At 41.4% G+C, this 65,691-nt stretch overlaps 1 protein-coding gene across 7 annotated transcripts; it reads left to right on the forward strand.

The window, feature by feature from the left end:
- Positions 1-713: 713 nt before the first annotated feature.
- On the forward strand, positions 714-53,584 carry ZBTB38 (zinc finger and BTB domain containing 38). 7 transcript variants are annotated; one of them, XR_009764077.1, is made up of 6 exons: positions 1,862-2,173; positions 4,927-5,034; positions 5,745-5,863; positions 33,092-33,235; positions 44,991-48,658; positions 52,779-53,584. XR_009764077.1 is itself a non-coding variant. In XM_061636877.1 (6 exons), exon 5 carries the CDS (start codon positions 44,991-44,993, stop codon positions 48,606-48,608), a length of 3,618 nt encoding a protein of 1,205 aa, XP_061492861.1. In that variant the 5' UTR covers positions 1,862-2,173; positions 4,927-5,034; positions 5,745-5,863; positions 33,092-33,235; the 3' UTR covers positions 48,609-48,628; positions 52,779-53,584. The 7 variants fall into 7 exon arrangements, 6 of the variants coding, with proteins under 6 accessions (XP_061492862.1, XP_061492861.1, XP_061492866.1 ...); XM_061636877.1 differs by having other exon boundaries at positions 44,991-48,628; XM_061636882.1 differs by having other exon boundaries at positions 44,991-48,608.
- The last annotated feature ends 12,107 nt before the right edge of the window (positions 53,585-65,691 follow it).

A 65,691-nucleotide genomic window follows, 5' to 3' on the forward strand; every position in this document is an offset into this window, starting at 1 on the left:
ATTTAATGCAATTTAAGCTTCTCTTGTGTCAAAATCCTCCGTTTGATTTTTTAAAATCTCACATTTGTCATCTCAGTCTCTGTCCAGAATATTGCTATTATTCTCCTTTATGCAGCGAAACACATTATTAATCTCAAAAACAACAAGAGGAATGGCTGTTTAGAGATGTTGCATGATAGCGTTTACTTTTGGTGACATTTAATTGAATGTTGTTAATTTGGACTGGAACATTAAAAAGTGACTACATTGACCTCCTTGTTGTCAGAAAGTGACTGTGCAGCCATAGCTAAGAAAAGCCTCTGAAAAACAAAACAAAAAACCAACCTGACAACAACAGAAAATGAAAGGTTCACCACATTCTCTCCATCTTAACGTAAAATGTACATATACAGTGCACTGCATTTTATTTAGAATGGATACTGTGCTTGCATTCTGATTAGACATTCCTTGTTTTATATCCTTCCTTTGACAGTGAGTATGTATGTATCTTACTTAACCCATCTTAGCATTATTTAGGTCACTACATTTAAATGCAGTCTTCATGGTCTTTCAGAGCGATGCAGAGCAAAACATTTTTTAACAGGCACTCATCTGATGTGCTCTAAAGGATGGATGAGCATTTTGTAATGTAATCTGTACAGGAAAATAGCTTCCATTTACGCCTTAAAGATATATTTAGCTCTAACCTTGCTTGTGGTTAAGCAAGCTGCAGCATAGATGCAGACAGCTGATTCTGCAGCCAGATCCTGTGCGCTTGTGAGTTTGTCAATAGGCTCAGCTTTTCGATAATCCAGTGCCGAATTAGAGATTTAACAATGATGGTTTCATCTTTTACATGCTTAACAATTACATGCTTAACAACAACAAAAATAAAAGCAAATTACATGGATTCAGAAAACAAGAAAACACAGCAATAGTGATACATATCTTGGACCTAATACGTACTATATGAAATCTTCTTTCGTCAAGAAGGTATTTCTGCAGATATTCTTTCCATTCCTCTCTCCAGCAAGTAAAAGGACTCTTCTGCTTTTCTCAGTATAAAGAGACAGCCACACTGCAGACAGGTTTTTGCTACAGAATCTGAAATATTTAAGACTGTATCATTGAAGAACATGGAGCTTTGCTGAGCAGTGCATAGTAACGATTCATCTTGCATCATCAGTTGATGACATTTTTTCCTTTGTTCCCTCCCACCTGGTACTCTTAAGATTCAGCAGCAGATTTGCAATGTCACTTAAACAACATTAATCAGATACTGCATTTAAGGTGAGCGATCCCTTGCCTTCCCTCTGACCAGATCTGTGCTGCTATAGTGTGTGTTTCGTACTGCAGCAAGCCTAAAATGGCAGGCAGGATTAATGCTGCTTGTGCTGTGTGCATGCTGTGGAAACAGAATTAATTATGCCATGCCTAGTATTTCTAATGGGAGTATGTAAATAGTCTATGTGCTATATCATGTCATTGTGAAAACATAGGCTTCCTGATGGGCATAGCTATTTAAGCAGCCACCTTTAGCATTCAATTTCATTTTCAGCATAGTGAATTGTTAGTTTATCATCGCATTCTAAAACTAGTATTAGCTCTGTTTTATTTTTTTTTTAAAAATTAAGCGAACTCTGCTTCCAGGTTCCTCTTCCTCTTGCCTTTAATGCTGTTTAAATAATGTATGTTGTATTGTTAATTAATGACAATATCAAATTTAAAGCCCTTGAAACTGGCATATTTATTATGCAGGCACATCCAATCTATTTTTAACTCTTACGCAGTCTGTGCTTGTTGTGCAATGGGCTTTGGCTGCTGAGTTTTTCCTTTTCAACAGGGATATAGCACAAGGCTGATTTTCAACAAATGTGACGTGGCCTTTGCAGTGGTCAGCTTTGAACCCTCAAAAGAAAAAGGGGGGAGCAGGAAGCCCTTTCGCTGCAGCATATTAAAAAAACCCACCACCTTAGATGAGGGCATCTCCTCCTCCCCTGCAGACACACACACACTTCTCTCCTTCCCATTGATAAGTTCTGCTATCTTGATCACAGTCCATTCAGGCAAGCTGCTTTTGAAAGGAGCTTCTAATTGTTTTTTGAGACATCCAAGATTTCAGTATCTCCTTCGGTTTGTATACAAATGGCTGGGTGCATTGCCATGCTAAGACTTCATTAAGGCATATACACAGGTAGGTGGATTTGCATGTTTTTACCAATTCTCGTTCCATGATACAAGGATATGAAATGTTACTGGGATCTATTAAAAAATAATTTATTTTTTCCCCCAAGAATCTAATTCTAAATGTTGTAACTTTACATGTTGACTCAATCAATAATGGGCTTTGCCTGTTTAAAAGCATACATCTATTCTGAAACTGAAAATATCATGTCTGCTAGATAATCAGGGTGTGGCACCGCTTATACAGCAAAAGCATTTTTTAAAAGCCCAATGTCCTAGAGGTTTTTGAGCTCAAATATGAAAATGATTAAGCTGTTCGCTCAAACACAAAACTGTAAGTTGTAGACATAGCTATGAAAAAAATTAAAATATTTAAATTTTGCCTTAGGAAGCGGCCTTTCAGCGTTTGCTGTGGACACTTATTCTTCATCTTTTATAAAGATTGCTGACATAAAATAAGAATGTATTTCATTATAATATTATAAGATGTTGGGTATTTTAAACAGAGAAGCAGCTAAAGGTATCCCTTCCATCTTGACCTCCATATTAATTAGGATTTGGATTATTTCAAAGGACTAGCAAATTAAAACCAAGCATGTATAGATATACTGATTTGGGAGATATTTTTAAACCATTATTGTATGAACATAGCATATATTCCATATAGGTGCTTCATGTTAATATTGGGCCAAAACCTGTTTCCCTGGCAACCAAATCTTGTTAAAGGATGCAATAGCAGAGATGCAAAGGCAGTCATTATTGTTTAATTCCACAGTGAAATCATTATCTCATATTACATTTATGGGTGGCAATAATCTCTTAAATGATGTGAGGTTTTAGCATTGCATGTAACAGGGACCTCTTTCTCTCATCTTAAGCTGATTGTTTTAGACAGTGCAAATATCTGTGTTCCCCACAAAATGACCCCACAGTATGAAGTAGTTCGTATAGGAGACACACGTAGGGCATGCATGTGTACTTAAAACAGTAATTTCATCTCACTTTTCCAAAAGTATAGCTAAAATTATATCCAGCTGAAAATTGTAAATATATTTTTCTCTCTCCATCATTTCATATAACAGTAATTAAGGACTTTGTAGTAGACAGAACATAAAATAATCCATCCGTTTAACCAATCTTCTGAAGTTATGGGGAAGGAGAGGAGAAATCGGATAATTTAATTTGTGGTTTATTGTAACACTAATGCAAGTTTGAATACATCAGATTTCATGAAAAGCAGCTTACGTATAAGAATATCTGTAAAAACCAAACCTAGGATAAAAGGTATTACTTATGTAGTGTTAAACCTTGTAGCACATTATATATAGCTTCTTTTAAACACGGATTCTTCCCTTCTAACTGAAGCACATCTCACTGCAAAGATATTTTTCTGCATGGTAGCCATTTTCTTTTCACGTCCTTGACTTCAGAACAACTAAAGATGATCTATGGATCGCGATCAACAATAGATTCACTAGCTCAATGGAAATATTAAAGTATAATTCCATTGGCTATTTATATTACTGCAAAGCAATTTTACAGGTACAATACTAATTTCCCCTTGTTTCTGAAGATCACCGGTTCATGAAAAAAAAATACAATACCAATAACAGTTGTTTTAGAATGATATAGCAGAATAACATATTATATCCAAAATGACGATATTTAATATATACCATTTTTATAAGTAGCTTTGGAAACAAGTTCATTCAAATGACATTTTTCAGTACAGGGTTAATGATTTCATTATCTGTAGATGATTAATTCTGAATGCTTATTTTTTTGAGATGCATTTTAAACATCAGTTCCTTGATGCTGTCTTTAACATCATTTCATGCATGGAATCTTGCTTTTTTAAAAATGTGACTTCTTGACAAGCATAGTGTTGTACGTTCTAAGTCCTTTTATTTTAAACTTTTGTAAAGGAGAGAATACATATGATGATTTACATACTATTTCTCCTGGTTTCCCTTCTTGCTTCAAACAGTATGTTTTAGCATGGTTGGTTTTGACCCCTCCCTTGCATCAAAGTAATCTCTCTCTCTCTCTCTCTCTCTCTCTCTCTCTCTCTCTCTCTCTCTCTCTCTCTGAACATGAAATTTGTACTGTATTTTGGGAGGAAATACATCAGAGATTTTCAGGCTACTGCCTATGCTATAAGAGTTAGCTTATTTGTGTGGTGGTGGTGGCTATCATTGTTTTAATTATTAAAGTTTGAATATTTAACACCTGTGGGTGTGCCACAGGTCAGTTACATTGGGAAATAGACAATTGCTGTCATTTGCTATGAATTTTGGAACATATGTCAACAAACACATAACCAAAAGACTACCAGCTGACTACCATTCATCCTTTTCTCTCTCAGCCATTTTGACATACAAAAATGAACAACACCGAATGGGCTATTGGAATGCATTCTTTTCCCTTAAATGGTAATAGGAATACATTTGATTTCCAAATGTCTATTAGAATGCATTAAAACAAGCGGATTGATTGCTTACACAGTGGTCTTTAGGGACCCCCAAAAGGCTAAACAGAAAAATAGTGCCCTTCCGAATGGCCACTGAAATAAATTGAGATTGCTGGGGGAGACTGAACAGTCATCTTTATCTGTGGTTCTTAACCTTTTTTTTGGTCATGGACCCCTTTGAGAATTGATGAAAGCTATGAATCTACATAAATAAATAAACAAACAAGCCATCTGAAGCCTGCTGTGACATGTTTGCTAAGTATTTTGAGGATAAAATTGCTTCCCTCCACCAGGATTTGGACTCCAGTGATGCTTATGATCTGGGTGAGGTGTCTGGAGCACGTTCGTGTCCAATGTCATTGGATAAGTTTCAGTTGCTGCGGCCTGAGGATATGGACAAGGTACTTGGTTGGATTTGTTCAACCACTTGTGTCTTGGACCCTTGCCCTTCATGGCTGATAAAATCTGGCAAGGAGGGGGCAGGGAGGTAAGTAATGCTTCTCTCCAAGAAGAAGAGGTCCCAGGCTGCCTGAAGGAGGCAGTAGTAAGACCACCCCTGAAGAAGCCTTCCCTGGACCCAGAAGATCCCAACAATTCTAGACCAGTTGAAAATGTCACCTTTATGGGCAAGGTTCTAAAGAGGGTGGTTGCCAACCAGATCCAGGTACTCTTGGAGGAGACAGATTTTCTAGATCCATTTCAATCAGGATTTGGGCCTGATTTTGGTACAGAAACTGCCTTGGTCACCATCTTTCATTACCTGTGTTGGGGGAGATAGTGTGACTTGTTGATCCTCTTTGATCTTTTGGTGGCTTTCAGCACCATCAACCATTGTATCCTTCTGGGTTGACTGTCTGAGTTGGGTGTTGGGGACACTGGATTGTAATGGTTCCGTTCCTACCTGGATGAAAGACTCCTCAAGGTGTTCATGGGGATCACTGCCTGGCTCCATGGACTCTCCAGTATGGGGTTCCACAGAGGAGGTCAGTTTGGTCCCCCATGTTGTTTGACATCAACATGAAACTGCTGAGTGCGGTCATACATAGTTTTGGAGTGTGTTGTCATCAGTATGCTGATGACACACAGCTCTCTTTATCCTTTTCATCTGCAGGTGATGTGGTGAATCAGTGCTTGGTTGCGACAATGGACAAGATGAGGGCCAATAAACTGAAGCTTGATCCAAACAAGACTGAGATGCTGTTGTGGGTGGTTCCTCTGACTGGCTGAATGGTATGCAGCTTGCTCTAGATGGGATCACACTTCCTCTGAAGGTGCAAGTTTGTAGTTGTGGGGGTGATCCTGGATCCATTGCTGTCACTTGAGGCATAGGTGGCCTCAGTGGCATGGAATGCCTTCCATCATCTTAGGCTGGTAGCCCAATTACGACCCTATCTGGACAGGGATTATCTGGCTACATTAATCTGTGCTCTGATAACCTCAAGGTTGAATTATTGCAATCCTTTATGTGGAGCTGTGTTTGAAAATGGTTCGGAAGCTTCAATTAGTGCAGAATGTGGTTGCCTGATTGTTGATGGGTTGAAGGCAAAAAGATCATATAACACCAATTCTGTTCCAGTTACACTGGCTGCCTGTATGCTTCTGAGCCCAATTTAAAGTGCTGGTTTTGACCTATAAAGCTCTTTACAACTCACAACCCCAATATCTTCTGGAACGCCTCTCCAGATATGAACCTACCTGGACCCTCAGATCTTTGGAGGCCTTCTTCAGGGAGTGGCTCAGAGGGCAGTGACAAGGGAGAGAGCATTTTCAGTTGTGGGTCCTCATCTGTGGAATGAGCTTCCCAGTGAGTTCTGCCTGGTGCCTTTGTTTATTTTTATTTATTTATTATTTGATTTATATCCTGCCCTTCCTCCCAGCAGGAGCCCAGAGCAGCAAACAAAAATGCTAAAAACACTTTAAAACATCATAAAAAGTCCTTAAAATACATTGAAGCAAAACAACGTTAAAAACATTTTTAAAAAGCCTTAAAAACATCTTTGTTGACATCTTTTCAGCACCAGGTAAAGACTTAACTATTATTCCCAGGCATTTGATAGATTGAAATGTTGTTTTGTATTAGTGTGCTGCCAAAGATTTCTGTGGCTGTATGAGGATGGTTGTCATTGTTACATTATTTGTTTTTATTGTTTGGTATATCATTCAGACCATGGTATTCCCGATCTCTATGCATGGATGTGAAAGTTGGATGTGAAAGTTGGACAGTGAAAAAGGCAGATAAGAGAAAAATCAACTCATTTGAAATGTGGTGCTGGAGGAGAGCTTTGCGCATACCATGCACTGCGAAAAAGACAAATAATTGGATGTTAGATCAAATTAAACCAGAACTATCACTTGAAGCTAAAATGTTGAAACTAAGGTTATCATACTTTGGACACATAATGAGAAGACATGATTCACTAGAAAAGACAATAATGCTGGGAAAAACAGCAGGGAGTAGAAAAAGAGGAAGGCCAAACAAGAGATGGATTGATTCCATAAAGGAAGCCACAGACCTGAACTTACAAGATCTGAGCAGGGTGGTTCATGACAGATGCTCTTGGAGGTCGCTGATTCATAGGGTCACCATAAGTCGTAATCAACTTGAAGGCACATAACAACAACAACAACATATTTACTTTGGTTTTTAACAATGCTGTACGTCGCTTGGACACCTTCAGGTAACAAGCGGGTAATAAATCTAATAATAAATTTAAAAATAACATATTTCTTGCATTTGGGTTTTTTTGTTTTCTGCCCAGTTCACGCACCCCCTGAAGCCCATTCAGTGCTCCTTCAACCAGAGCACTGTCCTCTGGCAGCCCTTCAAACAGAGGACTGTCCTCTGTAAAATAGGACATATGGCCACCCTATCTCAAACTCAAAACATTCATCTTGGAATAGCTTGCCACTGTATGATTTAATTCAGTGGTGCACAAAATTCAAATTTGCGGGCCACTTTTGAATTTATTTTAAAATTAACTCAAGTATATCACAGCGTCATATTAACCATAGAAAAGGATTTTGCCACATTTTAATTAGGACTGCCAGCCAATGAAAGGCATTTTAGCCAATTATTGTAGGAACATAGGAAGTTACCTTTTACCAGATCAGACTATTACTCCATCTAGCTTAGTACTATGCACCCTGACAGGCAGTAGTTCTCCTATTTCGGTCTCAGTCTCTCCCTGCCGTACCTGAAGATACCAGGAATTGAACCTGGAACCTTCCACATGCAAAGCAGATGGTCTACCATCAAGCCATGCCCCTTCCCAACAGCTACAACCCTTCCTCATCAATCATATTAGTTGACTGACTAGTTAATCTGCATAAATGTGTTTATGAGAAAAAAACAAATCCTTCTAAACAACAAATGCATTTAACTGCTATTGTTAGTTATTTCTAATTTAACCCCCATTCCTCCAAGGAGTTCTAGGCAACAGTGCACATGTCCAAGAGAAGATCTGAAATATGTTTTAATCAACTTTAACTTGCTGAAGGTTTTTTCATAGGATGCCACCATAACCGGTATAGTTAAATATGTGCTCATTGCCGTTTCAAGGTTTGGATAAGAGTCCATTGGATATTCAATAATCTCATCTAACACATTATTAAAATAAGTAAATTTTATGGTTGTAAATACTTACACACACACACACCAGTCAGGATTTTGGCACCCCCATGAATCAGATGTCCCTGAGGCAAGGGCTCCTCTCATCCCATCCTGCTTCTGACCCTGGTGTCAAAGAAGGCATAATAGAAAAGGTATACCCCCTCTTCTTGCATGTACTGGAGGGGATGCCAGAGCTCAACAACAAATGGTAACAGTCCACAAGGCTTTCACTTGCAAGAATCACAGAATCAGATAACAATTTCTGAAACTCACAAAAGCACCAGGGTGAGCTTCAACAGATGCTGGTGCGCCCATGGGTGCTATGCAATATAGCTGGTTGCCTACAGCTAAATGAAAAAAATGGTGCAAACACGACACACACCTCTGAACTTAGAATGTAGAAAATGAAGCCTGTTGAGGGTCTTATGCTACTTGGGCTGTAGGCAGCAGGTTTTAGACTTCCCTTAGGGATGGAGTAGGGAAACTTTTTAGCCTGGTGAGCCAGATCCTTATCTCCATAAGCCAAATTTGACAGGTAAGCAGGGCTGGCTATCTGTTAATCACCAGATGTCTTTATGAGACCAGATGAAAACATCTTTGAAGTACATTTCCAAGCAGTTTTAGTATAAAGCACTTGAAAACGCTCTGTCTCTTAGTATCCTTCAACTGATGGGCACTGGGAGACATGGTTTTTGAAGTGTCATTTCAGTGGCTTTCTATTGAAACTGCTTGGAAACATGTTTCAAAGTGAAGGCCACACCTTTTCCCTGCCTCTCACAAGCAGGGCAGGTGAGCATAGTTTTGGGGAAATAGCCTTGCAGGCCAAATTAGGTACCCTGGTGGCCCCAGTTAGGACCATGGGCCAGAGGTTTACCAGTCCTGTCTTAGGGAGTTGCAAATAATCAAGGAGGGGTTTGCAGCCAACCAGAGATTTTGTATTATGCATGTCTATCTTTACTACTTTAGGATTAGTCAGAAAGGATGTGACCATCCGGAGAATTTTAGAGGGGTCCGTGGCTGTCCATTGCACCTTCCCAGCAAATGTCTGCAAGGGGTGTTTACTTCTGTCTGGAGAATGCTGTGGGAAACCCTCTGAACTGAGCACATTACCTTTGACCTTACAGTTCATGTGTTATGTGCCTTCAAGTTAATTACGACTTATGGCGACCTTATGAATCAGAGACCTCCAGTAGCATCTGTCGTGAACCACCCTGTTCAGATCTTGTAAGCGTAGTTCATGTAACTGCAGTAAAAACAAACAGAAACCTCTTTTGACACAGTTTATTAGGAAATGAAAAAAGAAAGGAGGTGATTTTTTTTTTAAAAAAGCATTAGACTTGATAAGCCCCCAGTCTTACTGAAACCATCCCCAAATTGGCTAGTATGAGTACAGTTTTGTTATTATGGCATTAAAAATGTCATTTTACTTGTTAGCATCCTGGCAAAGGCAATTGTGATGAGAATTTCTTTCCCAATATAAACAGCTTTTAGGGGGCATTGTTAGGACTACAGCCCCATAGTCCCTCCTACCATGGTCCTGATTCTACTTCCCCCATCAATTAAAATTGCATGTTAATTGCTTACATACAATTAATGACACATGTAGTTTAGCCCTTAGCCATTAGGATTTTCAAGCTACAGATTCACAGAAATTAATACTGATGCCACTCTTACTTCACTGCTGTCTTGATTTCTTTGATTGATGCAAATTAGGCAACAGAGACTTTAATGCTGTTTTGGAAGGCAGTTTCGTCTCTTCTTGTAGTTAATGGTTTCCTGCCGCTGTGCACTGGGGCAAGTCAGCAGACTATTGCCACATACATAATCATCAGAAAGGAAGCCAGCACAATTTCTTGCTGTCTAGTTTACATTTCTTGGGTTTTTTTTTTCCAGAGGGGGACTCAACACAGTATCTTGGTTTCTTATATTTTCTTGCTTTACTAGCAGCAAAAAATCTTACTACCTCCAGCTCAGAGGAATCCAAGGGGTAGCTAACCGTGGATGTACCACAATGTCCAAAGCCCTGGAAGTGGAGGAAAGTTTTGCAGAGTTTTTCAGTCTAGCACATCTCAGTATTTCTATCCCCCACCCCTCACTTGGAAGCGGTAAGGCAAGAATTAGCTGCATCAGCACCAGGAGCCTGGATGGGACTCAGAGCAGGGGGATGGAGCAACTTTGGAAACCAGCTATTCTAATCCCATCCTGCCTCCATAATGCCCCATTTCAGGGCCTTATGCTCACTGCTGCCAGCAGCAGCTGCCTACCTGCCGAGCTTTATGTGGGTGTAGTGGGGGGGGCACTGACAGAGGCCAGTAGAGGTTTGCTTCTCCAACAGCTAACATCTCCAACACCTTCTTAGATGAGCAGCAAAACAGCAAAAAAGAAAAAAAACTTGGTGATTAGTCCGTATTTTCATGATGTCGGCACTGGCTGCTAGTTGCAGTTGAGGGGGTGAAATAAAACACAGAGACGTCAGTTTGGGTTGAACAAGGGCCACTTTATTTAAATTATAGAACAAAACCCAATTTAAAGTGACCTGCAGAGGGAAACCTAGGTGCGGGAACTGTCTATAAGCAAGTAGCTTGCCATACAGCTCTCGGGCGACCAGCCCCTGCTGGGGCAAGGGCAAGCCCATCTGCTTACCCTTTATCCCAGCCACACCCTGCAGGTGAGTAGGGGGGCCTTCCCACATCATCCCCACCCAGGGCCGTATAACCCCTGGGTAGATGAGGATAAGTTGGCCCCAGAAGCAGCCCATATCCTGCCCTCGAGCTGTAAAGCCCTGAGAGACAGGCCTCTGGAACCGCCAATCACCTCCAAAGGTGCCTAAGGGGGCCACCTAGCTGTCCTTACCTATTTCCCTTCCCGTACCTTCCCGCCACAAAAGGGGGACAAATCTCTATTTAGTCCCCCTTTACCCCACTGCCGAGAAACATCTCTCGCAGACACCCCTGCAGGTTGCCCAAAATAAGTCGTTACCTGCATGAGACAGGTGAACGCCATCGGCCCTGTACAGTTCACCCTTCCAGTGTTGAATGCGGGGATGCGGAATGGCCAACCCCCCCTGCCCAAGAAGAGCCCACCGAATTTGCCGGTTGACCTTCTTCCATGCATGATCAATTCCAGCTGGATCCCATATGCCGCGCCATGTCTGACCACATCAGACGCACCAAAGGCCAACGCTGCCTTATCACTTGCATGTCCTTACATGCCTGTACGCTGAGGGCCTTGCCCTGCTTCATGCCGCGGTCATTACCACCGAGGTGGATGACCATCGCCTGCAGAAATATCTGCACCACACCTTGCTGGAACAGAGCGGGTAGGAGCCACTCCCCATGCATTCCTTGCCGGTCCAGCCACTGCACAACAGCCCCTCTACTGAGGCCCAACTGCGAGCCCATGCTCGAATTCGCTGCCCTCCAGGGTGCCCGGAAGACCATGCTGTGGCCGCATATTAGGTTGTGCATCTGCTCCATCCCTGTCCAGCAACCTGTGAAAACAATTAAGATTGTGAGGCCGCTACATTCCCTTGCCCTCTAAAAGTGGGGAATATAGCCCTTGTACGCATCAGAGGACCAAAGTCCCACGCCCTGTACCAGTGCCTGTGGGAAACTAAAACCTGCTGCCGTAAAAGCAGCCCCAATTCGAGATGAATAGGTTCCAACTGTAAGGTGTCGTACCCCAGCCCCTACAATGCTCGTTTGTGAGGCTGCCGCATCCCCCTGCCCTCTAAAAGGGGGGAATATAGCCATTATATGCATCAGAGGCCCAAAGTCCCACGTCCTGTACCAGTGCCGGGAGGAAACCAAAAACCTGCTGCCATAGAAGCAGCTCCCATTTTAATTGAATAGGTTCCAGACTGGAAGGAGTCATACCCCAGCCCCTGCAATGCTTGTTTTGTTAACGCCAAAACTGGTATTGTTGACCCAGACAGGCATATATGGCCTATAGCTAGGGGGTCCAGATTAGCCTGGGTGAATAAATATCCTTCGGCAGAGGTTGGGCGCTGAGGCAAGGTCAACCGTACGTGCCTTCCCTTACACCTCTGGTCCGTTCTAGACCTTCCACGTTGAGCAAGCATAACCCCCCCTCCCTGGAAACATCAAAACTGGAGGGCATGTCGAGAGAGGTCTCACGTAGAGCCAGCCACCACCTCTTTTCTCCTGAAAGCCTCAAAACAGTGTATGAGCCACTGCCTGGAATAGCTTGGGTCTTCACTGAAGGAACAGACCGTTTCCCACTGGTCCACTACACCCATAAAATGTCCAGCGAGAAGGGTCGATGGGAATAGGGAAAAAACCGCCAGCCTGGCTAAGAAAGCTTACCTCTAAGTGTTCCCACTGCCATGCCCCTTCTCCTGCCGTGCCGTCTATCAGGAATATCTGCAGGAGAGTCACCGGAAAGGCCACTCTGGCATATAGCCCTTGCCGGCCCAGAATTCCTGAATACCTGTTTCTGGAAGCTGGCGAACATGCTGGGGGCAATGTAACCCATTGAATCCAAGGGAATTCCAGCGCGCAGCTCACGGGATTAGCCCCCCTTCACACTGCCCCTGCTGCCCTATTCTGCATTCTGATAGCTGGTGATCATGCTAGGGCAATAGATAGGCTTATGGCCTTCTCTGACTCCCTGCATAAACTTCTCCCAGAACAACGGGACAGGCAAGGGCCATGAATTCTAGTGTTCTGCCACTACAAATGCATAAGGCATATGCGCGCACTATGATGATGGAGTGCAGCTCACTGATCCTAGACTAACTAGTGTGGACCCCTCACTGCCTGCCCCTTTGAATAAGACTGGTGTGACCAAGTGTACTTCTGTACATTCTGACCACAGCCGTTATTGCCATGACTAAACGGGGTGAAGATTGTAGGCCATGAGGGCCAGCTGTGAGTTGGAGGCCATGAAGGCCAGCCAGGAGTTGGGGTATGAGACTGGGAAACAAAAGGCAAACACCATAACATAACAAACCTACCCTTAAACCGGGTAGCCTGCTAACCAAGTTCATAGTACCCGGAGTCTAACTGGGGAAGGGACACCTGTCCCTAAGCAGCCGGTGGCTCCTTCTTACCCTTTTGAAGGCCTGTTGCCTCCTATCTCCCTGTTGCACATATCCGTTGAACATGACCCAGCAGTGTGATGCTGCAGCAAAAAGGGCAAACGCGATTTTGGGCTGCATAAACAGAGCCATAGTTTCCAGGTCGAGGGAAGTAATAGTCCCACTATATTCTGCATTAGTCAGGCCTCATCTGGAATACTGCGCTCAGCTCTGGGCGCCTCACTTTAAGAAAAATATAGACAAGTTAGAGCGGGCTCAGAAGAGGGCAACGAGGATGATAGCCGGTATGGAGAACAAGTCTTATGAGGAAAGGTTGAAGGAACTTGGCATGTTCAGTCTGGTGAAGAGAAGGCTGAGGGGTGACATGATTGCACTCCCCAAGTACCCGAAGGGCTGTCACACAGAGGAGGGTACAGATTTGTTCTCTGCTGCCCCAGAGGGTAGGGCTAGGTCTAATGGTTTTAAGTTGCAGGAGCGTAGATTCAGATTGGACATTAGAAGGAACTTCTTGACAGTAAGGGCGGTTCGGCAATGGAACCGACTGCCTAGGGAGGTGGTGGGATCCCCTTCGCTGGATGTCTTCAAGCAGAGGCTGGACAGCCATCTGCGGGAGATGCTCCAGCTGTGGATTTCCTGCTGTGAGCAGGGGGTTGGACTCGATGGCCTACAAGGCCCCTTCCCACTCTATGATTCTATGGTGCTAGCATCAACCCTTTTTTCCAGGGATTGGCACTGTAAGGCAGCTGCTAAGATCTCACTGCCTCAGGTAAACTCACAGACACTACTTGGGAGCAGCAGCTCCTTGGAGTTACAAGCCCTATTGCGTGGGTGGGTGGTTGTCTGCTATGCCTCTCCCCCACTTTGTGCCATGCACAGCAACACCTCCTTCTCAGAAGTCCGGTGGCACAGGGCAATTGCTGCTCTTGCGCCTCAGAAAGTGAGTAGTGTTGCAAGGAGCAGTGCCACTGCCTCCAGTGCCACGCCTGCCCTCTTGCTCTAGGCCTGGCTGTGTAACAGCAAGGATGAGGAGCACTGAACTGCCACAGGAGACAATGCAAATGAGGAAGAGGAGGTGGCAACTGCTCTTGCCTCTGCCCCCCCCTCTATTTGGCATGACAAAGAGAACTTGGAACAAAGGGGCATCTAGAGAGAAAGGAGGCAGGGGAAAAGAGTATAACCCCAGACAGCACATGCTGAGGACTAGGCCCTATGCTGCTGCCAGAGATCAGCCTCTGCCTGTTCACTTGTTTTCCCTTGTACGTTTTGTGTCAGGTTCTACAAATGCTAGAAACGTACTATTTTTATTTTTATTTTTTAAATGAAAGCTGGGAGCATTATTCACCCAGGAAGGAACAAGTGCCCCCTTGCCCTCTCCGTTGGGGACGCCCATGGCTCACGACCTGCTTGCGAGCTTCCCATACTGGGCATTTGGTTGGCCATTTTGAGAACAGAGCCCTGGACTAGGTAGGCCTCTGGCCTGATCCAGCAGGGCTCCTGTTATACCCACTCTGTCGCCCTGGATGGCGCCTCTGCCACTCTCTACTTATGGCCGCCCATGGTGGCCCCTCCCCGCTCCTTGCCCCCACCACCGCTGGGGGTGGGCATCTCCCCCCCCGCTTTGGGGGCCTTTCCTTTCCCTTTTGCCCCCCCTTGTCCTTTCTTGGGTGGCATATCTAGCTGATTTGGGGCTCCCTGGCCCAACCCTGTCTAGAGAGGGAGACTGGGGCCCCGCTTACAAAACGACGTGATTTCAAAACGTTGTGAAGGGGCCCGCCTGCTTATTCTATACCCCCTCCCGGCACCCAATTATCCAGGGGGGGAGCCTAATTGGCCTGCACGTGGCAAGGATTGATGGTTGGGGTCGTGCACCACCCACCCCCACGTTAATTAAAATTAAAATTTAAAAATTGCCGGCCAAAGGCCGTCTCGCCTGTGGTCCTTGCCGCTGCTGGCTCCGATCCTGCGCTGCAGCCTCGTAGTGACTGCACTGCCGCTGCCGCTGCAGGGCCTCCCGAGGCCAAGAGCCTCGCCGCGTAGGCCTTGGTGCCAGCCACCAAGCCTCACCATGCGCCACCTCGCCGCCGCTGCCTCCCTGTCTCCCGATGAGGCGGGGGGGCTCGCCGCCGCACAGTCAGCCTGGCCTCAGAAAGCCTCCGGAGGCCCACGTGCGTCGAGCAGCAGAAGAGGAAGTTGGAAGGGGCGGCTGGACTCAAATAGTCCTATAGACCCCGCCCCTTACGCTGCACGTCGCGCTGACGTCACAGGCGCGACGCGCGATGTTGCCCCATTAACAGATGGGGGCAGCGTCTTCACCCCCACCTGCAATCATGCCCCACTCGTCAGCTGCGCGGCGAGCGGAGCTTCGTTTAGCTACTAAGCTATGTTCAAGTTTTGTACGGGTGTACAAACCCTGATACAGCTTGGGATCAGGATACCTGAAAGATAATCTCTTATGTACCCAATAGATGATTGCATTCTGTAGGAGAGGGCCTCCTGCAGATACCATGTTATCAGGAGCTCCATTCCATACAATATAGGAACCAGGCCTTTAGCGTGGTGTTGGCACCTACCCTTTGGAATTCCCCCTCATTACATATTAGACTGGTACCATCTTTTGTCTTTTTTGGTGCCTGCTGAAGATCTTCCTCTTTCAACAAGCCTTTTAAGTGGAGATCTTTATCCCAGTCTGCATTTGGAACTGGAACTATTTTTAGCTGTTTTTATATGTGAATTTTAAAAACAATGTTTGCATTGTTTTTATATATGGGATTGATTTTAATTGTTTTATATATGGAACAGTTTTTAATTGTTTTTACACTTTTCTTGATTTTTATGGTTGTAACTGTTTTATTTGTTTTATCATTATATACTGTATTTTATTGTTGTCACCTGCTCTGGGACCTTGTGACCAAATAAGTGGTAAATACGTGAGGCAATTACAGCAACTTACAAATTATAACGTTATAGAACACTCAGCAGTATAAATTAAATGCTTCCGGTTGAAAGGCAATGTTTTTTGCTTCTTTTGTCAGAATCTGCATTTTTTAAATAGTTAGGCATTACATTTTGTGGATTTAAGTTTGTAACTGAAGTGAATGCTCCAAAAGGGAACTTTTTGTGTTCAGTAACTAAAATCAGTAAAAGGGAAGTGTATTGTCAAGCACTGAGCTGTGCTTCAGTTGATTTTAGCAATATAGCATAGTCCTTCAATCATAGGTATCTGTCAAAGATATAAAACATCTTTTTAAATAGGATTGTAAGACCAAGTAAACACATCAAAAGCTATTTTCTTCTGATACTTGCTTCAGATGATATGGAATGTTACTTGTTCACTTAAAGACCATTGTTCACTTGAAGACACTAGCTCTATTCAGATAGAATGGGTTTCCCTCTACAAAATGAGCCTTGGGTTCATCCCCTTCATCTCTCTTCTATGAGCTGTTTTAGATTATAAACTAAGAACAAATTCAGAAACTGTGATTTGTTGAAACTATGAAAACAAACCAGGTTCTGAAGCCATATTTTGATCCTGGCTTGATGTTACTAATGGTAGTTTTTTATTTCATTTCCCCCCCTTAAAAACACAATTTGGATGTTACAGGAAACTAGTTAAATTAAATAAGAACATAAGAACATAAGAAGAGCCTGCTGGATCAGGCCAGTGGCCCATCTAGTCCAGCATCCTGTTCTCACAGTGGCCAACCAGGTGCCTGGGGGAAGCCCGCAAGCAGGACCCGACTGCAAGAGCACTCTCCCCTCCTGAGGCTTCCGGCAACTGGTTTTCAGAAGCATACTGCCTCTGACTAGGGTGGCAGAGCACAGCCATCATGGCTAGTAGCCATTGATAGCCCTGTCCTCCATGAATTTGTCTAATCTTCTTTTAAAGCCATCCAAGCTGGTGGCCATTACTGCATCTTGTGGGAGCAAATTCCATAGTTTAACTATGCGCTGAGTAAAGAAGTACTTCCTTTTGTCTGCCCTGAATCTTCCAACATTCAGCTTCTTTGAATGTCCACGAGTTCTAGTATTATGAGAGAGGGAGAAGAACTTTTCTCTATCCACTTTCTCAATGCCATGCATAATTTTATACACTTCTATCATGTCTCCTCTGACCCGCCTTTTCTCTAAACTAAAAAGCCCCAAATGCTGCAACCTTTCCTCGTAAGGGAGTCGCTCCATCCCCTTGATCATTCTGGTTGCCGTCCCTCTGGTCGGTTCCATGACCAACTGGTCTAGGGAATAGTCATTTAGAATATCTAGAAACTTTGCTTCTTTGTCATGACTGGAACACATATGCAGCCAGTCTATGTCCGGGTAGTTGAAGTCACCCATTACTACCACATTTCCTAGTTTGGATGCTTCCTCAATTTCATATCTCATCTCAAGGTGTCCCTGAGCATTTTGATCAGGGGGACGATAGATCATTCCCAGTATTAAGTCCCTCCTGGGGCATGGTATCACCACCCACAACGATTCTGTGGAGGAGTCTGCCTCTTTAGGGGTTTCGAGCTTGCTGGATTCAATGCCTTCTTTCACATATAGAGCGACTCCGCCACCAATACGTCCTTCCCTGTCCTTCCGATATAGTTTATATCCAGGGATAACCGTATCCCACTGGTTTTCTCCATTCCACCAGGTCTCCGTTATGCTCACTATATCAATGCTCTCCTCTAAGACCAAGCACTCCAGTTCTCCCATCTTGGTTCGCAGGCTCCTAGCATTAGCGTACAGGCACTTGTAAGCAGTGTCTCTCTTCAAGTGTCTTTGGCACTTGTGGTTAGGCCTGTGGTAATTTTGCTCTTCTGAATTGATATCCTGTGCCCCTGCTCTCACAATGCCTACTTCTAGGCCTACCCCTTTTAAAATTTCATCATTTCTTTGGTTTTTATCCCAGGGGGGAGGTTTATTCCGAACCGGACCTTTCTCAGCTCCTGTCGGGTTTCCCCCCTCAGTCAGTTTAAAAGCTGCTCTGCCACCTTTTTAATTTTAAGTGCCAGCAGTCTGGTTCCATTCTGGTTCAAGTGGAGCCCGTCCCTTTTGTACAGGCCCGGCTTGTCCCAAAATGTTCCCCAGTCCCTAACAAATCCAAACCCTTCCACCCGACACCATCGTCTCATCCACGCATTGAGACTGCGAAGCTGGGCCTGTCTGGCTGGTCCTGCGCGTGGAACCGGTAGCATTTCAGAGAAAGCCACCTTGGAGATCCTGGCTTTCAGCATCCTACCTAGCAAGCTAAATTTTGCTTCCAGGACCTCACGGCTGCATTTCCCCATGTCGTTGGTGCCAACGTGCACCACGACCACTGACTCCTTCCCAGCACTGTCTACCAAACTGTCTAAACGACGGGCGATATCCACAACCTTCGCACCAGGCAGGCAAAACACCTTGCGGTCTACACGCCCATCACACACCCCACTGTCTATGTTCTTAATGATCGAATCACCCACTACAAGGATCCCTCCACCCCCTAGAGATATATCCTCGGCACGAGAGGATAGCTGCTCATCCCCCAAGGAATGGGTCCCTTCTAAGGGATCGTTTCCCTCTTCCTCAGCTGGATGCTCTCCTTCCCCGAGACCATCGTTGTCCATGATAGCAGGAGAGCTATCATCGTTGGAGTGGGACACAGCTATAACATCCCTAAAGGCCTCCTCCACACACCTCTCTGCCTCTCTCAGCTTTTCCAGGTCCGCCACCTTGGCCTCAAGGAAATGAAGTCGTTCCCGGAGAGCCAGGAGCTCATTGCACCGAGAGCACACCCACGACTTCTGTCCAACAGGCAGATAGTCGTACATGCTGCAGGCGGTGCAAAACACTGGAAAGCCCCCACACCCCTGCTGGCTTCTTACCTGCATAGTTTTGTTTAAGGTTTATTACGTCAATGGGTTGGAGACTGCGGTTTAGTTGAGGTCAGGGAAGAGACAGGCAGAGTGGGGGGCCCTGGCCTCCTCGCCCTGCTGCCTAACTCGCCCTGCTGCCTAACTCGCCCTGCTGCCTAACTCGCCCTGCTGCCTAACTCGCCCTGCTGCCTAACTCGCCCTGCTGCCTAACTCGCCCTGCTGCCTAACTCGCCCTGCTGCCTAACTCGCCCTGCTGCTTAACTCGCCCTGCTGCTTAACTCGCCTTGACGCTTCGTCAGCTAGGGCTCCCTCTAGCTCATGGAGCAGGCTCCCTCGCTAGGGTGCTCTGACTTTATATGTGTGGCTGGTTCCTCCCAGCTACTGCTGCCAGCCAATGATGTGTTACTTGAGGCTGATGGCTATCAGCTGGGGCTTAACTCTTTAGTATTCTCTCAGGCTTCCTTCTTGAGCGAGGGGCGGGGCTGTTTAAGCTTTTGGCGGCTTTTAATCTCAGCAAGGGGCTGCACCTTCCAGGCAAGTCTTTTGTGTTTGTTGTTTTCCCACCTAGAACAGCCTGACCTTTCTTTAACCTAGGGAAACAGAGCTTGTGGTTGTGTTTCAGGAAGGCTGAAGCTGCCCTTTTTAGCAAGGACTGAGCTGACTCTCTCCCTGTATGTATCGGTGGAGTTTCCTTTTCCCCCTTCTCTCTGACTGGAATTTAGCCTTGTTTACAGTGTCCCCTGCAGCTTTCCTGCTAGGGTGGTGTTGAAAACTAGCTTTCTATACGCTTCCTTCTCCTAGGATCTGTCTCCTAAGATATAGGTTCTTTCAGGATTTGGCTCCTAGCTCAGGGTGACCTTGGGCTGCCCTTATTAGTTATTGCTCTGAGCTGTTTTACTTCAATTAAATAATGGAATAAATGGGAGCTACTTACCCTCTTTTCACTCTGCTGCTTAACTCGCCTTGATGCTTTGTCAGCTGGGGCCTTGACGCTTCGTCAGCTGGGGCTCCCTCTAGCTCGTGGAGCCAATTAGAAAATGGAAGTTTTCAGTCTCTTCCTAGGCATGAAAAAAAAGGAGGGGAAGGACAGTATGCAAGCCTGAGGATAACTGCAACTTGTTCTCATAGTGAGAAACTCTGCTTTTCTTTTATGCCTCAACCAAGACTTTGGATCCATACTGACTTCAAGTAGTTTTTGAATGAAATTTAGGTTGCTGATGTTGCCCTATAAATCTATAAACCCTATAGAAAGTCTGGTCACTCAAAGGTAGAGTTAGGCTGCAGTTCTGTGCCCACTTTTCTGGGGGTAAGCCCCACTAAACACAGTGGGAGTTACTTCTGGATAAACATACATGGGGATTGTGCTGTTAATCTGTCATCCTGATCAAATTCTGATCTGAGCAGTTTCATCCTTTTTTTGGCGTAGATTTCTCCTTTAAACTCCAGTGCTATGGATGCTGGCTGTCTTGGATACAGTTGTTGATGTCTGAGATAACCTTGCCACATGACCAGTTTGTATCAGCTTGACTTTCACAAGTCTGCTATGATATGTCTACAACTAGACCATGATAGGAAATGGGGAGATAGATACATGGCTCTGGATTTCCATCTTATTTTTGTGGCAATAAAAATTCTGCCCCTCTACAATCTGATGCAACATACAACTTCATACAACTTGGCTATACTGTGCCTGTATTAATTCCCATATGTTATCAGTGTATGGCTTGGACACAGCCTGAGCATATGTAACTGAACCAACCTCATATTGCTTCCCTCCTCTCCCCTTCCTCTTTTTGTTTTTTACCCCGTGTCAAAACTAAGACTGGAAGCTCCACAGGGAAGGATCCTGTCTTTGTACTCTATAAAGTGTCATGCACACTGATGGCATAAAATACTTAAATGAATAAAATGATATAAAAACCAGGCAGATACAAGTAAATGCTTGTTGGAGTACTTTTGTACATGATTACTACAACCATGTATTGGTTGTTGAAGTAGATTTAAAGCAGCAACACAAAAAGAAAATTCAAAAGACATGGGAAAATATACATTTTAGAAAATAGCCTTCAAGAGTGTACTTATTGTCCAGAAAATAATATTTTACTAGATAGCTTGACCTGGTTTATAAAGAAGCAACTTCTAGGGATGGTGGAGAAATTCAATTCAGTTCGCATTTAAATGTGAATCTATCAAATTCACACTTTACAAAACAATATGAGAATTGAAACACAGCCATCCTTCAAAATCCGCACTTATCTAAATTTTGCAGTGCAGTTCTCCAACCAACCAATGTTTACAAAAATACATATATTAGGGGAAAGTGTGCATAAAAATGAATGTTTGTGAAAACATACAAAAATGCATTAGGAGAAATTGCTTGTAAAATGTGCATAGTAATCAAATTGCATACAAAATACGTTTATTAGGAGAAATTTGCACTTATATGCTGATGACTTTTATGAGGTTTTTTTAATTGCAAATTTCTGCAGAAATGTGCAGAACTAAATTTAAGACTGGAAAAAAGAGAAAATGAGAGAACCAAAATTGACAGATCCTTCCATCTGTAGCATTGTCACAATAAAACATATTATAACACCTGTTCTGGCCCGTTTGCACTGGCTACCTATTTGTTTCCGAGCCAGATTCAAGGTGCTGGTTTTGACCTATAAAGCCTTACACGGCGTGGGACCGCAATATCTTGTGGAACGCCTCTCCCGCTATGAACCTACCCGGTCACTTCGCTCAGCATCTAAGGCCCTCCTCCGGGTACCAACCCATCGAGAAGCCCGGAGGACAGTTACTCGATCTAGGGCCTTTTCTGTAGTGGCCCCCGAACTGTGGAACAGCCTCCCCGAAGAAGTACGCCTGGCGCCTACGCTTCTATCTTTTCGGCGCCAGGTTAAGACCTGGCTATGCTCCCAGGCATTTTAAGCGTTTATGTTATAATTTAAATTTTTTATTTTTTCTTTTTTTCTTTAGTTGCTGCTTGTGTTTATTGTTTGTTGTCTGATTTTATTGTTGATATTTTGTATTTTAACCTTTTTGTACACCGCCCAGAGAGCCACTCGCTATGGGCGGTCTATAAATGAAACAAACAAATAAATAAATAAATAAATATTCTCAGATTAATCTAAATATTACTGTTATATTATCATGAACTCACATATAACATTGAGGGAGTAGTGAAGCAGTTATAGATTGGCAACTTAAATCCTTTTTTTTTGTTGAAACAATGGCCATATGCAGCTACTCAAGTTTTTATACAGAAGAATTAATGTAGACCATAGCACATTCCCCAGGAACCACATAGCAATAAAGCAAAAATTAACAAACTTGCAGATGTGCACTGGTGCATACACATTAGACAGCAGAATGCATTCCTGGAACGTGGGCTCATGACAATTAATGCATGACTAGGAAAAAAATGCTAAGAACAATACTTCAGAGAGTATACACAGGACAGAATTTTAAATTCTCAAAAGAATTGGTACTATAGATTTATTAAAGAAAACAGATAATGTAAGCTTGCTCAAGGCCCTGGTCATTGGAGGTGTTGAGGTCCTGTCCCTTTCATTGTTCACATCTTTAAACACATTGGTTCCTAAACCTGCCACTTACCAAGCTGTGCCAGGGTGCTTTTCTATATACCTTAGGGATATTAACAGATATCAGGATACTATCTCACACATCTATATATCTGGAACAGATATGATATACCCACAGGCTGCCCCTCCTCTCCTTCCCAGTAAGCAACTGTGATGACGACACCTGCCAGGAAGGTAGCAGAGTAACTCCATCTCATCTGACTAGCTGCTTCTGGTCGTATCAAGGAATGGGCAAGAAATTCAATTCAGTTCTCATTTCAAGCCGAATCTATCAAATTTTCACTTTCTGAAACAACATGATACCCGAAACACAGTAATCCTTTGAAATCCACACTTATCCAAATTTTGCAGTATAGTTCTCCAGCCAAACAATGTTTACAAAAATGCAGGTATATTAGGGGGGGAAATGCATAAAAGTGAATATATTAGAGAAAACAACATACAAAAATGCATTTTACGATGAGAAATTCCTTGTGTACATTAGTTAATGCTGCCTACAAAAATGTGTTTATTAAGGGAAATTTGCACTAAAATGCTGGAGAATTTTAATGAGGATTTTTTAAAAAGCAAATTGCTGCAGAAATGTGGAGAAGTGAATTTAAGATTGGAAAAATTAGAAACTGAGAGAACTGAAATTGACAGATCTTTCTATCACTAGTTGTATGTGATGTCAGGTGTGGAGCAGGTAAGTTCATAGCTACAAACAGGTACATGAGATGAGTTCCCAACTGTCCTTTTGCAAGTGGGGCTTGCTGATTGGTGCTGACAGCAAGCCCCACTGGGGTCGACTCCACTATGGAGTTCCCCATCAGAAACTCCCTAGTGCAGCCAAGGGGGCTCAGTGTCGGCACCAAGACAGCTTAGATTACACCTGCCAACAGCCATCTGTCCTCTGCAGTTTGTCTATAACAAATATAGTATTAGAAGGCTCTCTGCTTCACATCAAGCCCTTTCATTTCGTTCCTGGTGCTGCTTCTTGTTACTCCCATTACTTAGGTGTGCTCCCTCCACCCCTGGGTAGAAGTGGGAGATCAGGCAAGCAGAGTGGCAGAAGGCAAGAGGAGCAGTAGCAAAGCCAGGAGACTCCGCTGGTCAGCTGTGTGCACCTCCTGTTGAGGTGTGGACATCAGCAGTGCACTATAGTGCAAACCCCTGTTGCCAGCCCTGCATCCGTGTATTCCTAACACACTGTAAATTCATGCTTGAGTTTACTTGGAAGCCTCTTTGGAAGCTGTTATTGGCTGACACATGCAGAGCATAATCTTGGCTGACATGAAGGGTATAAATATAATAAATTAAAGAATGTAGACAGGATGACTGTACGCACAGCTACAATTCCACACCAACACCCTCAAAAGAACATGTGTAGGCTTAAAGTGGGCAAGTCTTGCTCCCAGCATGCACCACCTCCTCTCCTTTTGCACATTCAGCATAGAGGGAATGCTGAAGGGATATTCTAAGCGTGTTTAATTGAACACGGAATCCTCTCTGTGACTGGGGACCCTGTGAAGCACATTCAGCAGACTGCAGTTAGAATCTTCTGCAGAAGTTCAGGAAAGAAGGGGCAGGGATGGCACACTCAGAGAGGATGAGGCAGTGCACTCGACCCTATTTCCTCTACATAGTTTGAGCCCTCATGTGTTCTTTTGAATAGCTGAACTATGCTAAACTTAGGTGCTCTTAAGCTCAATGGAATAAATGAGCTTAAGCAGACTGGATGCAAATCGCTGCATTTGAAAATCACAGTAAGCCATGGTTTGTTGTGACAGGAATGAGCCATAGCAAACCTCATGCTTGCATGCTCCTCTCTTCTTCTCTGTGCAGCTGTAAGGAGATCAGAAGTTTGTTTTTTATTAAGCACAGTTCAGTATTCTGTCTGAACCTAAACTGTGGTGAATCTTAACTATGGTTAGTTAAAACAAGCTCAAAGCATGGATTTGAAGTTGGCTTGGTTCAAACAAACCATAGTTTATTTTATTTATTTATTTATTTATTTATTTTATATCCTGCCCTTCCTCCCAGCAGGAGCCCAGGGCAGCAAACAAAAGCACTAAAAACACTTTAAAACATTATAGAAACAGACTTTAAAATACATTAAAACAAAACATCTTTAAAAACATTTTTAAAAAGCTTTCAAGACATCTTTAAAAAAAAGCTTAAAAACATATTGGTTTTTTAAAAAAGCTTTAAAAACATATTAAAAAGCAATTCCAGCACAGACGCAGACTGGGATAAGGTCTCAACTTAAAAGGCTTGTTGAAAGAGGAAGGTCTTCAATAGGTACCAAAAATATAACAGAGATGGCACCTGTCTAATATTTACGGGGAGGGAATTCCACAGGGTAGGTGCCTCCACATTAAAGGTCCGTTTCCTATGTTGTCTGGAACGGACCTCCTGATAAGATGGTATCTGCAGGAGGCCCTCACCTGCAGAGCCCAGTGATTGACTGGGTATATAAGGGATAACACAGTCTTTCAGGTATCCTGGTCCCAAGCTGTATAGGGCTTTGTACACCAAAACTAGAACCTTGAAATTGGCCCAGTAGCAAATGGGCAGCCGGTGCAATTCTTTCAGCAGTGGAGTGACATATTGACAATACCCTGCCCCAGTGAGCAGTCTCGCTGCTGCATTTTACACCAGCTGCAGCTTCCAAACCAACCTCAAGGGCAGCCCCCACAAAGAGCACATTACAGTAATTGAGCTTAGAGGTTACCAGTGCGTGGACAACAGTGGTCAGGCTATCCTGGTCCAGAAACAGCCACAGCTGTCTTACCAGCCGAAACTGGTAAAAGGCACTCCTAGCCACGGAGGTCACTTGGGCCTCTAGTGACAAAGATGGATCCAGGAGCACTCTCAGACTACGAACCTGCTCTTTCAGAGGGAGTACGACCCCATCTAAAGCAGGCAACTGACCAATTATCTGAACTCAGGAACCACCAACCCACAGCGCTTCCATCTTGCTAGGATTCAGACTCAGTTTATTGGCCCTCATCCAGCCCACCACCGAGTCCAGGCAGCAGTCCAGGGCTTGCATGGCCTTTCCCAATTTAGATGTTACAGAGAAATAGAGCTGGGTATTATCAGCGTACTGCTGGCACCTCGCCCCAAATCTCCTGGTGACCACTCCCAAGGGCTTCATATAGATGTTAAACAGCATGGGGGACAAGATGGTACCCTGCGGCACCCCACAGCACAACTGCCAGGGCGCCGAAAGACAATCACCCAATGCTATTCTCTGAAAACAATCCTGGAGATAGGATCGGAACCACTGTAAAACAGTGCCTCCAATACCCATCTCACCAAGTCGGCCCAGAAGGATACCATGGTCAACAGTATCAAAAGCGTCTGAGAGATCAAATAAGAATAATAGGGTTGCACTTCCCCTGTCCTTCTCCTGATACAGGTCATCCATCAGGGCGACCAAGTCCAATTCAGTCCCATAACCAGGCCTGAACCCAGACTGGAATGGGTCAAGATAATCTTTTTCATCCAAGAGTACTTGCAATTGCTGTGCCACAACCCTATCGATCACCTTCCCTAAGAAGGGGGTATTTGCAACCAGTTGGTAATTGTCACAGACCAATGGGTCCAGGGTGGGCTTTTTCAGGAGTGGTAGTATCACCGCCTCTTTGGCTGGAACGATTCCTTCCTGCAATTATGTGTTGACCACACCCTGGATCCACTCAATGAAGCCCCCTCGGCAAACTTTAATAGCCAAGAAGGGCAAGGGTCGAGAGAACATGTTGCTGGCCGCATCATCGCAAACACCTTGTCTACATCATCAGGCCACATCAACTGAAACCGTTCCCAAGAGTTTACAGCAGAGATTGCACTGGACACCTCATTGGGGACTACAGTAGATGTGGATGGGGCATCACCTTAAAGTGCCTTGCAAACAATTCACAGTGGGCCTCCGAAGGGTTTAAAACTCCATTTCCTGGAGTTGATGTCAACAGTTAGTTAAGAGTATTTATATATTTAAAGCATTTATGCACTGTTCTTCACCCTGTTTGGGTGTCGGGGTAATATAGAAATTACATTTATAACAGAATAATAAATCAACAATTAAACATTAAAGTCTTAAACAAAACTAAAAGCAACAGCAAATTATAAATGCCACAGAATATTAAAATGTTTTAACCTGGTGCTAAAAATTGATCACACATTCAGATGAAATGACAACTTACAGTTAATCAAAAACTAAGCTTCTGAACTCCTCTACAGCTGTTACCAGAGGAGAAGAATAGAGGAGGAAACATATAAGCTCAAGGTTCACTGCAGCTTGTTCTTGTCTCAATAAACCATGTTTTACTGTGACATCCAAATGTGCTGGATTGCGGCTCTTGCTGCTTTTGTTTTAAGCTTCCTAGCTGAGGCAATAACTAAATGTTAGAAAATGTTCACCAAAGAGAAGTACATAATGGCACATAAGTGCTGCGTCATGACAGTAGTTGCTGTCAGCTGCAAAATAACATTGCAAAGATGGAAATAATATTGAAACTTTCTTGGTAAAGACAGTAAGCAGTATTTTAAGCATCGGAAACACAGACCGCATGGATTAATTTTTGGCCTTGCACTTGATTGTATGTAGCTTAATGCAGTTGTTTTGACGTCCTTCTCCATAATAATGAGGAGGCTGGGGACAGAGACAGAAAATCTTGTTTGATCAAGATATATTAGAGCCTGCTTAACCTTTACATTGTAAACTGAGTCATTTCCATTACTCAGTGTTAAAAAAAACAAAAACATAAATTAGGGGGATAATCTCATTTTTATGCAACTATACAAGTAACTTTTTAAAGAAATACCCAGCATACTTAGAATGAAACCGCACATAACAATTGTCTAGCTCGATCAGAGCAAGAGCCCATCTAATCCTGCATTTTGCTTCCAGCTGTGGTCAGTAAGATAATGTGGGATCAACCCTACCATTAGGCAAAGTGAGGTGGCTGTCTCAGGCAACAGATAATGGGTGGGTGGGTAGGACGGAAGACAGCTGAGCTGGTAGTGATGATGCTTGCTTGTTACTGATCTGATCTGGCTGGCTGCATTACCTTCTTCCAATGCAATGGAAAAGGCCCTGACCCAAGCAGGCAGGGAGGCAGCCTGTACAATCCAAACACTCCCAGTAGCCATCATGCATGTGAATGTCTGACTCTGCTCACGTGATGCATACTGGCATCACTACTGCTGCTGCATTGCAGCATTTGTTGACTGCCAGGTATTACACCACCAACGTAAAGAATCACACTGCCTGAATATATTCCTGGATTCCTTTTGTTCCTGCCTCTGAATGTAGCTGATTTTCAAATGTCTAGAAATAATGAAGAGATCAGATGGACATAAGAACTACAGAAAAAGTGGAATCTCTCCAACCCTTGATTCTTAATCAGTAGTGTAGTGGCAAATTCAGAAGCACAGAGTCCCTTCAGAATAGTCACAACCAGGCCCTCTCACAGTCACACCACTTTCTAAAATTATACAACCTTCTAAAATGATAGAATAATCTGGCCAGGCTTGAATACTGCTTTAGAAGACTCTTCTCAGTGGCTAACACAGTTCCCTCTTATGCTGATTGGCTCATAGGACACTGGAGACATGGGGACCCTGCTGGGACCTGGCTCCCAAAAAAGTAAGGGTCTAAGACCCTATGAGACCCTGGATGACTACACCCTTACTATTCATGCAAGATTGTGCAATTCCAGGGAGTCCAAAAGATTAATGGGACACCACTTAAGGGAGACATGTAGAACCTACGACCCTCCAGACACTGTTGGACTCCAGCTTCCACCAGCCACAATCAAAGTGTCCTGTAGTCCTTGTAGTCCAGCAATATCTGGAGGGCCACATTTCCTGCTGTACTAGATAGACCTTGGCCTGATCCTTCAGGGCTGTTCTGATGCAGTGGGGATTCTTGTAGCATTGGATATAATGGGCATATATAGGTCCTAGTTCCCCATCTATAAGCAATTCTTCATTGCTCCTTGCATCATTTTAAAACACCAGTTGCAGTTGCTTCCCAGTAAAAGGGATTCTAAGAGAGTACAAAATGGTGAGGGGTGCGGCATGGGAAGTGGGGTGTGGCTGAGCAGCAGGCTTGATGTGGTGAGTCCTAAGGAGCACAACCCCCCCACACACACACACACCTGTGGTTTCTCAACCCTGTTTTAAAGGAAGTAAAGACATCATCTACTGAAATTAATACCTAACTGTGAGAGTGCTGGCTGCCAAAGATACACTTGGTCAATAATCCTTTAGAATTCTTTTTCAGCTCTTCAGTTCCTTTAACTGTTATCGAAAGGTATTTAGGGTTATAGCCAATGTAGTGCTAAGTGTCCAATCAGTGCAAGGATTTCTTTGCGCAACAGGACTTTCCTCCCCTCTCCTCCCCCTGGATGTGTCCTGCGCCCTCCCCAGATGTGCTTCGGAGAGTTGGGGGATCCCCTAGAATATATTGGGGGGTGAGGAGAAAGTCCCATTGCACAAGCAGTATTCTTGTGCAGACGGGAAGCTTACTTAGTGCTAGGTTGGATACACCTCAAAAGTAATGTGCAAACCCCACCAACTCTAATAATATTTTGGCCACTAATTATGAGCATCCTCCATGAACAACAAAGAAAAATTCAGTGCAGGATTATTTTAAAAGTGCATATTTTGTGCATGGACATTCTTGCAATGCCTCTTGGGAACTGTAATGCAGCCAGCAGCATTCTGCCTAACAGTCAATCCTGTGTACTCAGATGTAAGTCCCACTGAATTCAGTGAGACTTACTCCAAGGTAAGTGTGTTTATAGGATTGCAGCCTATCTTACTGTTTGTCGGCAACATTTCCTAATGCCCTTCCCATCACAACCCCATTGCTTCTCTGCTGAGCAGGGAAAGGGCTTTGATGTAGTGCAAAACGTGCAATTGCAGCTGGACCTCTGCAAGAAGATCAAAGCAGAAGGGAAAATGTCTTAGCACAGAGGTAGATTCTGTATTCTTTTTAAATATGCAAAAAGCGACCATGCACTTTGCAGCTGTATGCATGCAAGTTTTGGGATGCAATTGGATTTTGGAATTTGAGGCTTTTTGTAGCTGTAAGGCAGGGCTTGAAGTACAGCTGTGCATTGACCTAATTTGCATGTTTCTGCTAGGATAACCAAATTCCTTCTTAGTGGGTACAAGCATTTGCAAACTTTGTGAGGGCAGGAGGCCAGTCTGTGGAGGAAATAGAAAGTGATACCTGAGGGTGGAGCTACTAAGAATTAAACATATACCTGTTTCTATGGGAAGTAGCTTTATTTTATTTATTAGACTTCTTACCCACCCTTTACCATAAAGTCCCAGGGATAGGTTACAACAGTAAGATATACAATTATAAAAACAAACAAAACAGTTACAGCCAAAAAGCAAGAAGGTATACAAATAATTTAAAACACTTTCATATACAAAATCAATCAAAAGTAGTTGCAGTATATAAAATGGAAAAATTGTTCCAAAAATGGTTCCAGATGCAGACTGCAATAAGATCTCCACTTAAAAGGCTTGTACATATGTGTGTGATTGTGTGTGGGTCTGGACCCACATAGTTTTCCACTGTGGTAATCTGTCCCTCTTCCCTTAAAATGTTCCCCATTTGTGGCCTCCTGGAACATAGAATGGGGGGAGAAAGTGTCACCACCTCTGGAGGTGGTGGGAGCCTTATGCCCCAGACATGTTACAACAGTGAGAATTCTCCACTCCTTCACCCACCTTACGGAACAGGAGCCTGATGCCTGTATTTGATCGTCAGTAGCATAGTGGCAAATTCAGAAGCGCAGGGTTCCTTCATGATAGTCATGCCACATCTTGCCACAGCCACACCCCTTTGCCGCTTTCTCTCATGTCCCTTGCTCTCCCTGTTGTCTTGCAAGTTGTCTTCCACACTCCACTACAACAGACGTCCCTAGGAACCATATCAACATAAAAGGGGAGGCTCTTTGGTAGCTACTTAGGAGAGTCTTCTCAGTGGCTGACTCACCTCCTTTCACTCTGATTGGCTGCAATCAGCATGAAAAGGCAAGGACTCTTCTCAGTGGCTAACACATTCCAATTTCTTGCTGATTGGCTCATACATAGGGACCCATGTGGGACCCTGCTGCCCAAAAAGTAACGGGTCAACAACCCCCCACGACCCTGGATGATTACACCCCTTTTGATAGTATTGCTTACTAGTAGAACTGGAAATTGTAGGGATGGGAGATAAGACCTAAACTGGGATTGGGAAATATCTCTCCCTCCCTGCCACACACACCACCATCAATGGGGATACTAAATATGGACTAAAATACAGCTAGAAGGAAGGCCAATTTCATCACAAGACCAACTTATTCCTTCTGTAAATGTTTACATCCCACTGTTCTTCCAAGGAGCTCAGAGCAGCACAACACTCTTTTAAGGTAGGGATGTGTGTGTGTGTGTGTGTTTATTTATTTATTTAAAATATTTCTTAGCCGCTCTTCACTGCAAGGTCCCAGGACTGGTTACAGCAATAGTGGCATGCAATTAAGGACTATTCAAAGAAGTAAAGCAGCTTATATGCAATTATAAAAACAAGTAAAACAATTCAAAGCAAAAGACACATAGTATAAAGTAACAAAACTGAAGAGATGAGTCCCACAAAAAACTGTTCAGTGGAGATGCTAGACACACCAGTGTGGGGAGGGAGTTCCACAATTTAGGGGCTGTCACAGAGAAAGCCCTCTCCCAGGCCACCATTCCCTGCACTTCTGAGGGTGGTAAAACTGAGCTGAGGTTGAGACATCGTGGTGACTAGGTATGGAAAATCTATCTGTTTTGGTTCTCTCACGTTCTAATTTTTCCAATGTTAATTTCGGTTCTCTACATTTCTACAGTGAGCTGCGCATTTTTTAAAAAATCATGAAAATTCTCCACCGTTTTAGTGTGTATTTCTCCAAATAAACACATTTTTGTAGGCAGTTTTGACAAAGGTACACATCTTTGCAAGCCATTTCTCATCATTTCATGCCTTTTTGCATGTTATTTTCACTCGTGTATTCATTTTTATGCAAACTTTCCCCTAATATATGCATTTTTATAAATGTTGTTACGTTGGCGAACTGCATCCCAAAATTCTAATAAAGGCGAATTTTGAAGGATTACTCCGTTTCGGTTCTCATATTGTTTCTGAAAGTGTTAATTGGATAGATTCAGCTTAAAATGAGAACTGAATTGAGATTCTCACCCATCCCTAGTGGTGACTGACCCAAAGTCAGGTTCTGAGCTTCATGACTGAGTAAAGATTTGAACCTGGGCCTCCATGGTCCTAATTAGATATCAAGTGGTTAAAGTAATTATGTCCTGAGTGACTGCAGACTTTGCCAGCCTGGTCTGATGAATGGTGGTGACCATGCAGGTATAAAAGCCTTTGAAGACTGTTCGGAAACTTCAGTTGGTGCAACGAGCCGCAGCCACAATGTTAACTGGGGCTGGTTACAGGGACCATACAACTCCCCTGCTGCAACAGCTCCACTGGCTGCCAGTCTGTTTCCGGACACAATTCAAAGTGCTGGTTATGACCTATAAAGCCCTATACGGCTTAGGTCCAGGCTATTTGTCAGATCATATCTCCCTATATGAACCTGCCAGGGCCCTGAGATCTTCAGGAGAGAACCTTCGCACGATCCCAACACCTTCACAAGTGCAACTGGTGGGGACATGAGATAGGGCCTTTTCGGTGGCTGCCCCTAGGCTCTGGAACTCTCTCCCTAGGGAGGAAAGAATGGCCTCCTCTGTGCAGTCCTTCCGCCAACAGCTAAAAACTTTTTTCTTCCAGCAGGCCTTTGGAACTGAAGGCATTAAGGGTAGTGACTGAAGAGGATGCTGTATGTTATTGTTTTACTTGTATGCTTCTAAACTGGGTTGCAGTATTTTAAGTGTATATCTAATTGGTTTTAACATCTTAACAGTTTAATCCTGTTTTAATGCTGATTTTATATGTTTATATGTTTTATATGTTTATAGGTTCTTAATAATATGTACTTATTTTTATCTGGAAGCCACCTTGAGTTCCAGTTTGGAAAAAGGGCGGGGTATAAATAAAGATAATAATAATAATAATAATAATAATAATAATAATAAAAGCAGATCAGCTCAAAATATGTGTCATTTTGAAGTTGTAGGAGTTTCAGGGAGTAGAGATTGACTCTGAAGCCTGTCGTTGGTAAACTTATTCCACATCACTGACATTTTAATTGCATTGCCATTTTAATTGTACTGTATTTCATTATATATACATTTGCTCAACAAATTTTATATCCCTATCTTTGGCAGCAATTCATAATTTTTCTATGTCATTTGCAGGTTTAGAGTCACACTGATTTCAGCAGGAGAGACTTAAGCATGCGCTGGAAAACAATGGGACTTCAAACCGTTTAACTTTGGCTGGATCTTGCCTCAAATTAGCACAAATACATTTACAACCAAACAAATACAAGCAGCAAACAAGTATGTTTCAAATTCTAACCAAAATCCTACTTTGTCCAGAACTTTGCTTGTGTTATTCTAGGTTTGGCTGTGTTATTTTGTATGTATATTATGTATCCAGTAGTGTTAATTGTGGTCGAGGTGCTTTTCAGTGTTGTACTATTCAAGATATAAGCAGATCAGAAACAGCCTCTTTCAGGGATCTGAATTGGTACTCAGGTCCTTAGAACTCCTTGTGCCCTACTGCAGAGGAAGTGAGATATGAAACATCATTGCCTCCCACAATCTATACAGTTATTTCACATTTCAAGAGATAACTATAGCCAATTGTCTCAGCCAATTGCAGAACAACAGCTGTTATATGGTTACTGAGGTATGTCCCATGATTGCTGACATGACTTGCACAATATGCAAACCTGTACACTCAGATTTGCTACTGTACTGTTAGCCCATTACCTGTATGCTCACAACAGATATGGCTACCTTGACTTCTCACTTCAATTCAGGACTTTTTGTTTTCAATTAAAAACAAACAAAACAAATACTGTTGCCATACTAACTACAGAATGGGATGTTGATAATAGTTTGAGAATAATTTTGGTAAATAGCTGTATTGACAGTTTGACACAGACATACAGCCTCAAGTCTAAATTATAACTTGATAGCAATTATGCATGATCAGGAAATACCATGTTAAATAACATGAGATTATCATTTCTAGTGGCACAAGGCAAATTCAATAAATCAAAGATGTTGATATTAGAGTAAGAAAAAAAATGAAAAGTGTGGTTTGCTAATCATAAACTGCTAATAGCTAACTTTATCAGCCCACTTATGAATAGCTCATTCATATTCTTGAAATCATGTCAGGTATTTTTGTTTCCACTAGTTTGGGGCAAGTCTTTGTATCTAGCTCCATCTGGTGGCTTCATATGCAAAACAGAGAATCCTTGAATGAGACAGAGAAACAGAAGACACACTGAATAATGGGATAAATTGCACTCAGAATTTCAAGGAATGTATTCAGAAGAATTCAGAGCCTACATCATTCTAGTGCTTAGGCTGCTGTCTACTCAACAAGTTCTGTTGAGAAGTACAATGTTCTCCTCCAAATCTAACTCAGGGGGAAACAATATCTTCCACTCTGCAACTGAAATGTTTTGTTTTGTGCTGGTTGGCTGGCCCTTGTATCAACAACAGCAACAAAAATACTGAATACTGAACATAAGAACATAAGAAGAGCCTGCTGGATCAGGCCAGTGGCCCATCTAGTCCAGCATCCTGTTCTCACAGTGGCCAACCAGGTGTCTGGGGGAAGCCCGCAAGCAGGACCTGAGTGCAAGAACACTGCTTTCAGTTCTGTTATTGCTGTGCACTGTTTTAAAAAGTAGCATAAGCAAAAGATGGGTCCATTTTTTTAGGTATTTATTGTATCATTTGTTAGTTCTTTTTCCTTAAGAATTGTCAGCGACACATACAAAAGGAACAGAATTCAAGACTAAAAACACATTAAGGCTGCAGCCTTATAACCACTTAGCTGAAATTAAGCCACATTGAACTCTTCCAAGCAAACATACATAGGTATGCACTACAATTTGTTTTAAAGCTAAACATTTAAACATTATACACCTAAAGATTCTATGCTCTGTAGAGTTTACAGTCTGAGCACACTAGTCACCTACAGGAAAGTGTTCCTGTTGGTCAAACCTGGAGGGGGAATGGGTTGATCTGCCGATCAGTTGCAAAATCTCTTTGAAGCGAATTTTTAAAAATGCACTCAAGCTGATCCCACCCGGGTTTTTAAAAGGGGCTGGGTTTGACTAGTGTCATGTGCCCCCATTTTCAGAAAAGAGAGGTGGAGATGCACTGGAACTGGCAGAACAGTAACTGTGTCTCTACCCTAAATCAGCCTTCCCCAACCTGGTGCCCTCCACATGTTTTGGATTACAGCTCCATCAGGTGTGGCTGTGCTAGCTGGGGCTAATGGGAGTTGTAGTCCAAAACATCAAAAGGGTACCAGGTTGAGAAAGACTGATCTAAATTTAGGAAGGGAGGGAGGCAAGGGTAAATGGATGTGAGCAAATACAGCTACCGTTCTGGGGAGGGTGTCAGTCCTGGCATTTTTGTTTACGATGAACATCTACATGGAAACTAGAGTATCGTCAGTAATAAACACCACAATAATGGTGATGTTCCACTTTGCAGGGTTATAGCGAGATTACAACGGTAATCTGGAAGCACCAGAATCAACGGAAGCATAGCTGGACTTCATAACCTTTGATTAACAATGGTTAATTTCTTAATATCATAATAATCAGCTTCACAGATGTGGGGAAACATCATCATGAAATTCCCTCAGGGAAAAAATATATACTTGAGGTAAAAATTGTGTTTTGAAAAAAGGGCCCTGGTACAGTTTGCTTTCATAAGGCCTATGGGTCTGCTTATTGTTCATATAACTAAGACCATGTTTAGCTTTGCCCATTATTATGGAATAACAATGGGTTGGATCCAGAGATTCATAAGTAGAACTCTATGTATACAATAGGGCTTTCTCATCTGCCCCTTCTGCTGCAGTCCCACACATGGGACCCTCTGGATCTCAACCAACACTATTTCTACTGGTGGTGCTACTTTGGATATATAACAAAGAGAAAGTGGCATTATTCTGAGGTTAAATAAATAATTACTTTTCTCTCAGGGGGAAAATAATTATTTGGCATGCGGAATGGTAAATAGTGCTGCAGGAGATGACTTCATCATGCCTGCACTGCTTCATTCCTATCCATCGCTGCTCTACCACACCACTGCTTCCAAGTCTTCCTCCTAACCCAATTGAACTCCTTTCATATTTATCTGGCACTGGCACCTATTATTACTCTCTTCTTATTAAACATTAGTCTTCCTCTGCATTCTTACAGACAGCACCGCCCCTAGGCACCAGGAAGGGGGGCAGTTGCCCCGGCCCTGCGCTTTGGGGGGGGGGCTGCGCTTGGCGATGAGAAGCTGGGCTGCGGGTTTTTTTTCTTTTAAGCCATGCAGTCTCACCAGCCGCTTCCCGCTCTTGGGGAATCTCCCACTCTTGGGCTGCGTGCCTGAGCGTTTTTTCCGCTCATCAGCTGTGAAGCGGGTGTTTGTGAAGCTTTTAGGCGGGAGGTTTGAATTCCCTGCTTGAATGTGGGGTAAGGTTGCCATATTGCCCGGTTAGCCGGGTTTTACCCAGATTCTTTGCATGCTACCCAGCGCCCGTTTAGCCCCTTAGGTGGCCCAGATTCTCAGCTTTAATTTAAAAAAAAATTAAGTTTCTAGGTGGTTCGGTTCTTGAGATATACATAAAAACGTCAGCCCCCCCGTTAAATCTTAGAATCATAGAATCCTAGAGTTGGAAGGGGCCTTGTAGGCCATCGAGTCCAACCCCCTGCTCACAGCAGGAAATCCACAGCTTTTTTTAAACTTCTGTATAGCACTTTGTAGTTTTAACCCCGCCCGTTCAGGATTGCAGCCAATCAGTGAAGTGTTTGGTTGACCTGTGGCAGTGTCTGCAAAACCTCATTGCAAGGCCAGAAAATGGTGGTTTCCCCCCGTTTATCTGAAAATCTCATAAATTGAGTAAGTATATACATTTCAGTTTTTTCCCCTCTTGTGTGTAGGAGTCAGATCCTGGGCAGTGTTTTGAAAACCTTCCCAATACTTGCTTTTGTGGGGGTAAAAGCATTGCTAATCCCATATGTCCAGAGTAAATCCCATTGAATTAAATAGGACTTACCTGTGAGTAGACATGGTTATGAATGTGCTGAAAATCAATGGGACTTTGGAGTGAATGTAAAAAAGAAATGTGTTTGTGTTCTCTTTCTGTGTCCCCCCCCCCCAGTCCTATTTTAAAGCAAGTAGGTAGGGCTTACTTAGGTATACAGTTTTTATTCTATAGGAAACTAATTCTGATTTTTTTAAAACTAATACTGATTTTTCTGCAATGACCAACTGGTTTGACAATAAACTATTATATGGGCTGTATGTATTTATACATCTGCTGAGTGTGTGTGTGTGTGTAGTCTTTCCAACAACCCTGTGAGGTAGGGTTGGAAACCAAGGCAGCTCACAACAAGAAATAAAGCCATTTAAAATCCAATAACCATAAACACAAGTATAAACAATTGCAAAACAGCGTAAAGTGGCATGATTCAGAATTTTGGGTTATGTGAATGAAGTTGCTTATCACTTGAGGTTGCAGTTCTGTCCCTGTTTGAGTAAGTACCATTGAATACACTGGGACTTGCTTCTGAATAAATAAACCTAGGATTGCACTATAAATATCTTTACAGTTTGTGTAAATAATAAATATATTTGATAGTCATGCTTATATAAATATTTTTTCATTTATCCTATTTTTGGTTTTTGGTTAGGAATCCTGACTGGTTGTGAGATGCTTAGTTTTCTGCCTTACTCATAGGAATCTTGTTGTGGTTGGTATGGTATTACATTTAGCAAAGTGTTACTGCCTTTTGTGTTGTTTTTTTCCTATTTGCATTTCACTTATCTTTAACCTCACTCCGTTACAGCCATAGAAGCAACAGCAGCATATGCAAGATAATTAACTCCCATTAGTGATAAGAGCAAGAACTTATAATTATGATTTTAATTAAAACAAGAGGCTTATCAGTACTTTGAAGAGGACCAGATATTTATTTTCTTTCTGAGCCCAGGACTGGGTCTTTCATGATGCCCGGTGGGGGGGGGGGAACAGGAGAGTAGTCGATAAGACGGACATCCTGGCATTGGTAATCTACGTAGCAAGGTATGTGTGGGGTTGTTGCACACTTCCAGGCCCAGTTTCATTTTGAGTATGGAGGTGGAACCTGTGTAGATGTGGTTGATCAAAGGGAGAAGAATTTTTGAGTTAAGCAAAGCTCTGCTTTTATAAAACCTAAGAAACATACAGATACTTTGAATGTCTGAGTGCCTGCACCAATGGAATACTGGAGGAACTTGTAAAACTTGCTGCAACAGTATTTACAACTGAGCATGTAGTGTGAAAGACTCCTTTTCCTAACTTTTTGGCTTCTTGTTTTTCTCCACCCACCACATCTGTGAAATATATCATATATGTAATGGTTAACCGTACTGCTGCCCTGACTTACTTTATGTTTGTTGCTATTTTGTATTTTTATTATGTTTTTATATTGATTGTGTATTTTTATTGTTTTTATTATATTTGTAACCTGTCCTGAGCTCTGTTTTTAACAGCAGAAGGGCAGGATATAAATCGTCTTAATCAATCAATCAACATTCCATAGTGTTGGAAATTAGAGTCTAGGCATTTAAGGCTGAAAATGTCAAGTTTTTTTAAAAAAAAGATTTCTCACATCTTTCCCCAGTTTTTGGTGGTAATTCCTAGGCACAAAAACAAAACAACTGGACAATCCAAATATTAATATGCAAATAATATGCAAATAATTTGCATAATATGCAAATTAGCCTGCCCAGATTTGTGGAACTGGAATATGGCAACCCTAATGTGGGGGGCGCCCAACTATGCTTTTGCCCCAGGCCCCGCACAGGCTAAGGAGGGCCTGCTTACAGAACCACTACATTACTATTTCCTGTTTAATTTGTCCCTGTCTTCCCCTTCTCGATAGATTTGACCAAATGGTTGTTGGTCCATTCTGAATGAACCTTTTATACCTAATCTTTTATTTCTGTAACAAACAGTTTATTCAATTATTCTGACATTGACTTCTTATCTCATTGCTAGTGCCCCATACTAGTAAGGTCCAGTGGTTCCCATGGCACACTGTGATTCTTGGTTCAAGACCCAAACACATGTTCCTTGTGGACACATGTAATCATTGACATGTGTAGAAAAGGACATTCAGTAACACACATAAATGCAGCTTCTGAAGACTAAAGATAACGTGTGCATTATTTCGGGGGATCGAGAGCACCAGTAATGAGATAAGTACTCTCCATTCACAGGAGATTATGACAGCTGTCAGTCATATTTTCTGACATGATAGGAGAAAGAGAGAATGAGGAAATACACATTTGAGAAAGAAACCAGAAAAGTGTCAGAAGGGAAGTGCAGAGCATTCTACAGATCAACCAGCAGCCCAAACAGGAAAAGTTGACAGCATGTGTTTCTGGATTAAAAAAAACTATCAATAGCTTCAGTTGTGAAATCTACTTTAGATGTCAGATATTTGTGTTTCTAATTCCAGATCACATGACAAGGCTGACGTAATCTCAGACCTTGTCTATGGGAAGAACAGTGCTAATACAGTGTTATCTCTAAGACTGTGGCTGCTTGTCAGTGCTCTTTATGTTGGAGATACTTTCTTGTACATCAAGCTCCAAAATTTTATAGGTTTCCATATATGGGACCAAAAGCCAGAGCTATATTAATTAATGCAAATTACAGGTCAGTAATCTTCTGATGACTGTGAACTAATACTTCCTTTTCTGTATTAAAAATCTGTTAGCATTTGAGATTTATGGATACAAAACTGAATGTACAGCTTCAAAGTTGATATATATCTGGATAGCTCCACTGATTTTTTGGTATTATTTTTCCTATTTAATGGCTGACATTTTGACCCAGAAACCACCATCTACAGAAAGTGATTTTATACATGTAGATGCTTTGTTTTGTTTTTCTTCAAACTTCAGAATATGCTCCTGAATTCATTACCCAATTAAGGTGATATAAATTATTAACTGGAATTACACACCTTGTGTGAACCATAATTTTGTAGTATTATAGTTGCAAAATGCTATGAAATTTGTCAATTTTCAGCTCTGATGAGACTGTACTTCAAGATATAAGTTGGTGGGGAAATGCAACTGATTTTGCTGCTGACCTTTGCCAAAAGTATTACAAAGAACATTAAAGGGTTTTTTTGTAACAATTTTCTCAGTTTTGTACACATTTATATTTTATATTTAGAGTGCTTTATTAATCACATCTAGCAATTCTTGTGATATTTATTTTTAGGTAGTGTCTAAGATTTAACCCTCACATTTAAACTGCAAAGGTTTTTCTCATCTTTGCTCTTGGTATTGCCATTTTAATACTTGTATTGTTTTCCAGGATCAGGCTTAAAAGTTTCTAACATTTTCCATTGCCATTTGCTGTATGCATTTGCCCATACATTTGCATGTAAGCCTCTCACAGTGCAAGCCTATACATGTCTACTCAAAAGTAAGCTCCACTGAGTTCAATAGGTTTATTCCCAGGTAAATGAGTATAGGATTACACCCTCAGTATATCACTCTTTGCAACAAAAAGCAAATGCATTGCCTCCCAAATGCGAATATTCAGTGTGAGTGTTCCCCTGTCCCAAGGTCTAATATTCAGAGTGCTTCCTGTTCCTTGGTTAATTTCATAACTCTTAGGTTAATTTCAACTGTGTTGCTCAGGGTAGTTTTTGTTTTCATGGTGTCTGTCTTCTAACAATCCTGTGGCTTTTGATGGCTCAGCTTTTTCACGTTCTTCACTAGGAGATTTAGGCCTTTAATTGGAACAGGGCAATTAGAGTGCAGGGCTGTTTAGTTTTTTACAGGGCTGTTTAGTTTTTTACACAGTCATATTGTAAGAAGTATGGTCATTTGGCTTCTTGGTCTCTCACAAAGATGGTTAAGGTTATCTGTGCAGCCATAAAAACTAGGACCCACAATCTTTTTCTAAAAAAAAAAGAATTCAGTGCACAATATACAACCTCCAAGAAATGTGCTATCATCAAATCACTGTGAAAGAAAGCTCAGCTTATATGTATTAATGCTCTTTGGTGTATTAAAGATGTCTTCCTAGAAGAGGTATTATAAACTTGAGTAGTATAGGCAACAATGTTAAACACACTTGCCTGGGAGTAGGGATGGGGGATAAATTCAATTCAGTTCTCATTTAAAAGTGAGTCTATAAATTTTGCACTTTCCAAAACAGTAAGTGAACCGAAACACAGATATCAACCTAAATTTACACTTTTCCAAATTTTACAGTACAATTCTCCATCAAAGCAATGTTTAAAAATGCATATATTAGGGGAAAATATGCATAAAATGAGTATATTAGTGAAAATAATAAACAAAAATGCACTATAAGGAAAAAGTGCTTGCAAATGTGTATATTAGTCAAAACTGCATGCCAAAATGTGTTTATTAGGAGAAATTTGAACTAAAATGCTGATGAATTTCCAACAGGATTTTTTTAAATTCTCAAATTACTTCGGCAGTATGGAGAACTCAGTTTAAGATGGGGAAAAATCAGAAACAGAGAGAACGTTCCTCTTCTCCCAGGCATTTTAGTATGTGTTTTTAAATTGCTTTTTTAAAAAATGTGTTTTTAAATTTGTATATTTGTTTTTAATGTTTTTAATTGTTGTAAACCACCCAGAGAGCTTCGGCTATGGGGCGGTATACAAATGCAATAAATAAATAAATAAATAAATAAAATAATTGACAGATCCTTCTGCCCCACATTGGAGTAAGTCTCATTTAACTCAATTGAACATACGTCTGAGTAGACCTGTATAGGTTTGCACTGTTGGTCATCTTTAGTGACATAGGAAAGGCAAGGGGAAGTCCCCTCTCCAGCAAATACTCGCCCTCCTCACCAACCCACCATTGCTGGACCCCTGTGGTTACTAAAGGTGCTTTTTCACATTCTCCTTCCTCTCCCCATGCACTTTGTTCCGTCGTTCCTGTCTCTTATTCTTTTTCCTGGTTTTTCCATTGTTGAGTGATTAAAATGTTTCAGCTGTACATGTCTGTGATGATGTGTAGAACACAACCTTTTAAACTGAGAACAGAAAATTGTATTATTACAGCACATTTCAAACCTGAATAAAACTTTTAAAAAAAACCTAAGTGGAGATTTTCATCCCATTCAGTATCAGTATTGGATTTGAAATTGTTTGTATATATGTAATTGGCTTAATTGTTTTCACATATGTAAATGATTTCATTGCTTTATATAAGCAACTATTGTATATGTTTTTATAATATTATGAAATTGCTTCGAGATGCTTCACAGGAAGTGATTCCAGTAAGTTAAATATACAAAACTTCTGTGCACAGTTTCCATTAGAGGAAGCTACAGATCACTAATTTTCCTTTTAAATTTATTTATTCATCTTCCATTTGATGTTTAGGTTGTTCCAGCTTGTCTCTTTAAATTCAGAGTAAAAATATAACTTATAAAACAAGGGTTTAATAAACTTTCTTATAAGGAAAAAAACTGCCTTTGTTCAAACTGTCAGCAAATATGTAGTAGCCAAACCATATGCCACTATAGCGTCTCACATCAGCTTTGGATTAATTTTAGATTTTGCATAAAATTTTCTGGTGCTAGTGTATTCAGTAAAATAAGAATCGGCATGGTAATAAATAAAACAATATATCTGACAAGTGTAGTGTAATTGGGCATCTGCTTGTGTAATGGTGCTTCTTCTTCCTCTCTTCCCTCCTCTGAGCCCCCAAAAATCTGCCCCAGACAGTTGCCCACACTTTATATACTTTTTCATATGTACTCTTGTTGATTTACAAAATGTAACTAGTAATAATCAGGCAGTGGGAATGACTGCCTCTCTAACTAGATGTTTCCTGATACCAGAAAAAGTCCTTCAGGAGTATCTCTGTAAAAAACATAATTTTTAAAGCTCATGCCTTTCTCCTTTTGCTCATCGTTGTTGTCTGTATTGGGTACAATCTACCAACAGCTGCTTAGTGTGATTGTATAAGAAGAGTGCTTTTGCAAAATGCAGGGTGATGATGATGATTAAAGTTTAGCATTGCAACAGATTAATAGGTCCTTTGTTTATTCATAGTTTACACAGCAGCAGCACATAAACTGGGTGTGAGGAATCATTTCAGTCTTGGAAGAGCAATTCTTTAGGGCAGAATATGCAGCAATATTCATATTAATTCAGATGGTACTTTGTCACAATAGTAAAATGCAATTCAGTCAGTACCAAAGCTCATGTATCAGAATTTCATTTACTGTAAGGACTCATCTACATGGTGGTTTACTGTGTGTTTGGTGCTACTCACATCTCCTTTTAATCCACATGGTTTACATGACGTTACTGGCAAACAGAAGCTATCACACAGTTTTCCCCCTGTAAATTTGCACTAACCCAATCCTCTCATAATACAAAAAGGGAAGAAAAAAACCTATTCACTCCATATCTCTAGTGCTTGCAGACTTTGCTCTGATGCTTTTAAGTGGGAGTGTCAATCGTTCCCCTCTCCACATCCACTGTCTCCTCCCCCTTCTTTCATTTCATTTCCTGTAGGCTGACAAGCAACTTCCAGCTGCTCTCCATTCTGCTGGCCTTTTTTTTATGTTGCTGCAAATGGTGCCTTATTTTTCTTTTCCCCCTAACTTGTGCACAAAAGCATAACACTGCTCAAACAATGGTTTGTATTTCAGCTGTATTGTACCAGTGAAAAAACAAATAATCGCACTTCCAGGTTGTTTTTTAAATGAAACCGACTGCAGCTGCTAGAACAAACTGAGCATGCTTGGTTGCCAAGTAACCAGAGGGAATGGAAATATTAAATCAGAGGGCATGATCATTAGGAAACTGCATGATTGATCCTTCCCCTCAGGGTAAATAGAAAACACCGTATTTGCAGCTAGCATTGAGCCCTCACTGTGGACGGTGCAAACAGAAAATGGAAGTTAAAACAGCATCTTTAGTATGAAGTAATACTCCTGTACGGATAAGCCCTGGGCTTCTTTTGAGCTTCCTAACTGATAGGCTATGATATTGTGGAAACATATAAATTAATTTTGCTCTCCCTTCTAACATAAAATAAAATAGCTATTTTTAAAACCATCTATCAGTATTGTTCCCTGAGGCAGAAGTCCTTCTACAGTTATCTGCTTCTGCTTCACTGTCTGCATTCTGGCTTAGCTCAGTTTGAGGATCACGGCTTCTGTGGGACAGAAACCCAGGCAAGTCTGTGCCCTGGATGTGTTAATTTGGGGGTGAGCTGGGGGCAGAATTAAAGCAGGCCAGGGAGGATGAAGGATGGCACACATGATAATGCTCAAGACTATGATCTTAGAATTTATCTGGATGTTCAGAAAAGTGATGTAAAGGTGAGAGGATTAGTGTGAGGTAGGCAGGAACAAAAGCAAATCTAGACATGGAAGCTGGATAGGAACAAGGCCAAGATGTAATCACAGAGCAAATGGGCTTGTCAGAGAATGATACAGACAGGAATGAGGAACCGGAAATGTGTATAAAGCAGGGATAAAGGGCACCCATCAGGGAGTTCTCTAGAGTGACCCTCATTTCACCCCTCATTGCTAGATACTTTAAGCCAGGCTGATGGGAGTTGTAATCCAAAACATCTGGAGGGCACCGGGTTAGCAAATGCTGGTACAAGCTTTTAGGGGCTCTGCCTCCCTTCGCAGCTCAAAGAGTCATTGGAGGGGTGATTAATTCGGGTTGGAAAGAATGCTTTCTCTCCAGTCGTCCCCATGGAAGTGCTTTTTTTTAAAATTTACAAACATTTCCTGCATAACTGAGGAAATCAAACGGTTATTCAGAAACTGTTGCCTTGTCTACAGTAGCCCATTTACACTGACCTGATGGTAGGTATAGGACCACCAAGTTCTTTATTAGATATACTAAATAATTTTATGCTCCAAAGCTTGAATCTATTGAAAGATCTATTGAAAGATCAATTATCACCAAATAAAGTATTGCGATTTAACTGAACTGAATATTGCTATTTGATCTTGTTAACTTTTTATCTCTTTTATTTTATACAGATGACCATCATGTCCCACTTAAAGGATCTCAAAGATGACTTCCACAGTGACACAGTCCTCTCCATCTTAAATGAACAACGCATTCGGGGTGTTTTATGTGATGTTACTATAATTGTGGAAGACACCAAATTTAAAGCCCATAGCAATGTCCTGGCTGCTTCAAGCCTTTATTTCAAAAATATATTTTTGAGTCGTGCTGTGTGCATTTCTGGACATGTACTAGAACTAGATGACCTCAAGGCTGAAGTGTTCACAGACATACTTAATTATATCTACAGTTCTACAGTAGTTGTTAAAAAACAGGAGACTGTCTTAGACCTTGCAGCTGCAGGGAAAAAACTGGGAATATCCTTTCTAGAAGATCTTACAGAAAAGAGGCTTTCAAATTCTCCGTGTCCATTCTCATTTTTCAGTCCTGAAAAGAGTGACGTGAAAGAAGAAAAAAGACTTGAAGAAACAGCCATCACAAATGGACCAAGAATTACAAATGCATACTCAATTTTTGAAACAGAAAACAGCAATAATTTGTTTTCTCCTCTTGACCTGAGAGCAAGTTTTAAAAAAAATCCTGAAACAAATAAAGCACCCAGCATTAGTCTGGATAAGAACAGTGCTTGCAAAGATGTTGAGCCAGCCAGTACATTAGCTGAACATTCTTATGCTGTTACTACAGGTTGTGATTCTTCTCAACGAAATTCCTTTTATCACCATGAGAATAACCCAGTTTGTAAAATGAGTGAAGATGATTCTGAAGCTCTCCAGTCAATGCCTCTGGTTGAATCAGAAATGCAAACATACAGTACACCAAAGGCTGTTTATAACTCTGAGGTCACTGATATACCTACAGTGAAGATTTCAAACCACAAAGGACCCAGTGTGGAGGGTCACCCTAAAGTAGTAAACGATCACACCATTTCTTTCCATAAATCCCACCCAAATACTGTTTTCTCTACCAAGGAAGATGAGAATAAATCTGATCACATTTCTGGATCAGTAGTCACAGTCATTCCACCTGTTTATATTTGTAACTGTTGTACAAAATCATTTAATGATGGTACTCAATTCCGCACCCATCTTGAGCTTCATTCACAGCCCCAAGAACCTTTAGTTTGTAAATACTGTAGCAAACAAATTGAAAGTGCTACTGGACTAAAGGCACATGAACAAGTATGTAGGGGACTGAGCACTTTATATGTTGAAAGTGACAATGAGCAGAGTTGTTTAGATAGTTTTGAAACTTCTTGTGGAAAGAATGGCACCTCGTATAAAAACTCAGAGTCTGCAATGTCAGAAAATAATCTTGGTGATTATTCTGTCACAAACTGCACAATGCCAGAAACAGACCACTTTGTTAAGGTTGTTGATGGGCAAATACTTTATACTTGCAATGTTTGCAAACGTACCTATGTCACCTTGTCTAGCCTCCGAAGACATTCAAACGTCCATTCATGGACAAGAACTTACCCTTGTCATTACTGCAACAAAATATTTGCATTAGCAGAATACCGTACCAGACATGAAATCTGGCACACAGGAGAAAGGCGGTACCAGTGTATCTTCTGCCTTGAGACCTTCATGACATATTACATACTAAAAAACCACCAGAAATCTTTCCATGCGATTGACCACCGGCTTGGAGTAAATAAGAAAACTGCTAATGGAGGCTTGAAACCAAGTGTATACCCTTACAAACTTTATAGGCTTTTGCCTATGAAATGCAAAAGGACATCATATAAAAGTTATGGGAAATCACCATATGAAAGCATACAAGCAAGCATGCAAGTTAACGAAGTTCCTTCCAGGACCTGCATTGTTCAGAATACTGCTGCTTCTGAACTGCCGTCACTGAATTTTTCAAACAAAATGTTGTCAAATACAACTATCTCCTTGGAAACATCTTCATGTAGTGATGCAATAGCAGCGCCTGCGAACCCTCCTAATAGTTCTTCCTGGGAAGTTGGCCCATTCAAATCAGACCCTAAAAACAATTCTTATACTACAGAAAGGCCATTGTCCTCCACTGAACTTAACTCTGGCCCTCAGGAATATGATTCATCTCTTCTAGCATTTTGTAGTAACAATGCCAGTGAAAATCCAACCTCTGCTATTAACTATAATAATTCAGCATCACCTGTGATAGTGCAGAGTTGTAGAGTTTCATCTGTAATAATGCACAGTAATGCCATCAATGCAATAGGAAGCAGTAGTACAGCAACCTCAGTGGTTACAACCAGTCAAATAGCAAGCAATGACCATGTACATGGGTCAGATGATAGCAAAAGCAATGCTAGAACAAGAAGCAATAAGGAAAAGAAAAAAATACCACTATATGACAAAGAAGAGATATCAGAGGAATTAAAGTATATGGCAAATACAGGAATGTCCTCTGACAGACCCACAGATACCTTTGAACCTTCAAGTAAGACTGAAACCTACATTGCAAAACCTGCATTACCAGGAACATCTGCTGATAGCAATGTTGCTCCTCTTTGTCAAATAACAGTTAAAATTGGGAATGAAGCCGTTGTGAAAAGACAAATTTTGGGGTCCAAACTGTTTTACAAAAAAGGGAGAAGATCTAAATATGATTCCAGAGAAGACCATACCATTCAGGTTGCAGAGCGAGAAAAGAGAGAGAGAAGTACATCTCGAGTGTGTAGATCAGACTACATTGAACTCAGTGAAATGTGTGATGATGTAAGCGACCATGACTCCAATGATAAACCATGGCGCCCATATTATAATTACAAACCAAAAAAGAAATCTAAACAACTAAGGAAAATGAGAAATGCAAAATGGAGAGAAAAGTATAAGAGTAGAAATTCCTGCAGAGAAAGTGAAAAGACGTGTGTCACAAATTACACACTTAGGAACATTCCTGAAGAGAAGATTGTTAATCAAGATAATGGGGAAATGCCAGGCCTTCATTGTGAACTCTGTGAAAGAGAAAACTCTTCTACTGAAGAAGCCCAGGAGCATTTACACTGGGACACAACTACTTCTGAGTCTTATGTTTGTGAGTTATGCCAAAAGGTGTTCCAGAACCCACCTGCTTTAAGGATGCATATGCAATGTCATACAGGAGAAAAACCCTACCCTTGTAAAACCTGCGGGAAGAGCTTTTCAGTATCAGCAAACTTACAGAAGCATGAATGCACCCACTCGGGTGTCAACAATTTTGTCTGTCAGTACTGTAACAAGACATTCACTTTAAATGAAACGCTCAAAATACATGAGCGAATCCATACAGGAGAAAAGCGCTACCACTGTCAGTTTTGCTTTCAGAGCTTCTTGTATCTTTCTACCAAAAGAAATCATGAGCAAAGACATAAACGTGAGCATAGCAGGAAAGGATTTGCCTGTTTTCAGTGCCCCAAAATTTGCAAGACAGCAGCTGCTCTCGGAATGCACCAGAAGAAGCATCTATTTAAAAGCCCCAAGCAGGAGGATAGAAAAGAATATTCGTTTCATGAAAGCACTAATCCATATATAAGTCAAAACTTCATTGGCTCAGACGGGCAGGAAACAGCCAAACCTTTACTAACTCAAAATGTAATTGATGCAGATGGGCGTGAAGCAGCTACCATTCCGAATACCACATCAGATGCTGGACTTTGAGTAAGAAAAACATACAGCAGGCAAGAAAACAGAAACAGGAGAAACCTGAAGTACAAGTCCTTAAAATATAGTAGTAGTAGTAGTAGTAGTAGTAGTAGTAGTAGTAGTAGTAGTAGTAGTAGTAGTAGTAGTAGTAGTAATAATAATAATATAGACTTTTGGAAGCTCTAAAAACAGGTATTATTTTTGCATATAAATATATTTAATATATTATGTGAAACGTGCCATAAAAAGCTAAAATGAGGATTATGTAGACTTCTCAAATAGTATGAAGGCATAATAGGTGTTGACATATATGTCTCAAAGAAAAAAGTCTTTGCATAATAGAGGCAAACAAGAATATGCCTAACTGAAACATTTTAATAGAGTATTTTAAGGAATTACTGTTGAGCTGGATTATATATATATGTTCAAAGAATTTATGCTTGGGGGGAGCAAGACAGCACACCCTATATCCTAACTGGCATTTAATATTAATCTGTTCAAATTTCAACACTGTAATTTTAAAGTTTAGTTTAGCTATAGTCTAGATGTGTACAGCATCTGATAAAGATTCTAAAATTTGTTAGTGCAAAAAGTACATCCAGCTATTCTTAGGTCTGAATGTGCTGTTTGTGAACTGCCTTGTGAGGACTGATAATAAATCATTATGTTATTAAGAGTGAACACAGGCTCATTATATGTTAGTACTGTCAGGTGGACAGCTAGATCAACTATTGAGTGAAGCTGAAATATTTACACCATGAGCCACACAGCTGGAGGAAACTATCACTCCAGAGGGCTGAACAGACCCCTCTTCCTTACACTCTTACTCCTTAGCCTTCCACAGCAGTCAGGTCATGATTTTCAATGGAAAGTCCATGCATGTCTCCCATATACAGCTGTTCCTCTCTTCCCAAGAGACCTGGCCCACAACATGTTCAATCTCTCAGTAGGAGAATGAAAGGAAGGAAGGTATGGCTGGGTGTTTATATGGGACATATGCATTGGTTTCCTATTGAAAGTCACAGCTGATGCACAGAAGTTTCATGGGCAACTGTTTGGCCACTGTGAGAACAGGATGCTGAAATAGATGGGCCATTGTTCTGATCCAGCAGGCTCATCTTGTGTTCTTATGTGCCTCTGTGTGTTTGTGACCAAGTCCTAGACAAGGAGAGCCAGGAGGGAAGATGGCTTCTCTGAGCCCCATGCTGATCCTCTTCCTGGTATACAAGTGCACACGGGGGGGGGGGGTTAAGAAATAATTTCTTCTCTGAGATTTAAATTTAAACCTGTATCCTTAAACTGGAACATTTGAGCTTATTGGATTGTGGCTCAGACTGACTGTCAAATAAGGTTAGTCATTTAAGTGCATACATGCGGACAGCAGCCCTTTTTAGGCTTTCTGTAATATTTGCATTAAGTAAACACAAGGGGGCAGCAGGGACAAGTGCACTAGCTCTGCCGCACCTCCATTCCCATCACCCTCCAAGTGTTGGAGAGCAGTCGGAGCCTCATGCACTCATGGAGACTCTCTGTGCCTTTTAGAACCCTGATGTTCTATGGCTGTAAACCATGCAGGGAGCCTCCACAAATACGGGAGGCTCTCTGCTTCATAAGATCACCAACTTGTGGAGGGTGATTGACATGGTGATGGGGACAGAGCTAGCGCATTCATCCCCCCTTGTGTGTTTGCTTAATGACTATACAGTTGCGTGATAGTATAGCATAACAAGTCTGTGGAATCCAACATGGGTTCAGCTCACTATCTAATAAGCATTAGACTACCCAATTCCTGAAAACCTCAGTGATATACTGTGAGGCAGACCTTACCAAACTAGTTTGCAGAAGCTACATGGAATGCAGGCATTCTGCTCCTAATATCAAGGATTTATGGAACAGTCCACATGAAGGATTTAATTATTGAGTTTTCAATGGCATTTTATCTCTTCAATCTGTTAATTTAGTTGGGCATGTTCCTTCTCCTGGAAGAGATACAATTTTCCCAATTGAAAAAATCTGAACTGTTGTAGAAACACATAATGAACCTGGAGTGGCTCAGTCCTTGATGTTATTTGGCTCCACAACTCATTTTATTTTTTAGAGCAGTTCTGTAAATGTTTTGCTGCCCTTACAGAAGCCTAATCTTCCCTAGGCAAATACATATGCTGCAGAGCTATGCCTAAAGAGGCTCTGAATTGTCTGCATAACACCAGAAAGACGTGTAGTAGACTTCTGGCTCCCATATAAAAGCTTTAATGCCAAAATAAAAGTCTACAGAAATGCCCGTTTTTGAGCTTTTTCATACTCTGATCCTCCTCCTCTCTCTCTCTGTCTCTGTGTATGTGTGTGCGTGTGTGACAGAGAGAGAGATTCCTTCCTTTTTATCCTGCAGGAGGGACTCTTTCTGTATAGTGCCCTATTCCTGGTTTTGGAGCATTGGGTTGCATGCTTCCTTCATTCTGTAGCTGACAACTAACCAAATAATTGATCATTTATATTTGGAAGCAGCCAAGGGGGCTTGCAACAAAATGCTGCAGTGGGAAGTATTTCTGTTTAGAGTTCAATCAGATGCCATCCTCCAAGATACTACATTCCGTTTCTACTATCACCCATTTTTTTTTCTGTTTCCCTGTAGTCAGTTAGCATTCTGTGACCACTCAGTGCACTCAGGCCTTCATGTCACTGTTTTGGGAGGGGAGTTTCCCCTTAGGGGTGGTGTTCAACTACCACACCCCTTCAGCACAAGGATTTCCACTTGCATAATGGGAATTCCCAGCCTCTCCAGGTATACTTGAGATGGTTGGAGGAACCCCTAGAACAGATTTAGGGGGCATGCAGGGGGGAGGAGGGGGGAGAATATTCCATTGCATAAGGAGCAATCCTTGCACTGACTTAGTGCTACGTTGAATTCCACACTAAGATTTTTCCCTTTTTTTCTTTTGTACTTTTGTAAAACTGGGGGTTTCTTTCTCTTTTCCTGCTGATACTTCCCTCTTGTGCATGGATGGTGCCGGTTTGGCTACCTAAGGATCAGCATTTGCCTCTGAATTGCAGAAAGAGAGGGAATGATTCTTGGAAGATTCTACAGACAATGAACATTCATCTCTGAGAAGCATCTCTGGTCTTTTCCATTTTGCATTTTATTTCTGTTGATCAAGCTTGGTGGCATTATATATTTGGTAGGAGAAAGAGGAAGGTCAGCTGTTTAAGAGAGCACTAGAAATATTCTGTTTTATGAAGATGTGTTGTTTCTGCTTGCATAATCACTAAGACAAGGAGGTCTACAAATTAATACAGGATTGATGCAGAAATAATTAAAAAGGAGCCAAGGTAGCAACAGAAACTTTCAGGAAGACAAGAATTTTATCAGGTATATTGTATCAGGAAAAAAACACAGACCACAGAGAGCGATCCTATGGTGGTGGAGAGATTCTGTGGTGGAGCAACTGCCACATCTGAAGCCCCTGCCAGTTATCTGTGGCCAGGCTGGGAATTAGGCTAGCATTGTTTTCTCTCTTTTTTACCTTTCCATTTAATTTTTTCCCTTCCCATTGTTTCTAAAGGCTGGTGGCATTTTGGGCCCTTTTCAGGGGCATCATGTCACGGGAACAAGGGGGCTTAGGACCCTGTGGATCCCCAGAGATGTGCCCTTGGCACACCTCGCTTGAAGGACATCTACACCAGGTTTGGGGAAGTTTTGGCCCTCCAGATGCTGCTGAACTATAGCTCCCATCAACCCCAGCAAGTGTGGCCAATGGCCAGGGATAATGAGGGTTGTAGTTCAGCAAAATCTGGAAGGTCAAAGGTTCCACACATCTGATCTACACCCTTAGAGCCTTCCATAGGCATATGTACTTTCAGAGACATCTGTACCATCTGCTGTTGGGCCTCCCTGATAGCAGTCACTTATGCAGCATCCATGAACTGCTCAGCTGCCCTTTGGCCAGCTTTAGGATTGCCTTGTAGGTCTATGAAAAATGAAATAAACACATTTCAAATGTTTAGAAAATATAAATTTCTACCTTGGCTCTATATATTTTATAGCACAGGAATGTTCTAAAGAATATCCATAATATCCAGATTGCCCTTGTGTGTTAAGTGTTTATACATTTTTTAAAATAAAGAGTCTCAGCTCCACTAAGCATACAATGAAATGTATGCTTATTCTTAACTTATTTATTTACACAGAAAGTAACAGAGCAATCCAAATGCTGGGGAGCGACGGAGAAGCCAACGGAAAGCTCTGCGGGATCCTCCTCCTGCTTGGGAGCCAGCAGCCCGGCTCAATGCCACCTCTGTTGTGAGCCGCACACATGAGCAGGAAGGAAGAAGCCAGCTCCCACGAACAGGCCTCCCATGGACTAAGTGTTCCCTGTAGATGGCCATTATGATTTTTTTTACTGCACTGGCCTTTTGGCCAGTGGGGTTTCTGGGCAAATTGGGACCCAGGGAAGGGCTCTGAATGTGAGGAAGATCTTGTGCAAGTCCCCCCCCCCACGGCTTCACTCCTGCCATGCCCCATTTTTGGGGTTTCCACCGGCTTCTGCTGGCTGTCCATCCACTGGGCTGACCGTCCCTGGTGGACCCCTGGCAGTGCCAGCAGGCTCCTGGTGGCACCACAGCTCATCCATGCTGGAGGGCTGCTGCCAGCAGAGGCCGGCGCAGCCAGGGGCCCACAGCATCCAATTCCCCCCAGCCCAGTGGAAAGGTCAGTTGGATTGTGCCCTAAATATCCCATGCAATTGATACCAGTATTGAAAGAAGTTGATTGTACCCTGGGGTTGTTCTACAGCTGCTTTGGTTTGAGAGTCTTGCAATTAGAAAATATAAATGTGTGACGTATTTCAAATAAGTAAATTATGACATTTTCTAAAATGACACGTATGTTAACAATTCTAGACCAAAGGCAATGTGTGTAATATTTATACATAGCGATAATTTTATAATTTTCTATCACTGTGTAATGAATATGAGAAATAATAGCTTATGTTACGTTTGAGGGCTTTGTATATTTTGATAAAATACAATAACTTTATAATTCTGTATGTTCTCTACAATTTATAGAAAAGCAGTTTTAAGATAGCAGCATCATGTTTATAATTAATTGTTGGAATTTTATTATGTCAAAATAATGGGTAAAATATTACAGACAAAATTAGAGTTAAAGCAAGTTGGGAATTATGGTACATATTGTTAAGAACAGTGGTTTGCTACATAATGGTATCTGTATTTTTGTTTAAAAAAACTATTAAAATCTGGTGTTCAGAACTATAAAAAGAATCCAGTTTATTATTTTTTGTAAGATTCATGATGACAATAGGATTCTTTCATTAAAATACCCACTCTCTGTTGTGTTCCTCCCCCTCCAAAAAACCAAAATTTAACCTTTTTTGCATAGTGTGGTTAGCCAGTTATCCTCAAACTGGTCCATTTGCAAAAACATGATTTATTCTGGAGTAAGTGGTTTGAAAGTGCCTCAGATCTTATCAAATTTTTATAGTTACGCCAATTTAATATTAAAGCTTTATGTGTCTATTAGTGTAATTGGTTCTATCCAACACTGCATGTGGTGAGTTCTGCTCACACAATGGGACTTCTACTTCCTTCTCACAAACACTCAAAATCTGTTGAATGAATGAAACTTTATTTTTACCCCGCCCTTTTTCCAAACTGGAACTCAGGGCAGCTTACAAATAAAACTACATGTAGTTAAAAACATAGAAAAACATACAATTAAAATACGATTAAACAATGCACAACCTTAAATGGTCCTCCGAGTCCTCTGGAGCAGGTTTTTGAGGGTGTGCAGGGGACTGCAGAGAGTGGAGGGGGAAGTTCCACTGTATAAGTGGAAGTCTGCTGTGCTAGTGGAATATTTTTTATATGTTGTTATGTGCCTTCAAGTCGATTACAACCTATGGTGACCCTATGAATCAGTGACCTCCAAGAGCATCTCTTATGAACCACCCTGTTCAGCTCTTGTAAGTTCAGGTCTGTGGCTTCCTTTATGGAATCAATCCATTTCTTGTTTGGCCTTCCTTTTTCTACTCCCTTCTGTTTTTCACAGCATTATTGTCTTTTCTAGTGAATCATGTCTTCTCATTACGTGTCCAAAGTATGATAACCTCAGTTTCATCATTTTACTTCTAGTGACAGTTCTGATTTAATTTGTTCTAACACCCAATTATTTGTCTTTTTTGCAGTCCATGGTATGCACAAAGCTCTCCTCCAACACCGCATTTCAAATGAGTGGATTTTTCTCTTATCCACTTTTTTCACTGTCCAACTTTCACATCCATACATAGAGATCGGGAATACCATGGTCTGAATGATCCTGACTTTAGTGTTCAGTGATACATCTTGGCATTTGAAAACCTTTTCTAGTTCTCTCATAGCTGCCCTCCCCAGTCCTAGCCTTCTTCTGATTTCTTGACTATTGTCTCCATTTTCGTTAATGACTGTGCCGAGGTATTGATAATCCTTGACAAGTTCAATGTCCTCATTGTCAATTGTAAAGTTACATAAATCTTCTGTTGTCATTACTTTAGTCTTTTTGACATTCAGCTGTAGTCCTGCTTCTGTGCTTTCCTCTAGCTTTCATCAGCATTCGTTTCAAATCATTACTGGTTTCTGCTAAGAGTATGGTATCGTCTGCATATCTTAAATTATTGATATTTCTCCCTCCAATTTTCACACCTCCTTCATCTTGATCCATTCCCGCTTTCTGTATGATATGTCCTGCACATAGATTAAACAAGTAGGGTGATAAAATACACCCCTGTCTCACACCCTTTCTGATTAGGAACCAATCGGTTTCTCCATATTCTAGTAGCCTCTTGTCCAGAATATAGGTTGCGCATCAGGACAATCAGATGCTGTGGCACCCCCATTTCTTTTAAAGCATTCCATAGTTTTTCATGATCTACACAGTCAAAGGCTGTGCTGTAATCTATAAAGCACAGGGTGATTTTCTTCTGAAATTCCTTGCTCCATTCCATTATCCAACATATGTTTACGATATGATCTCTGGTGCCTCTTCCCTTTCTAAATCAAGCTTGGACATCTGGCATTTCTCACTCCATATATGGTAAGAGCCTTTGTTGTAGAATCTTAAGCATTACTTTATTTGCAATATTAGTTCAATAACTACTGCATTCCCTGGGATCCTCTTTCTTTGGAATTGGGATGTATATTGAACGCTTCCAGTCTGTGGGCCATTGTTTAGTTTTCCATATTTCTTGACAAATTTTTGTCAAAATTTGGACAGATTCAGTCTCAGTAGCTTGTAGCAACTCTGTTGGTATGCCATCTGTTCCTGGTGATTTGTTTCTTCCAAGAATTTTAAGAGCAGCTTTCACCTCACATTCTAAAATGTCTGGTTCTTCATCATACGGTTCCTCCATGAATGAATCTGTCATCCTGGCATCTCTTTTACAGAGTTCTTCAGTGTATTGCTTCCATCTTCCTTTTATTTTATCTCAGTCAGTCAGTGTGTTCCCCTGTTGATTATACAACATCCCTACTTGTGGTTTAAATTTCCCTTTCATTTCTTTGATCTTTTAGAATAGGGCTCTTGTTCTTCCCTTTTTGTTGTCCTCTTCTATTTCTATACAATAACTATTGTAATGGTTCTCTTTGTCCCTACATACTAGTTGCTGTATTGTTGCATTTAGGGTTCTGACTGTGTTTCTATCTCCTTTTGCTTTTGCTTACCATCTCTCTTTAAACATTTTAAGAGTTTCTTCAGTCATCCATTGAGGTCTTTCTCTCTTTTTATCTAGAGGTATTGTTTTTTTGCATTCTTCCCTGATAATATCTCTGACTTCACTCCATAGTTCTTCTGGTTCTCTATCAACTAAGTTTAAAGCCTCAAATCTGTTCCTTATTTGATCTTTTTATTCTTTTGGAATGTTATTTAGATTGTATTTTGGCATTATGATGCTTTGTTGTTCTTCTTTAGCTTATTTTTGATACACCCAGTTCATGATCTGTACTGCAGTCTGCTCCTGGTCTTGTTTTCGCAGAAAGTATGGAACTTCTCCATCTTCTGCTAACAATTATATAATCAATTTGATTCCTACATTGGCCATTTGGTGATGTCCATGTGTACAGTCGTCTTTTCGGTTGCTCAAAAAATGTGTTCGCAAGAAACAAATTATTGGCTTCACAGAATTCATTAAGTCTTTCTCCTGCTTCATTTCTGTCTCCTAAGCCCCATTTCCCCACAATTCCTAGTTCTTCTCTGTTCCCTACTATTGCATTCCAGTCCCCCATGATTATCAGAACATCTTGTTTTGTTGTATGACCAATTTCTTCCTGTACCTCTGTGTAAAATCTCTCCAATTCCTCTTCTTCTGCATTTGCCATTGGAGCATAGACTTGGATGACGGTTATGTAAATAGGTTTCCCATTTAATCTCATTGAAATCACTCGCTCAGACCTTGCATTGTAGGTCATGATTGCTTTTGCTACATCACTTCTCACTATTAAAACAACCTCATTTCTTCTTAATTTCTCATTTCCTGAATAAAACATTTTGTAGTTGCCTGATTGAAAATGTCCCATTCCCGTCCATTTTAATTCACTCACACCAAGTATTGTAATGTAGATACGTTCCATTTCTTGCCTGACAATTTCTAACGTTTCCTGGTTCATGCTTCTCACGTTACATGTTCCTATTGTGTGCATCATACAACTCCGGACTCTCCTTTCGCATCTGTGTGCATCAGCCTCTGGGCTTCCTTTCGGCTTTGACCCAGCTGCATCATTAGTCACAATGCTACTCGTACTCGTCCTTTGTTCTTCTCCAGTAGCTTGGTGAGTGCCTTCTGACCTGGGGGGTTCTCATCTTCCAGCACTATCTCGTGTTTCATTTTGGGTACTCTGTTCATAGGGTTTTTGTGGTAAGAGGTATTCAGAGGTGGTTTACCATTGTCTTCCTCTAAGTTTGGATGCATCTTAGTCTGGTGTCTCAGCTTTGACCATTCTGCCTTGGGTGCCCCTGCTAGGAGTCTAGCCTCTTGGTCTAGACTCCTGACGGCATTGCTCTCAGCTTCTTCAACACTCTCAAACCCCCTCACCATGATACACAGTTTTGAAAGCAACAAACAGAACTTCAGTCAAGGTTGCTCTGGATCTCTATAAGGATTCCGTTAATAACCTAAAAATATATGAACGTAATTGTGATTAACAAAACAGAGGTTTTTATTGTATTAACAAAACATTTCAGCTTCCGCCTTCATCAGCTGCCAACATACAAATGCTGTTACCATGGTGGCAGTTATAGAGCTTTGAGGATGGAATGCTCAGAGGGGCTTCATTTGCAGAAGCTAAGTAGTGGTGGTACTGTCCTCCAGGTTCAGGCCATGTGGTGCCAATGTGTTCAGAGAATAAATCCAAAAGTTCTCCCTTCTAGTCAATGCTGCTGGATCTGTTGGCATCTCTATCGCTGTTATAGAAAAGTCGAACAGGCTGTGACCATCCATGTTGAAATGTACTGGTTGCTCCACTTTTTTTGTTAAGATTGCCGATTTGTGGTTTCTGAAGCATGTGCGTAGGTCAGTTGTTTTACCTTCGTATTGGACATGACATCCTGGTCTCTTGCATTCGATGAGATGCATGGATGAAATCATATGTGAATCTCTTTATGGGTAAACTGGAACAGGGGATCCTCAAAAAGGCCATCAACAAACCACTTATATGGTGTCGATACATTGACGACATCTTTATGGTCTGGACAAATGGTAAAGAGAGTTTAGAACAATTTAAAAATTACATCAACTCTATCCATCCATCTGTTACGTTTACATTTAATAGTACAAATGACAATCCGCACATCCCTTTTCTGGATGTCCTTCTCACCATTGAAAATAACAAAATAGCCACTGATCTCTACAGCAAACCCACTGATGCCCACACCTATTTAAACTGGAAATCCTGCCATCCTAAGCATATAAAGAAAAACATTGTGTATAGCTTAGCTCTGAGAATCAAACTTATTTGCAACACTGAAGATAAATACCAGAGAAGGATCAGTGAACTTAAAGAACACCTTCTTTTAAGAGGATATCCTTTACATAATATCGATTGCAACATCCACCGAGCCTCCATTCTGTCCAGAGAAAACCTCCTCCATCATACTGAGGTGTCAAAGAGCAGAGAGCAACGGATTCCATTTGTGGTAGATTTCCATCCAGCATCTCCTATCACCGAGCAATCAGGGAGAACTACCCATTGCTGGCAAACTCTGAACATCTTGCTAGAGCCATCAGCAGGCCTCCTGTTGTAGCATTTTGCCAACCTTCTAATTTGCACAGACTGTTAGTGACAGCTGTGCTTAAGCCACCTGTCACCAATCCTGGGTCTCATCTATGTCACTCCAAACGCTGTATTACCTGTGTGTACCTCAGGGAGACAGCTACTTTTACAAGCACTAGCACAGGCAGGACCTGTTACATCAAAGAAAACATCACCTTCAGGTCCTGCTATATAATTTATCTCATTGAATGCAAGAGATCAGGATGTCATGCCCAATACATAGGTAAAACAACTGACCTACACACATGCTTCAGAAACCACAAATCGGCAATCTTAACAAAAAAAGTGGAGCAACCAGTTGCAAAACATTTCAACATGGATGGTCACAGCCTGTTGGATTTTCTATAACAGCGATAGAGATGCCAACAGATCCAGCAGCATTGACTAAAAGGGAGAACTTTTGGATTTATTCTCTGGACACATTGGCACCACATGGCCTGAACCTGGAGGACAGTACCACCACTACTTAGCTTCTGCAAATGAAGCCCCTCTGAGCATTCCATCCTCAAAGCTCTATAACTGCCACCATGGTAACAGTATTTGTATGTTAGCAGCTGATGAAGGCGGAAGCTGAAACGTTTTGTTAATACAATAAAAACCTCTGTTTTGTTAATCACAATTACGTTTATATATATACATACCCCTTAATACTAGGACAGTCCCTAAGCGGTTTACAAAATAACCAGTACAACATGTATATATACCAAGCAATGAAACTGGAAAACTACAGTACAAAACTACAATGCAATGCAATATAACACTATAAGACTTACCTCTCCCCACACCAAACAAAGCAGCACATTTTGCAAATAAAGATCTTAAGAATCAGGGATTGCTTTCCTCTTTAGCCTCCCTCTTGCCAAGGTACATCCTGACATAGCAGGGATTAAGTACAGTTGTGTCCAGCCAACTATCTCATGCAACATTGGATGCAACCCTAAATATTCACCATATGGTGACTAGTGTGAACACAAAGGAAGAGTTTCATTGCATCATTTGGGTGGATGTGGAAAGACTATGCAAAAGTATCTCAGACACTAGAAGTGTGTGTGTGTGTGTGGAAACAGAAGGTTGTATCCAACTAAGTCATATTCAAAGTAGTCCAATTGAAATTAATGGGACTTAATGCGCCATGCCCCTTAATTTCAGCGGGTTTACTGAGGTTCTACTGTGAGCGTGCTAATGTTAGATACAACTGAGAAGCTAGAATCTAGGATGAGATGGGGAGGAATGTGTCATAGTGATGGAAGGATATCTGGTAAAAACTGGATAAATACAGATGGGTGCATTATGAGGTTGTTTTAGTGGGCAGTGGTTACAGTAGGTTTAGGGTTAGAGTAGGCAGGCAGATTGCCAGCCGGGGACCAAATCCAGCCTCCAGGAACATTCTGTCTGGCCTCTTCCAGCATAGCTTCTGATCTCAAAAACTCCAAACATATACTGTTAATAACTGGAGTCACTTTCCCCCAAGCTGACATCATGAAAAGGGCTCTTTAAATCCTTCTATGAATAGTAAAAGAGTTCTGGGAACAAACAAATTACAGTTCCCAGGATTCTTGGGTGAAAGCTGTGACTATTAAAGTGGTATAAGAGTGCTTTGGATGTGACCTTCGGCAGAGCCCTTTTCTTACTGCATACACCACCTGCTCATTCATCAGCACAAGTCAAGACAGAGGAAGATCGAAGTCAGCAGCTAAGGTGTCCAAAGAAGGGCTCTGATAAAGCTTTTGTGGCTGTTCATACAGAAGAAGAGGAAGTTTTTTAAAAAATGCACACATTTCCTGGGTTTCTGCTCCTGTGGTGGAGCTAGCATATCTCAGTTGAAACATGTTCTTATTAAAAATAATAATTAGGAGGAAGTTAAGATTAACTCCTACTTATTAGGGGTTAAGACCCTCCGTGGCGCAGAGTGGTAAGTGGTGGTAATGCAGCCAAAGCTCTGCTCACGGCCAGAGTTCAATCCCAATGGAAGGAGGAAGTTGAATCTCCGGTAAAAGGGGTCGAGGTCCACTCAGCCTTCCATCCATCCGTGGTCGGTAAAATGAGTACCCGGCATATGCTGGGGGGTAAAGAAAGGCTGGGGAAGGAACTGGCAAGCCCACCCCATATATATGGTCTGCCTAGTAAACGTCGCAAGACGTCACCCTAAGAGTTGGAAACGACTTGCACTATAAGTGCAGGGACACCTTTACCTTTATTAGGGGTTAAGAGAGTTGCACCCACTTTCCTCCCACCCTGCTACAGTGATGGATGTGAAGTGTACCTTGGAAAGCACTACCAGAAAGTGCTTTTGCATGGGAGCACTGCACATGGTGTGCGTAATGTTTGAAAGCCTATGTCCATTAGTCTCCATAACAATCTCCATACTTGGCAGATGGCACTGAAATGGAGACATTGCAAGTGACAACGCTGATGCTTTCCCACCATATAAACAGCGACAAATAATGAACTTTTAGGACCCCTAAATATGGCTGGTTGCTGAAATGAGGGCCAGCAACATTATCTGTCAAGTGATGTTATGAATTCCTGAAATGTTACAGATTGCCAAGGCTTTCCTCATTGAACAGCAGTATGGTCCTCCAGATGTTGTTGAATTCCAACTCCCATCTGCCCCAGCTAATGTATCCAGCAGGGCTCTTTTTATGTTAGACATGACAAGATGACTGTGGATCACCATAAAATCTTGTTCTCAGATGCGTTAAACTGCCTCACCTCTTCCATTCTACACTAACTCTTGTTTTGGTATCACACATGCAATTTCATCTGGGAGTAGGTGGTAGCCTGCAATAGAAAATTAAGGTACCTTAACCTAATCATGGACAGTTCAGTTTATTTCTGACCTGTGTCAGTTTCTCATATGCTCATTCATAAGTCTGTTCCAGCCTGTTTCCACAACAATCTGCAATTTATTTTAAAATCTGCATGGAAATTCATACTCTTTTTGAATTACTTTTTTCCATAAAGATGGAAACACACATTTTGTACATATATCATAAAATACATATTTTTATATAAATCTTAGCTGGTTGGGTTTTAGCCAAAAACTATATGACAAAATTTGGATTAGTGCAAAAATAGAAGGAAAGCTGCATTTTGATAAGTATGCTAATCTAGGAAATGTGAATCAGGTCCGTTCACTTAGAAATGTGACCTAACGAAAACCCTCAAGCATCCCTACCTTAAATATATATACATTTGTAGACATGTGACAAGTCTCCTTGCCAGAACCATGATTTTTAAGATAAACCATTACACTGAGTACAAAGAGCATGTGTTACTAAGATTTCCTCTGTTCCCATGAAAGCTAGAAACGTATTTTTAAAGACATCTGACATTTTGAAGAACAGGACAGATACTGCAGAGGAGGAGCAGTACATGGTGTCATGGCATACTAGCTGTTTCTGATCCTTTGACAGAGACCATTTAGGGGCAGTTGTACTAATGCAGTTAGATCATTTTGTGCTGAATGTAAATGGCATAAATGGGAGATTCTCTGCCTACTCACTCAAACAATGCTTCAGCTTTCTACACAGCATAAATTATGGTCTATTTTCTTCTGGTACTAGAGACAGAAGAGGACATGAGAGATTGGGGAGAAAGAGGCAGAACCTTGTAAAAGCAGCCAGTGTGATGGTGTGGTGCCGTTGCCCTTCCAATTGTGGTGTCACTCCCGCTTACCATGACAGTGTGGTGGTGGGGTGACAGTGAAGGCAGGGCTCCAAGGGTGTTTTATTAATTTTTATTAATTTCAATGGGAAAATGCAGCACATACTTAAATCTCTTTCATTTTTCAATGTTGCATTAGGGCAAGGAGCAGATCCACACCATACATTTACAGCACATCCAACACACATTTAAAGCACATGAGTACCCCCCAAGAATTCCGGGAACTGTGGTTTTCCCTTCACAGAGCTACAAATTCCCAGCACCCTTAATAAACTACAGTTCCTTATTATTCTTTGGGGAAAGTCATATTCTTTAAATGTGCATTGGATGTGCTTTAAATTTTATCGGATGGACCTGCCCTAGGTCTCTAGACACACTTAGGCTGCAATCCAATACATGTCTACTCAGAAGTAAGCTCCACTGTGCTCAAAGGGACTTACTCCCAGGTAAGTGTGCATTGGATTGCAGGTAAGTGTGTATTGGATTCCCGTACTTGGGAATAAGTCTCATTTAACCTATTTGGACTTTCTTATATGCATAAGACCATGCTGTAAAGGGACTAACTGGCTAGATCATGCCTACCATAAGAAAACCCTGCCAGATAAATCTTTAAAAGAGTGGGTCATTGTTGCTTCATCACAGGGGACCATTGCTGATACCTAATTTATTTCTTATGTACTAAACATTTATATACCACCCTTCATCATATTAGACTTCAGGGTAGTGTAAAACATAAAATCTATACAATAAACACACAAAAGAAATATAACATCATGAATGGCTTAGAGGGCACACCAGTCTGGAAGCTGGAACATTATTGACCCTTTAAACACGAAAAGAGCAAAGATAGGAAACATCTGACTCCAACCAGACACAATTAATTACGGTGCTACCTAATAACTAAACTCTATAATGACACGATTCACACAGATAAAATCAACAGATAAAACATTAAAACAGACTATGATCTACTCATATTAGATCAGTAAATATATATATATATATATATATGTTTTAATAATGAACAGTGGCAATGCTGGTGACTGGCAATCCTCTTCGGGAAGGTCATTGTATAACCAGAGCACCTCTGCCCTGCACTGTCTATATTCATATCTATAGATTGATAGATTCACAAGAAATAAATGCAGAGGTTTTGTGATGACACAATAATGGATAATAGTATAAATTATACATTATGTCAGATTGTATATAATCTATATTACATAAACTACATTATGCTTCTTTTGATCAAGTTTTCCTTGTTATGCAGTAACTGTGATATTGCATAGATGTACCAATGCTAGAACTGTAATCTTTCCACACTTACCTGAAAGTAAACCCCACCCCACTGACTTCAGTGAGACTAACTTCTGGTTTCTGAGTAGACATGCATAGGATTGCATTGTAAATGTTGTTTCACCTGTCATCCTTAATCACTTGCATGAATAACAGATGACACAGTCTATTCATCCAAGATATGTTTCATCCTTTTTACATAATATGGATAACAATCTGGTTTTTTTTCCCCTGCAGCCAGCTCTTCTGATTCAGAATTAAACTGTGATCCTTGTGACTTTTTCTTCTGTTTTAGCAACCAATCCTGCAGGATACTGTGCCCTTGCAAAGGGAATTATAGTGTCTTAGAGATATTTAATTCCTTAATAATGATAACTGGGTGCCTGGAGTAAATAATGGGTTGGAATCTGGAAAGGGTCTAAGAAGCTCGGTTCAGATAAGTTGGGAGTACTGTGTCAATATGGTGTTCATGATCAACCTTCTAGAAGGGACTGCATTCCGTCTTAAGGATGAGGTTCACAGCTTCAGCTGATTTCTAGATGCAGCTTTGCTTATGGAGACACAGATAGTGTCTCCAGCATGAAACATTGTTGTCTTTGGAATGCTTGCTAGCTTCACCTCATTCTACAAAAAGGCGATCTATTCCCAGTTATGCTTTGCTAACATTAGGGAAGGGGGAGAAATTTGATTAATTTCACATTTAAAGCTGAATCTTTAAATCTGAACTTGCTAAAACAATATGAAAACTGAAACACAGCCATCCTTCAAAATTCACACATCCAAATTTTGCACTTATCCCCAACCAATGTTTACAAAAATGCATATATTAGGGAAGGCGTCCATAAAAAAAGAATAGTGAAAATATTATATTAAGAGAAATTGCTTGCAAAAATGTGTACATTTTTCAAAACTGCAAACAAAAATGTACTTAAGAGAATTTTCATTAGGATTTTATTTTTTTTAAAAGCAAATAGCTGTACAAATGTGGAGAACTTAATTTAATATTTGAAAAATGAGAAACTGAGAGAACCCAAACTGACAGATTCTTCCATCCCTAGCTAACATTTGGGTTTCACAACTGCAATGTATTGTATGTGGGACTGCCCTTGAAAAGAGTTCAGAAATTTAACGGGCAAGACTTTTAACTGGAGCTTGATGTAGTGATCACATTTCATCAATAATGAAAGAGTGCAGTTGGCTTTATTTGTTTCCATGCACAATTCAAGATGCTGGATTTTGCCATTAAATCCCTGAACTATCTGGGACCACCACTAAGCTAAAGGACCATATCTTCTTCCATATGAACCTTCCCATTAAGATCAGCAACTGAGGTCTTTGTATTCTACCTCTATCAGGTAGGTGACTACTAGAGGGAAGGCTGTACCATTAATAAAAGTATTGTTGTTGTTGTTGTTTGGAATTCCCTCCCCAGTGTGGGCTGCCTGGTGACATCACGATTGACATCTGGGCATGAAGATGACCATCCTATTTCCTCAGCTTTTACTTAATAACATGGCTTTTATGTACCTTTATGATCTGCAGATTTTATTCTGTGCTGCCCTTTTATTCTTGCTTTACTCTATGTATTGTTTTTTTATTTTCAAGATTGTAAGCCGTCTTGCAGATATTTTTTAAAACTGGAAAGATGGGATTTTTTAAAAAAAATCCCTTAAATGGGTGGAACACAGCAGGAGTGGAGATCCTCTGACCTGTGGGCCAGACTTTGCCCACCAATTTGGCCCACAAGGCCATTTCTCTAAAACTACACCCATCTGCCAATCAGCTGACATCACTGCTTAACAAAGCGGATGGGTGGGATGCA

This window comes from Rhineura floridana, chromosome 7, assembly GCF_030035675.1.
Source record: "Rhineura floridana isolate rRhiFlo1 chromosome 7, rRhiFlo1.hap2, whole genome shotgun sequence".
Lineage (NCBI taxonomy): Eukaryota > Metazoa > Chordata > Lepidosauria > Squamata > Rhineuridae > Rhineura > Rhineura floridana.

Coding starts and splice junctions, on each gene's coding strand:
- ZBTB38 (XM_061636878.1), top strand. CDS start 44,991: ATGACCATCATGTCCCACTTAAAGGATCTCAAAGATGACTTCCACAGT.